Genomic DNA, 72,089 nt, shown 5'->3' on the forward strand with positions numbered 1-72,089 from the left:
CTTGAATGACTGTATCTCTTTTGGCCTATAAATGGTATATAAGTGAGTTTCCTCTTTCCTTGTGTTATTTATTTGGGTTTTTTAATCTACATGTGATTGCTAGATTAAAACAAGTCTAAATGTGTATATATTTTGGTGTTATGATGTAATGCCTCGCCAAGGGATTCAAAGAATTAACCTAAAGTTTCATTAAGTTTGGTAGAAATTTTTTTTTTTAAAACATGAAAGTAAACCATTTACATCATTCACACAGTAGTGAAAGAAATGACATCATTCAATTGAAAGTAAACATAAACATACATAACAAGCTACATTCTTTAAGGATCCCTTAACATTGAATCACATCAAAATTAACTAATATTGATTCTATCTAATACTACATCCACATGAAATAATAACGAAAAGTCCAATGTTCATAAATTACATTTTCGAATGCTCAATTATCCACTGTACATACCGTAGAGTATGAAAGGCTTAAAAAAAATATACATATGTGTAAATAGAGTACATCATCATCCTTAATCTAGTCCATGTCGCAAAGTAAAATAAAGTAAATGAAGCCAATAACATACATGATACATCATCATAAAAGATATAAACATCCATCATAAAAGATAACCATATATCATCAAACATAATTACATAATGCACGGTTCCTCCTAACTGTAAATAGCATCATTAGACCATCGTGGGCCCTAGCCATCCCTCCATGTGTAACATTCCAAATCATTGAAGAGATCATTGGTATTAACATAGTAGGAATGTCACTCCTAAATCATACTTCATCATATGCAGAAAATAATTCTAACATGCAAAGTAAAGCATAAGATAACATTATCTAACATATGCCAATCATTAATGTAAGGATACGTGTCCACCATCATAATCAAAGAATGCATTAGCCATAGTGTCTCAAATGGATCTCATATGGTAAGAGTGAAAAAGCACTATAACCCGACCATGTGGAACCGAAATGGTCCACTCCCACTGTGCTAAGGAGATAATCTCAAGTCCCAAATAGGTTATCAAAATCACATAGCATAAATACACTCTAAGTCAAGGAATCCTAAAAGTATACTAACTCAAAGGTTCCAATCACAAACTGACATCTAATCCCAGAGGCACAACAAAGATATGTAGGAAACCTACTATGCAATAAGGAAAGTGTCATCACATGGATCACACTAGAGTTACCCTGGTAGTCTCCCAATAGACCTTGGCACCCTAGTGATCCCTATGTGGTCACTAGTATCCTCTCATATAGATGAGGCATACTACGGAATGCAAGGTCGCAACCATGCATTCTCTCTACTCCCATCCTAGTCTGTACTAGCACTCGAGGCATGGGCAAGAACAAAACAATTATCTTATTAGGTTCATTTAAGTCAGTATTAGGTGTGAATTTTTTCACTTATTAAGACAACTTACAATGAGTTACCCTAGCAGCCTCTTAGGGCCTCAGCCCCCATTGCAAGCTACTTCCCAACACTACAAGTAGATAATCTACCCTAAGCTCATGGAATCATAAATCACAAAATCACCACAATCCTATACAAGCAACTGGAAAAATACCAAAAGATAATCCACAAAAGAGCATCAAATCTCCATGAGTAACTGAAACCCATCCATAAATAATCATGACCACAACAGTTCTGTATTTGCAACTGAATGTATCACTGATAATCACAATATCCATTGGTTCTCAACAAGCAACCAAAAAGTATCTCGAATAAAATAATACTAATCAAAGACTCCAAAATGGTCGAGTCAAAAAATGTCACAACATGACAACATCAAGAAATAAATCAACACTTCAGTCCCATCATGGTGACTAGAAAGTAATCCAACGATAATTGATCGATGACTCAAAAATGGTTAAGTCAAGTGCCTCAAATACATATAACTCAGCTTCACTCAAGAAGACTGATGAGTGATAACAATCAGTAAATACAAACATCTCATAGAGCATACCATCACATTACCATGGTTGGATTTATAAAGAATCAAGATCAAAAGACATCATCATGACATCACAATCATAACACCCGAGCCTCTGGTAGACGTCCTATAACTAGTCAACAACTTGTCAACCCAAAACCCCAAAACAAGAAGCATAGAGAAAACACAATGCAAGCACATATTTTGGTTTGCTAAAACTACATAGTTGAATTAAGTGTGGAGGTTTCAATTTATGTTTGAAAGTATACTTCAAGTGTATAGGTTCTTCATTTAAGTACAAGTCAACCCGTCTATCCCCTTGATTATAATATAGAACAATTGCCTAAGTAGTCAAAAGATAATTATTTACTTTTTAAATCATTTACTTTGTTTTACTTAAATCAATGTTATTAATGATTAGATAAAAATTCTTTATCTCTAAGAAGTACTCCCCTTATTCAAATTATTAGGATAATGCTTATCAAATTTCAATCAAATCAATTAAAACTTCATTGTATAACCTAATTATCAATTTAATTTAATGAAGTCTAGCATTAATTAAATTAATTAATAATTACATATCTATGTTTCACAAGTCAATGGATAATAGTCGATTAATAATTTAGCAACAATTTAAAAAAAAATTAAAAATCAACTACTTTCTAATCCATTCAAATTAATAATTAAATTGATAATTCATATTTAACATTTATGAGGTAACAATGTTAAAGTCAAACACTGGATATATATATATATATATATAACTTACAATATTATGAAAAGCTATTAATAACTAAATTGCATTTGAATCACATTATAAAATGATGCATATTTATAAAAGTATTAACTCTATGAATTTAAACATGGGCACAGGCTTTGAAGCCACTGCAACAATAATTACAGTCTTGCGGTCCTGCCTCTGTCACAGGGCCTACGATAGCAGGCATGGACTGTCAGCAATCTACAAAAGGGGACGAGGTGGGGTAAAACCCCCCCTCCCATCCTTTAAATTTTTTTTTATAATTTTATAAAACGTTTATCACGTGCGCGATGCGAATTGTTTTAATATGATTTTCCACTGCGTTTTTAAATAGGTATATACATATATGTATATATGTATATGTATATATGTATATATGTATATGTATATGTATATATGTAAATATGTCTATATATATATGTAAATATGTATATATATATATATATATATATATATATATATATACACGCAGTTTATTATCAAGTCATTATTGCATTTTTTTAATAAACATATATATATATATATATATATGCAAATTTTATATATATAAAAAAGAGAACATAAAATTAGTTTTAAACAAAAGAAGGCTTCCCAATTTGATAAATTGAGAATTTCTCTTAATTAGTAATTGTTCTCCAATTTTACCCATTAATTCTTTTAACTAGATTTGTCCATAAGCATCTCAAAAACCTAATCTCATATATTCCTCAAATCTACATATGTGGAATTTTCTCATATAAAATTTAACTACCCATGAAAAAATGCATACAACCAAGATATGAAAATCCTCAGAAAGCATTTACAAGACACAAAGAAGGCAGGAAGTGCAAGAAGCAAAATATCATAAGCCAAAATCACAAGTGTCTACCTGGACATTGATGCTAAATCCCTTCTTCTCAAAATTTGTAGAGCAAGCTCCTTCCTTCTCCAATGTTCTCGGGTCCTCCAAACATGCTCTCCAAGCTTCTAGGAGTGCCTCAATATAAAGAACTCTCAAGAAGCACCTAGAATGTCTCTAGAAACAACCATAAGTTGGAATAAGCATTGACAACTAAACATGAGTCTTTTCCAACCTTCTAGATGAGTCACAAGGTTGCAGACATCATGTGCTTAATTAGTGCACTAACTCCTATGTTGTTGACATATGTGCAATCAAGAGGTGTGTTTACTCCTAGGAAAGCTTATAACTTTTGTTTTAATTCTTTTATTATTTCTATTATTATTATTTATTTATTATTTTTATTGTTATTAATTTTAATTTCTAATTTCTTTTTCTCGATTAATTCTCGATTTAATTAATTAAAATTAAAATATCTAAAGATCATGATATTATATTAATTCTCGCAAAATAATCAAATTATTAATTAAATCTTTTAATTTTAGACTTAATTAATAGAAAATTGACCAAAGACCTCCAAAATGAAATATGAAAACCCATCATAGAACAATCCATACAAAATTAGTCTAACGGGTTAAAATCATGAATTATGTCATCTGACACATTCGGGAGGTAAAATATCTCGGATACTTGTCCTACCTCACAAGGACAAATGGTTTAAGGGTTTAGGATTTGGACTTGAGAATTTATCTCCTCTCTCTTAACATTGAGATAGTGTGATAGGGTATGCTCATCCTGGCAATTCAGGGAAGTTGATACCTGGTACCTACAATCCTGCATAAAAACTATGCATGTACATATATATATATATATGCTAAGCTAAACAGGCAATGGCAGGAAGTGGTGCATCATGTAGATCCCGACTAGCAAGTGACTATGACTCCCTTAACCACATCAGAAATGCCATACATAAGAACAAACATGCACACCATACACATGCAAGTATGGGGTAAGCATATATAATAAAACACATGTGATAATAAACCATCTAACTAATCATCATCAATAACTGGAAATAATGTAATAATCATCATGCATATATGAAATGTAGAGTCTAAATAATCACATCATATATCAACTGAATCTACAACACAATATCTGATAGTCTCACAACAATGCTACTAACCATCAACACAAAACTAGTTAGTCTAATAGAGTTTGACCATGAAAGCAACAATGTGTCCAGAAAAAGGTTAAATGAGGGTAGGCACTACATATGATGGTTCAATAGTCCATGTATGGGCAAAGATTGGTTTGAACACTCTATTTTGGTGCATCACCCCCTTAGGTTAGAGTAGCTAGATTTTCTTCTATGCATTCCTTCTTCTTTTTCATCTCCAAGAGTAGTTAGGTGCACCCTGATAGTAAAGGAAGCCGACCTTCTTCAAAGACTCAACCTCACAATTCAAGTCCCATAGCTTGGAGGTTGTTTCCATGTTTCACAAGGTTGTCCTTAGGTAAAAACTTTGGACATGGGTGCAAAATTTTGTGACAATAGTAACCACACAGTCAAGAGGCAGTGTCTTCTTACCATTTGGGTCCCCCTCACATATCTAGCTATTGGATGTTCATTGTAGGAGATGTACCTTTATCATTCTTATTTCTTATCTTAGAGACTTCTTTTCAATTTATGTATATATGTTATCATGTATTCTGATGTATTGTATCTATTGTGACGTACCCTATGACATGTGCAATGGATGTTATTTATTGGATGCACTTTCATTATATTAGTCATACTTATGCATTTTCTTATGTGATTATGTATCTGTTATTTATTTATGATCATGAGACATGGTATTTGAGACTTAAAATAATTAATATAAACTTCTTAACATAACTCAATGTTAAGGAACCCTTGAGGAATTAAAATTATATCTATAATTGCTTATGTGTATGTTCATATTTCCTCCACACTAATTTTATCGTGATGTTTAAACTTTATAAATAAAATAGTTTAGTAAACTTGGTAACATATTAGGTTTATTTCTCTTGGGTTCCCGAGCAGAGCATTACACTAGATCTTGCACCACTGCCCATGCCTCCTCTCATCATTACCCCACCTCCGCCACAAACCTTTCTAGGTCTCTTTTCTCTAACATCCCTTAACCTCTGTGGGCCCTGTATAACAATCTTTTGCTGTGGCAACACTATTGCTTGACCTTGGCCTCCATCCTCCCCCCACACCCTAGCTCCTTTTTTGGCTCTACCTTCAGCTCGATGCCTCCCCCTACCTCTCCCTCATTCACCCTAGTCATCATCATCCTCTCCTTTGGTCGACTCCTCCTCAATACCAGGTATCGAATCTATTGGATCTTTGTATCTTGGGAATGGATGCTCTCTAAACCATTGTGCATAATCCCCCTCCATCCCTACATCTGCCTCTCCATCCCTCAAAGCCCATATCTAAGGTGTTGTTACCATATGCATGAATGCCTCATGACATGCCTCATACTCTAATGTTGATCCCCCTACTAGCCTCTCTGACTACACTCGAGCATAGTGTACTACTCCTTGTGGCATGCCCTACCATCACCAAACTGTCTAACCACCCTTCAAAAACAAAATCTCAATATCATTGCGAGCACCTAGCCTAGTATATATCATGGAGAAAAGAAATAGAGCATCTCACCATCATCCTTGGCCCGTGGCTCTATAAATTGATATGGCCTCCATACGACCTCATCAAGGCCATCCAGCATCTACTACCAACACTTTGTCTTACCTAGATGGGGCTAAATGATCACACCTAAATATGTATGTGTTTATATATATATATATATATATATATATCCTATGGCTACTATCAAACACATATCAACTGAGTAATGGGAAGATGTCCCCATGTCCATATCTGCAATAATACCACCCCTGTCGATAATGAAGCCACCTCCGAATACACCACCTGATGCAAATCATGATAGAGGTGGGCTAACATGTAACTCCCCCATAAAAATCTCTGCGGTCTGTCAATCATATCCTAAATAATATGACCCCATCCCATAGGACATCTACATCCTCACCTATCTCGTAGCAAAAATATCCCTATCAATCCAACTAACATTGCAAGCAACGACTCATATTGTAGCATCTAAAACTAGGACACACTATCATCCCCGATGTTGTCATCCCCAAATAAATCTTTGAACATTGTCCCATTGGCAACCTATTCATAATAAACTAGTTCCCTGGTGTAGGGATCCTAAAAATCCTATAAAAATCCTCTGAGTTAATGGTCATCTCTCCAAGGGGCATATGGAAGGTGTTGTGGTCCAAGTGTCAGAGCTCAACTGTAGCTGTCAATAAACCTCTGTTCACCCAGAACTAAGGAATCTATAATAAATAGGTAAAGTCACATTTGTTGATCACCTATCATTCCACTACAAAAAATCTACCTATCAACTCCAAAGGCCACAAGTACAATCTCCAAACCATGAGCTTCCAGCCACCTACCTATTTCATCAAACAATCGAACAACAACATCATTTTTTATCACAATTGATCATCCTACATCAATCAAATATCAACATCTAGCTATTCATCTAATGGTTCTATCTTAGACCAATTATATGTCCTACTTTATATCTTGAGATGGACATGTTAGTTTTCCTACTCTGTATCTTGAGGGGGGCATTGTTTTCTACATAACCAACATCAACTGATTGATTTTACACTGATATTGTTTTATTCATTATGCGAACAAGTATCTGGGTTGATTTTGGACTCATCAATTTGACATTAGGATCCTATTCTACACTCTAAACAATGCTACATATAGTCAAACTCATCTATTTGGTCCTTCTTCTATTAGACAAACCCTAATCTAGCTTGATGCATTGTCTAAGGCATCGAAAGCATTGCAAGATTGCTCTGCACTATTTTACCAATCATACACACTACTCTGCTAAAATTTTACACTACACATAACAAATTTTCTATTACATTTATTAGATATGCTAATACATCTGACAGATGCACCATAACACACTTGAGCACTATTACATTCAATATACACACTTTCAAATTGTCTGAATGCATTGTGGCCTATAAAAGCACTACTTAATTCATCGCATGCACTATCCAAACAATCAAATACGCTACCATCACTAAAAGAACTAGAAAAATTAACAAATGCGCTATAACACATACATGCAACTTGACATTTTTCATCTTTTCGAGTCATTAAACCCCAATTCTTTGATGTGTTATTTCACGTTGCATATGCACTAAAACAAACATCGTATGCACTACAAGACTTTAAAATGCTACTAAAACCTACATATGTGCTATAATTTAGCCCTATGCTCTATTTCACTAGGTGACTAGGGTTTCAAATGTGCTATTCTATCTTGAGGATGCACTATCCTAAGTCGTAGATGCGCTAAAATAAATCTCAAATGCACTAAGATACCTAATATACTCATTTACGAAGAAAACCCACACAAAAATTCAAAAATCCATGAAAAAATTCAAAAATCTTAAACAACAAAGGATCTTGATGACTCATTGGGGCATCGTAGTCGACTAGAGGCTCATATCTATGACCCCTTTTGAATCTATGCTCTCACAATGAGACAACCATCCTCACTAGCTCAGAGCTCCAAAACAAAAAAACAAAAAGGGGAGTGTAAAAATAACAAGGGTAAAAGGTCTTTTGACCTATTTAACCCTTTCTTGGGGCATTTTATTTTTCAATATTATAAGCTCCTTTCAAGGCCTTTTGACCCATTCACCCAAACTGGGTATTATTCCAAAGAATCTTAAAAGCCCACCTTTGCCCCCATTTCCTCTCAATTGTTTCAAAAATAAAATTGGACTCTACCTACTTTTACCCACCACTTTTTCCAATTCACTTTTGAGGGTGCAATATACCCATATCAAACTAGGGCATCAAACACTAGTAGAATTTTAAAAAATAAATGACACTGTGACTAAAAATTTTAATCACAAGACTAAACATTTTAGTCACGTGACTAAAAGTGATCAAATTTTAGTAATATTTTATAACTTACAAGTGACTAAATAAATGATCAAATTAATGACTAAACAACTAGTAACTAATAATTAGTCAACCAAACAAATAACAAAATAAATGATTGATATATGTATATATTTTTCATATTAATATACTTTTTATCTTTTTAATAACTTTTACTACTCACTAATTAATTGTTTTCTCTATCAAAACATCACTATTAGTTAATTTCCTCGAATGTCTTCACAACTAATGTTAAACTAGAAATGAACTCAAAATCACCACAATCTACACTCAAACTCCTCAAAACCTATCTATGAACTCCTAAAGAAAATAAAACTCTCCATGCACTAAAAAGTAAATTCCAAGTCTATATCTTCATATCAAAAAGATTAATTATCAATTAAATATTTTATAACATCATTATATAATTGCTATTAATCACATTAATGTCATATAATAACTATCTTAAAATATGACATTATTTTTTTTATCATTGCATTTGATATATTTTAGTATTTAGTAAATAGTCATGAGACCCAATATTTAATAAATATTAAACCTTGAAATAAAATAGTTTAATAATAATTTAAGTAATAAATACTTATAATTTACTTTATATTTATTAATAATATAATTAGGAAATTTTTTTAATAAACATATTTAAATATAAATTATTTTAAAAACAATGTTCATATTACACATACGACTAAAGGCATGTAGCTTAGGGAGCATTGTTGAGTTGGATTTGGAGTCTACAGTTTTAGGGAAGTTTAGATGGGCAATAGAGAAAGACTTCAAGGAACTAAGTGTAGATGGGAAATATCTTTGCCTATCCAACATTTTTATTTTAAATCTTGTGATTCTAGTGCAATCCCAAAAAGAGGACATTGCATAGTTTTTTAAAGTACACAATAATTTGACATGTATATTTCAAAATGCTCTTTTACATCACTCAATCATTGCCAAAAGAGGCATTTGCCTACCTTATTGCTAAAAAAACCAAATCAATGGTGTTATTATTAGAATTGATAACATTGGAATCAAGACTCATGCGCACTCGACAATCATTAACATCCATTAACCACATAACATCCACCATAATTAAGATTTAAAAAAAAAAACCTTTCGTGAGAATCTAGCACATTTACAAAACTTCCAAGGTTGGGATTCAATTTACCAATACACACTAGAGTGAAATAAGTAGTACATTTCTTTTCATAGAAATAATCGGAAGAGAAGGACAAAGGGTTTGAAAGAAGAGTGGTGTGAAAACATGTCATTAAGATGGATAAGGGGGTCATGAGCAAGCTGGATATCATTGGGCATAATGATGACCCTCTTGGAATTATTAAAGTTAATTATAGTAATTTAATATATTATTTTAATTATTTAAATAAATTTATTATATATTATTTCATAATTTTAAATACATTTATTTAATTTTTTTCTTTGTATTATATTTATATTTTAGATAATTTTAAATTTTTATAATTTAATTTTTTTGATAATGTATCCACTAATACATTTGGCATCGATTTGCAATGGCTATGTGTCGCAATTAGCACAGAAATGTGTCGCCACTATGATAGTAATAGACGTCGTTGTTTTTTAGTCACAAATTACGACATCTATCCTATACCATCGCAATTATGATGCATATCCATCGCTATGCCACCACTTTATTATGACATCAACACCGTCATAATTCTGGTGGTTGATGTCGCAATTGTGATGGAAACCTCAAAAATTGTGATGGTTGTTGACCACTCTATTGTGACATCAACACCATCACAATTCTTGTGGTCGATGTCGCAATTTCAATGTCTACCACTAAAATGGCAATGGCGGTTGCCGTCGCAACTACAAAAACACCGTCGCAATTCTTGTGGCCGACATTGCAATTCGATGTCTACCACTAGAATAGTGACGACACTTGATGTCATAGCTACAACAACCCCATCAAAAATCTAGTGGTAGACATCGCAATTGTGATGGATACAAAGTAAAACAAAACAAAAATGTCCTCGGTTATAAATTCAGTTATCAATACCTGCCCATACTGACCACCCTTGTCAATCAGTTGTCAATACAGTTATTTTTCCATATAGGCAAGGATTGCTAGGCTAGATTGAATTGAGAAAGAAGGCACTAAAAATACATTACAAGAAGAGTTGGAGTGCAAGATTGATAACATAAGACAAAAAGTGGAGTTATTTGTACTAGGAGAAATTGACCTGAGATAAGTGTACGAGGAGACAATCTCAATTTGTTGACCTAGGAAGTTGAAGTGAAGATGCAAGTTCTTCAAACAAATGAAGATCATAACATGAGTCTTGGTCAAGTTCACCACCAACTAGCATTGGTCACAAAATGAGGCCAGTTCATCAATAAGCCTTTGGAGCCCCTCCCAAGAAGAGGCCAGAAGGACCACATCATCTATAAACAGGAGAATGGAGATTAGAACCCAATGCAAGTAGAAGCCATCCTTGGGGAGTGAAGCCTCATGGAGGGATACCTCGAGCTCATCAATATAGATGCCTAATAATGTACGAGAGAGAGAGTAGTTCTACTTCACCTTGATGGTGTTGTGAATTGGATCCAAAAATCCCTCCAGAGTCCTAAATCTACCAAACATTGTCTCGTAGAGTCTCATAATCACTATCACTAGTATATTTGGAGTACCAATGTCTCTGAGTCTCTGAAAGAGAGCCCCCTGAGGCTTTGAGTCAAAGCCCTTGCGAAAGTCTACGAAACAATAGTAGACTTTTGCAATATAGTATCGAGCTTCCTCAATAGCTCGCAAGGTTTAAATGTGATCCATAGCCTAATAATCTGCATGGAATCTTGTATGTCGTCTAGCACAGCACTATCGCTTGTCAAGTTGTTGAGTAAGAATAATGTTCAGAACTATGGCATAAAGCTTGGAAAAGGTATTCCAGATCATGATGGTCCTATAGTTGTCAAGGTTCGATGCCAGCCTAGATTTTTGAATCAGGTAAATCACGTCCCTCGACCAAGAAGCATGGAAACTAGTACACACCACCCTATTGAAGATCACTGGGAGGATGGGGCACATAATCAGAATACCAATCTTTAAAAAATTTTCTTGAAAACTATCCTTGTCAGTAGCTCTGCTACATGTTATAACTTTGATGGCCTCACAAACTATAGATGGAGTGAAAAGATGGCAATGGGTGAGGGAGGTAAGATGAGTGGGTCGTTGACCAGGGATATCATAGAGAGTAGAGGCATGGGAAAACAAGGAGTGGCAATCAAGGGTGGAAGGTAGGGGAGGATGGCGAAAGAAAAAAGTGTGCCAGAAGGATTTTGGGTTGTGGGCAAGCATGTCGCAGATGGATTTGCACTGTTAAGCCACAAATAATCACTTCCTATGATGAATAAGGCGATGATATCAAGAGCCCATCTGAGTGCACAAGGGGGAATGGGTAGCAAAAGATGCATGCAAGGAGCGATAGAAAGACTTACACCCAGCGTTGAACCAAAGATTAATAGGACATGATTTTCAACTAGCTTAGCCAAGGGGGGAGGAGGTGCGGTGGGGTATGGAGAGGAGGGCGGACTCCCAGATACCATCAGCAACTAGATCAAATAAGAATGAGGCCTGGGAGGGATTAGTAAAGAAATTTGGGGGGATTGGTAGAAATAAAATTATACCACTTGTAAAGTTTAAACAAACCAACATATTAAGAAGAATAATTCTAAGTAGGACATGCTCTATTAAGATGCATCTAGTTTAGAAGCTTATTGATAGTGTAGGAATATGTACTATGTTTACCTTCTCCCTACAGGTTGAGAACTCCTTATAGAGGTCTAAGTAGTCTTTCTAGTTCTTGGGACATGTTGGATTGTAGCTATGACACTCATATTAACATCCTTAAATGGAGATAATTTTTCCTCAAAACAATCACTTGTTCCGAACACATTGGTACATGATTCATCTATTGTTCTTGGTAAGGTTCTTCTTACTTGAGTTTCTTGCTTCACTTTCACCTCAGGTTTAATCCTCTTTATTCCTACATGTGCTTCATTTTCTCCATCAACAATTGGATGTCACTAAAGCTTTTGATATTCTCCATATTACTTGAGTTTCTTGTTTAAGCCTTTGATATCACTAATATATCCCAACTCAATCTCCACAAAGAAAACAATAACTTGCAAAGAAAAATTGAACAAAATATAAATGGGAAAATTGATTCTCTTTTGGACAAAGGTATACTGTTATAATAGGAGTACAAGGCCACAAAGGACATAGAGTATAGTTCATCAAAATAGTGGACTTTGAAACTCTAAAACAATGAAGAATAGCTCATCACTTTTACAACTCTAAAACAATAAAGAATAACTAATCATTATGGTAATAAGACATCAATGTTACAACTCATAACAGAGAGAGTACAATTATGACTGTCAGTGACAATATGCAAAAGATGCAGTGACCATGGAACCATCAACAAATAGTGGCATTAAACATCAAACTAAAATACATATGCAGTCATGTGCTATAGAAAAAATAATCTAGCCATCGACACTAACAACATAGTAGAGATAATGTCTGAAAGTAATGGTCATTGCAAGCAAGTAGGCATGTTGTTTTACAAAGGCAAAGGGGTATAAGTATGCTGTGATAAACCCAAACCAATGTTACTTGAGTCATAATGATCAATCTAAATATAAGTTTGAGAAATATGTTAAGGAAATACTATAGCAGTAAGCTTATAAAATACAATGAAGGCATTGATGCATCAATGATGATAGCAATAGGGCAGCATGCTATTGTAGTGTTAACATGCAGCTATAGGAGTTAATGCACTCATTGAGCAGTCCCAAATCAAAAGAAGTCATTAGCAATAAAAGAAACATTAATTTAATGAATATATTAGATAGTATAAATATAGAAGTTAATTAGTACATAATTAGATTCTCAATAGTATCACATACCTTGTTGTACTCTCCACTGGTGTAATATTATTTTTCTTGTTAGCTTTTTACTTTCCATCCAAAATCAGAGCCTGCCACTCAGCCTCAAGAACATAGGGCGGATGCTCATACTTGGGGTTATCCCGTAAATTTTTTCTGTACTAGTCCCTAATATACTTCAAACATAAACCAACTTTTTCAATGAGCTTGTTTCTCTTGAATGCATGAGGTCCAAAGAGTTGGGTCATGCTCTCTATAAGGTCATCCTTCAACAGTTTGTCTTGGTTATTCCACCTTTTAAGTAAAAAAAACATGTTAGACTCATAAATGAAGTGAAACTACCTTTAATATAGTTCAAGAAATGGATGAAAAGGAAAACTATTCTAGCAATGATATGAAATCAAAATATTGGTTTGGGGTTTTAGTTAGGATATGATGTTCCACCAGGTACGCAAGGTGGGCCCAAATATTCACAAACACTCATCACCAAGTTTTCTCCAAAAAACATCATTCCCTACAAAACAATCATGGGATCATTAGTCGATGAAGAGTGATCAACAACTAAATTACTATTATATCACTATAGAATAATAATAACTTTAAAGTACTTGGAACATTGGCTACTTTTAATGGAATGCCTTCATCGTCACTGACGATCAATATGACATCCTTCACCGTTCCTGTACTAGGAACATACGAACATCTAGGAAATGATGTTGTAGCTCCTATTGCAAAAAGTTTCATAAGTTTCATAAGTCTTTGTCATGAAGTATAAAAGAACAAATGATAATTGATGTTAAAAAGTTGTAAAAAAAAAACTATTTGTTGATGTCATAAGAGAGAAAAAGAGGGATTTGTATACCAGTAGATGGTGCAACAATCAATGCCTATAAGCTGCATGTTGTCGACTCCGCAGTCGAAAAGAGATTTGTGGTTGTCCTAGATGGAGGTGGCATCGTCATAGGATTCAATTGATTTGAAGCTAATGAATAAAATTGTTAGAGCATGCATAAATATAGAATGCATGGACTAGCATGGACAAGATTGTTAGAGCATTAAAAAAAAGGATTGTTTGAGCATGTATTGTCAATGATTATGATCATTCCTATATATATTCAGTGGAATACACAAGTGGGGAATGGAACATGCGATCTACTTGAACCACCTGCATCACCCTCATCATGGTAATAGGGCTCGAAATCATGCAAAAAACTCTATAAAGTCAACATATCCATATTTTAATTAATGCCATAAAATAGCATAACATGAAAACCATTATTGAACTCTTTTTATAATTAAAAATTTCATTAATACTTAATTTTAAGGTTTCAGAGGTGTGCAACAATTCAGATCCTCTATCTTTTATTTCCTGAGTAGTAGGCTTTATGGTTGCCAAACGTATAATTTCTCTGCTAATTTTCTTTAGCAACTTTTTAATCAAACTAATCAGGTCATCGGTCTCTGCTAAACCAATATAGAAAGGGTCCTCCTCAGGGGGGGGGTTGCTGATCAGGGACTGCAGGTTCCTTTCCCTCCCTCCGACCACTAGCCCTCTGTGACAACAATAGTATTAGTATTATCAAAATTACTCCAAAACAATGAAGAAAATAACATTAAAAAAATAACATTTTGCTTCTATCTAGTTTGCACAATTACAATGAGTTTTACTTGCTCATGTGTAGATGAGCCGAGAACATCGCCAGCATCCCCTCCGGGTGGTTGTTCCATATTGTGCCCCTGTGTCAAAGATCAAGTATAAAAATGTTAGCCAAAAATTTATTAACTAAATGGTATGTTGGAGTCATTGATTAGAAGTTGGTTTAATAGTATGTACCACCCCCATGATAGTAGCCTCATTTGTATCTATGTAGTTCAAATTGTAATCAATAAGAAGCTCTTCCCCTACATGTATTGATTTTATTGCACAAATGAATACATGATTTCCCTCACGCGCCTCAAATATGCAATTGGGTTGCTTTATAGTTGACCCCTGGAGGTCATGTACTATTTATAAAAATCATAATATTTCCTATTGCTTTTGGCCTTCCATCAATGTATATAGCCACACTTTTAATTTGATTATTGTCTTGCTGTTGTATATAATTTTTTGAGAGGGCATACCTGCACATACTTTTTTTTATATTGAACAATATGCATCCAACTTTTGTAATCGTAACATGGTCCAACATACTCCATCAATTTAGAAACTTTTTTGTAAGACACCTTTATGCCATCCATAGAAAATAGGCCCAAACCATGTAATGATGATGGTGTTATGCGATATATCCTCTTGTTAACACAAAAATTAGTGTTTATTGGAAGAAGTTCCTTGGGTACCCAATGTTTTTGTAGATGTTGGTACCTCAAGGGCACCTCGATGTTGCCTTCTATCTCATCATCATAAGAACATGACCCCCCTTGAGCAAGGAAAAATTTCATGCATTTATTGAATTTCCTTCTAGTCCTTTGACCTCTAGTTAATCTCCCTGTTCTAGATAAACTGCATGTCTCACTTTCCTCTTCTATTCCTATATTTCCCTCACTCGAGGAAGACACTTCTTACAAATACCTATTCACTGGTACCTACAAATGGGAGAGATCTTAGAAGACATCAATCTTACTATTGATAAGTGTATTAAATGTCTGTAAGGAGTATTGACTTATACCTGTCGATCCATGAGATTGTGTGGGATGCTCCTAAAAGGGGTTCAGTTTCCTGTAAATGTAATTCAATTATCGTGAGCATAATCACATCATAATAATAATCACATCCATCATAAGCATCACATAAAAATTAAAAACATTAAAAGGTACACAATATAACACTTAAATCAGGCTCACATTATAAGCCTACTAGGGAAGTAGGCCTAGTGAAGGGCTAAAACTAGGTTTTTTTATCAGCTGATGAGTTGAGGGCTTAGTCACCTTGGGGACATACTATTTGAAGTTGTTTGATGTGTGTGGAGGTGGAGGAAACACCTAGTTAAGGTGAAGTCAAGTTTGGCGCCTATTGAGGCATTGTGAGCATTTGATAGTTTGTTGATTAGATTGCTTGGATGGATTGAGGGACATTCATGGGATTACTCCAAAGATGTAGAACCTAAGGTGGCATAAGGATTTTGTGTGCACTCTGATAGGTTATGGAGTTGGCTTGGACCAAGGAGAGGGATCTTATGAAGATGCTTGGTTGATGTTGTGAGAACACTATGGAAGTCCCTCTTGTTATGAATGATTGCAAGTCCACCTAGGGTCTCTGCATCACCTACAGAGGCAGAATTATTAACCAACAAATTGGGTAAGCACTTATATTATGTTTTCCCTATGAATTTTATTCTAGGTATAACTCCCTTTTATAGATATTTAATGAATTCCCTTTTCTAAACTAAACAGTTACAAATGCTTTTGACCTGAAAGAAAATAAGGCTCAATACATTCACACATCAATATGTGTTTTAAATAGTTTTATTTAAATAATTTAGATTAGCAGTATTCTATTTGTAGTTGAAACTTGTAGCTTTTAAATAGATAATGAATAAACTATGTAACCATATATATATAAGAAAAATATATTTCTATCAAGAAATGAATATTAAATAGATTAAGGATTGATGGCATACCTCTAAATTCCATCGTTAGCATCCTCATCGTCATCATCATCATCACCATCATCATCCTCATCATCATCATCATCATCATCATCATCATCATCATCATCATCATCATCATCCTCATCATCATCGTCATCGTCGACGTCATCATTGTTGTCGTCCTCGTCATCATCAACATCAACATCATCTTCATCATCATCATCAGTAGCAGCATCATTGTCATCATCTTTTTCTTCTTCTTCATGAAAATTTGTGTCAGGAACATCATCCAATAACTGTCGATCGTGATCACCATCTACATCATCTTCTACTTCTTCGATATCTTCTTCTTCCATCGCATTATACTTTATTGGCCTTCCTCTCGGTTCATGTCTAACAATAAATGACCAAAATAGTTTATGTGGAACCTCTGAGTAAAATACCTACTCACATTGGCTTGGAAGAACATAGGGCTCATCCCCAACTGGCTCAAATGACCTTGTATTACCCATTGTAAATCCATTATCATGTTCAATAACAGTTCTATCAGGATCATTTGGATTAAGTCGTAGCCTGTACCATTTGACAACGAAGAGTACTAATTTGAAGGAACTAAAGTCACACTCAAGTATATCATCCAAAATACCATAGTATCAATTTTTAGACTCTCAAGGATGTAAGTAATTTCTAGATGAAATATTAGTCACTTGAAAGACTACAGTTATTCCTAAATCACAAGTTTTCTTCGTGTCATCCAACACTTTGACACAAAATTTTTGACCATTACAAAACATAGCCTTGTGGTGTTTAACCTACAATAATATGTGAAACATGTCAAAATTATTATACCATGATTTGATAAACATACGGGTGATTAATAAATTTGTACGTACCTAGAAATCTCTTGAACCATGTGCTAAATCTATTTCCCTTTGCGTAACATTGGAATCTCCATTACGATGAGCTTCTTTAACCAATGAAGATACACCTTCCCATGTTAATGTGTGACCAAAATGTGGACATCATTCAATCCATACCGTCATCCAATCAAGATTGTTTGCAATATACAAATGTAGTGCATCCCACTCTCGAGAACCTGTACAAAAAAAAAATAGACAACTTACAACCAATTTATTTTAAAGATTAAGAAATAATTTATTACAATAACATCTTATAATTTATTACCTCTCACTTTCCTCAATGTACCTTTCCCCATCAAGTACTCCCCTTCTAATTTTTTAAAAGGCTCGAGATCCCAAACGTGATCTACATGGATATTTGATGCAAATTTAGGAAGATATTTAGTAATGTACACCATAGTCTAGCATACGATATATCCCTCTACCATAGAACCCTCAGGATGTACTCTTTGTCAAACCAAAGCCTTCAAAGATTTCAAAGGCCTCTCAACCATCCACATTGACCTAGTGTGTACAGGTCCACACAATTCAATCTCCTCAACTAGGTGTATGAGGTAGTGTTCCTATGCATTGAAAAAAGTTGGAGGTAGACACTTTTGCATTTCACACAGTAAATGAGGAATCCTTCTCTTCCAATATTTTATATCTTCTTTATGGATTTCTTTAGATGACAACCACCTACATTAAGAGATTCAAGTCACAAAAAATATATAGATATGAGACTTTACAAAATAATATACAATATATTACATAGCAAGAAAAACAAATCGCAAATATAATAAATATATACAACAAATTGAACAGATATTACTGCTTACCTCATGTATTTTCCAAGATCGTATATCACTTGTTTGATGTTATTGTTGAAGTGCTCTGGGAGAGATAGAGGAAACACATACTGCAGTAATTATAAACCAATCATTTCATTATTTTCTAACATAACATAATGAATAGTACATGTAGTTTATGAATATATTGTAAATACAGAAGAACATAACTTACCTTGATGAAAGTATGCCAATCATGCATTTTGAGCCCCGACCCAAATTCACATTTTTTTGATATGAGATTGTTTATGTTCACAGAAAATCCTATGGGAAATCAAATTTTTCATATGAATTCTTTTATGGCATCACTTTGCTGCTCTATTAATAACCAAGGAAGGGCATTTATATTAATATGATCTCTATTGCTATTTGAGTGAATGAAATTCTTCAATGCATGATTGGATTCATGAATGTCATTACAAATTTTGATAACTTTTTCTTTGTCACGCCTTCCATCCAATATTTTCCACAATGTCTCTGTTATATTCTTTCCAATGTGCATAGTATCAAACAAATGCACAATTTGTAAGTGCTCGTAGTAGGGCAACCTACTAAATTGTTTGGGATAGCTTTTTAGTCCCATTGGAAAGTTGTCAGTACTACCTTGACGACCTTCACGATCATCAATTACACAATTAGTAAACAAAAATTACAATAGAAATATATAAATTACAAACATAAACCATTAGGTGGAATGGCATTACCTCGACGATTAATTCTATTACATTCCAATTTCCATAGGTGAGGTGTCATTCTTCGTGGCTTTGATGTAGTCTCTTCTTTCCCATTGAAAAGATTTTTTCCATAGTTCGATACTTATGATTCCTGTGGAGGAAGTGTCTACACTCATCAAACACCTACTTTCCTAAACTTTTTGAATGACAAGATTTCATCTTTGGACCACAAACTGGACATGCAAATTTTCCCTTTGTTTGAAGACCTACAAGATAATGATATAATTGGATTATTAAATATGTTGATTTTTATAATTAGAATTATCGTGTGCAACTTGAATTCACTATAACAGACCAAAAAAATGTGTTAGCCCTGGGGCATCATGTATTGTCCATGCAAGTATTGCATGGAATTGAAATTGTCTTTGTCGTATTGGTCTAGACATGTCATACATAGTGACACCATTCCATAACTCCACCAACTCATCGATAAGAGGTTCAATATATACATTCATATCTTTTACTTGATATTTACCTACTTGAATGAACAATAAGATTACATAATTATTGTGACTGTTTTACTGCAAGATTAGTAAGTACATGTAAATTAATAACTATCAAATGATAAGATACCTGGAACAATCATTGCCAACATAATGTGCTCACTCTTTATTGACATCCATGGAGGAATGTTATTGTTGATAACAAAAACATGCCACACTGAGTAAACAGATCTCATCTCTCCAAATGGATTGACATCGTTCGCTGCCAATGAAAGCCTGAGATTACGAGGTTCTTCTTTGAAGTGTTGCCACTTTTTCTCCATGTGCATAAATGTCAAACCATCCGCAAGGATTTGAATAATGTCATCTCAACTTCTATTGCATGCATGATAATCCATAAATTGAGCCAAGCTACTACACCTGAATAATTGTCGCATCCGTGGAATAACATGGATGTAACGAAGAACCTTTTGAGGCACCTTTTTTGTTAGTCGATCTGTTTGATATCTACTCGTATAACATGTAGGGCATTGTGTTGAAAATTCATGTTCTTTATAATATATAATATGATCATTGGGACAAGCATGCATTGCTTCATACTCCATTCCAATATCTTTCATAACAACAGATAATTCTCAATATGAGCGAGGTAGAATATTTGATGGTGGTAACAGAAACTTGCCTATCAATCTATAGCAAAAAATATAAGTTGTTAATATAAACAATATTAGTGGTACATTATTCACCCTTTGTTAACTATAAAGACATATATGACATACCTTAACATACGTGACATTGTTATGTTGGATAAACCATTCATAACCTTCAAGTTCAACAACAACAATACAACAGAGAGAAAAGTTGTTTAGGAATCTTTGTATAAGGTCTCGTATGCCTTCTCAAGTAGAGGTACATCAAGGTTATCATCATCATCATGATTAGATACGCTTGGACTAAATGTGTCATGGATCAATGTATTTATACCATCATCTTCAATTGTGTTTTCTGGCGCATGATCGTCATCTTCCATGGGATCATTATCCTCACCTTGGATATTCACACCTCCATGTTCCTCTACTTCAGAAACCATATTCTTTGGATTGTTGTGGTTCATATCATGTACTTCCCTAGGGAGATCAACCTATATAAAATTGATTAACATAAATAAACCATGATAATCAACTCATCATCAAGTGATTTCATTTGTATATAAATTGTTAAAATGATATAATGAACAACTTACCAGTGGATGATAGTCATGCCCCCCTTCAATGTGACCATTCTCCCTACAATGTCTCTTAACTATTTTGATTACCAATCTTCTACGGTTTAAGCCCTTGCAAATTTTGCAAGGACAATAACATTTTCCATCACCTTTTCTTTTCAAGTTAGACCAAAATCTAGTGATTGTCTCCTTATTTTGTTCTTCACTTATATTATCTGACATGATCATTCTTCGCAAGAAGCAAAAATCAAGCTATGAAAATTTCGGTCTACAACTTTCACAAACTAAGCAAAACTATCAAAAGTACACAAATCTTCTTAGACCTAGCTAAATACTTTAATATTTTAAAAATACTTTCTTTGACTTTATTCCTAAGATATTTAACCCAATCACCTTTTATAACATTCAGTCAATTGCTCTAGGCAAATTTATGGATAAGATTATTTGTAAAACTTTGACCAACTGCCTTAAGGTCTTATTTCAAGAGACCTTACAACATTAAGCCACTAAAAGCAATTTCAAAACATATAAGCTAAAAGTCTAGTTAAAATATACAATTTTCATACCCGAGCGCACGGCTATAACTCATGCAATGGCCTTCTTGTTAGCTATAGAATCTCTCCAGAAATCAAATTATACAAGCTACAAGGCCTAACAACAATTTCAAAACATATAAGAGACAAGGAAAGACATATTACATGACATGGAATAAAGAACAAAATTTACAAGCTTTAGTAAGACATATTAAACGACATCATAGTGCTAGAGAGATCACAATTATATGAGTCAAACATAGTCATGAAAAAGCACATAAATTAGTTATTATATGCAATTAAAAGATATATAGTTAGATAGGGACATCCATAGGGCATATTGAGCCTTGACAAAGTAGCTGCTTGACACATCTTAAGTTGCTTTATCTTATGTATTATCTTTATAGACTTATACCAGAACCAACTATACCTAGGACACAATCAACATGGCGAACTAATATCAACCATTTTGTAAGACTAATTAATTCCAATGTTGATTCAGACATTGTGTGTTGTATTAGACCTTCATTACCCATTCACGCTTGGACCATAAATCTCTCCATTCCCAAATAATCTTGGTACAAATTGCCTCATTCCCCTTGATTGTTAATGTTTTGCCTAGAAGTAATGATAAACAACAAGAAAGAACACAAAAAAGGTACAAAAGACACAAGACATTTATTCTAGGAGAACACTTCGGCTTGAAGGGAAAGACCCAATCACACTAGGAAAATATATCTTTTATTGATATAAAAATGTTCAAGTACAATGTTTTCAACTTGATACGTTATCTCAACACACAAAGCAATCACATATATATAATTGAGAGACTCTTCATATCACAACCAATGTTCTCTTCAATTTCCAAATACAAGTCTCTTGATGTTTCCAAATGCATGACAAATGTCACTTCATATAATATTATCTCAAATATCCAACTATAAACATAATCCGTAGGTATTATCTCAATTTCAATACATAGAGAAAAATTAGAGATAAAGATTTTTATCAAAGCTAAAATCTTTAACATTGCTGATGCCAAAGTTCATTGCAAGAAAAAACAAGTGCGTGAGGCAGTGTTTTTAAGGTCAGGTGCATTAATAAGTACAAAAAAAATACATAAAAAAAGCCAAGAGATTGCAATAAATTGGGAGGAAGAAGAAACCAATGAATGTGTACAACTTTATTTGTGAGCATTTACAATAGGTTGATAGGAATAACTTGAACCTCACCATTCATCTCTATTGGGATTATGCAAATGCCTATTAATTTCAACAATACCTCTTAATTTCCACTTGCAATAATATTCTTCCTTATGGAGAAATTTGGTTTCTTCTAAATCAATGTGGAATTTTGTATTGAAACAATGCTTAAAAGTGCATATTAGTTTATGTATTCATGTTTAATGTCAGCATTATGTTCTTTATTCCTAAGAGCAATAAAGTGGATAGTTTCTCCAATATTAAGGGAACCATATGAACAATCAATTCTATAGACAACTAAATTGAAAATTCACAAGTGGTTCTCTCTAGACTCTAATCCTGCATAGCAAATATCACATTCCTAATCATCTAGTGAATTAGGCATTATATTGATGCTTTTTCTTAGTCCAATTCTCTAAACCCTACATTGTGACTGTTAGGGATAAGTTATTGTTATTATATAATCTTGTGATGGTGTTTTTTAAATCACAGAAAAAATTGAAAGACTTATACTACATTGACTACTACTATTATATTTGCAGGAATCTAATTCTCCTTTGCAATCAGAGATTACCTCTAACGGGGTAGACCATCAAGGTTTTAAAATGATGGCTCACCTTCTCGATCAAACACAACCTACTATTGCACCTCCATTTGTTATTCCCGTGTGACCATATCGTATGAATACCCCAATCGAACATTTTCAAGAATATTCCCATGGGATTCTAGCAGTTAAATAGTTTGTACCTCAAACCCTTAATAGTATAGAATCTAATATTCAAGGTTCTCCAATTCGAGAAGAAGGTGAAATTCTTGAATCAGAACTGGATCCTGATAAAAGAAGGCAACTTTTGATACTGCAACATGGCCAAGATACTGGGAAACATAATTCAGCTGATCCTCCTATACCTATTAGACCATTGCAAATTTCAGTACCTCCAAATCAAGTGCCTAGTGGATGGCGTGGAGCAGAAGAAGAGATGAGTCCTAGGAAACTTACAAGGCCAACTCAAGGACTAATTGTTCAGTCTGATTCTCTTTCTTTAGAAAAAAAAATTCAATGGCCTTCTTTTAATCATGGTGTGGAGAATTCTCCTGCAATTGATAGGTGTCTAGGTGAGGCTAAAAGGCGACTTTCTTAGGTGGGCATTTTAATTGTTGCTACATTCATGTATTTACTAGTATGTATTTGCAATTTATTTGAAAGTGAATTTGTTTGTAAGGGACTTGCTTATTAAAATTTCCTTTCCAGCAGGGAATTCTTGGAGATGATAGAGTAAGAAGTAATCATATGGTTCCAGATTTATTTTCCCATTCAGGTATTTATTTGTGAGGAAAGATTTTAATATTTGCCCAAACATAGAAAAAAAATTCTTCTAATAACTATCATTTTGATTGCTATTATTTAGTAACTTTATTATTTACATTTATATTTTTATTCCTATGTATCCATGCATGTATATTGGATGTGAAGCATGTGGCTAATTTTGACATCCTCTAATAACTTGGCTCAACCTTTAAATTAATATTTTTGAGAGCTTGGTAACATAACTTCTCTTAAGAAGAAAAATATCTATGTTGATCAAGCAGTGCAGGAATATGCATGCCCTCTTTATTGCATATCTCTAGTTTGATTCTAGATTCGGTTAAGGTTGTACAATATGGTGAACAATAGATAAATGAAATATCCCCTTGTGGACTCTTGCAGACGGGGTCTCTCCCCCAAATTGGTGTTTCACGAGGCAGTGACCATAAAAAGCTACACAAAATCAATTGGTGCCAAGCTTGACATAAATTAGGTGTTAGAAATAGAAAAAATGTCAGATGAAATGTGAAGCGAAAATTCAGTGGAATTGCGAGCTTTGCAAAATTTATCTGTTATTTTCAGAGAGAGATTTGACAAGCTTAATTTAATGTATATGCAATTATAATGCAAATTCTAATTCTTACTTGTATATGGAAATGCTGGTGGAATTTTTAAACTAAAGGTCTTATTTTGATTGAGCTAATCAGAAGATGAAGAATCTTCCATGAACAAAGTGCCAACTAATAGCAATCCAGGAGGAGGTAACATACTCAATGCTTCGAATGCTGTGGGCGTTTTACAAGAAATTGCAATGAAATGTGGAACAAAGGTATTCAGCTGGGATTTTTCACACTATCATTTGCTTTGTATCTTGTCAGTTGCTAGATTTTTGATTAGCTATTTCTCAGGTGGAATTTAATTCTCTTTTGGATAAGAAAATGGAGCTCCAATTTACTGTGGAGGTTAGTTTGCTAGGTTGCTGGCCTTTATAGAAGGAAAATAGTGCATAATAATTGAATTGGTTCTAATTACATCCCCATGGAAGTTATATTCAGTTTAATTTAAAGATAATGTGTTCAATACTGCAAATTGATTAAATTAGTGTTGACATTATTTATATTTGTTACAACAATTCTTATTGAGTTCAGGTCTTTTTTAGTGGAGAAGAAGTAGGAGCAGGTATAGGTAGAACAAAGAAGGAAGCACAACACCGAGCATCTGAGGAGGCTTTTAGATACATGGCAAGTAAGTAGCAAAGTTTCATAGTATCTGAAGAAAGAAGCACACACTGAACATCTGGAGATGCAAATCAATGTAGTTTGGAAATTTTGGAAATCTTTTCTCTGTATATTTACAATATTCATAGCATGTGTTGAATGGTTCTTGTAAACTCAATCCAAGCTTTTGAAGAATAAGGGATAGCCACATTATTTTATTTTAGATTTGGTAATTTAGCAAGTAGCTGTCAAAATTGCAAGGTGATTGTCTCCTATGATGTTGCTAAATTTATATGCCTTATGTAATAATATTTCAAAAAAATAGTATTGTTATCTACAAGTAATCTATATCCTGATCAAGGATCAGTTTTCAAATCGAGTGCAACCTTTCCTAATAATAAGGAATAGCTACATATTTCATTTTAGATTTGGTAAATAAACAAGGATCTGTTGCAATTGTCAAGCTGCAGGCCTTAACATATTCTATTTTTTGGTTAAAAAATTCATACCTTATAACTTTTAAAATTTAAAATAGTATTCTTATTTGAAATGTAATCCATATCTTGATCATGTTTCAATTTTCACATCTAGTTGAAGCTTTTCCAGGAAAAGGAATAGCCTTATTATCTCATTCTAGATTTGTTAAATAAATAAGGATAGAATAGTATTCTTGTCTAGAGAAACAATTTATATTTTGATCATGGGTTAGTTTTCATATTTTTTTATGCAGGAGGTTACTCGAAACTCTCAACTTGGCTACACAGACCTAAATTTAAATTTAGTTGTATATTATTCTTTGGTGGTCAGTTTCCTGGTATTGGTGCTTGAAGCCCTTTCACAAAGTGATAAAGTTGTATTTATCAATTTTGACCAGTGCCTTTCCAGCAAAATGTTCTATTCTCTCTTTCTGGTCAATATTTGTGTGGTGAAGCTTTTGACATGGATTTAAATCAACTAAAAAAATATGTCAAATTCTCTTATAGACTTGAAGCAACCTTAGAATTAATCTATTTTTTGAGACAGTTCTTGACTAACTGGTCAGAGGACAATAGTACAAGGAAAAACCATAATAAATGAAGTTTTCCTCGTAAAAGTGAAAATTATTTTGTATGACTTGTGACAAGGGAAGTGTGGATAAAAGATAAGGAAAGTGAAATGCAAAAACTATTAAATTTAAAACAAGACGATGATCACCTCCAATTGAATGAAAAGTATCATTGGACATGATGAATGGATAATGATAATGATAATGGTAATATGTAAATCTTTGAAATTTATTTTGCTGATTTTATCAATGATAGACATGCCATGGGCTCACAATTATGATCCAAAACAAGAGCATTTACAGCTTATGGATACTAAAAACTTTAATATTGATCATTGCACTATCATGGATCCTATAGAGAGTTTAAAGGCTAATGTACCATTGGCAGTCCCACTATAAGAATTGAAACAACTAATGAATAGGATGTTGGGAAAATGGAAGAAAGAATGTAACTAATGAAGGATGGAAGTGCTAAGTACGATACAGAGAAGCACTTGGTGGTTGCTTCACTGATAGACCCAATAAAATGAATTGAAACTGTTAATGAGCACGATAGTAGGGATATGTAAGAAAAAATCAAACAAATGAATGCTGATAGTATTCAGGACAATACAAAGAAGCATGTGGTAGTTGTTTCTCATGTGAATGTTGTCATGGCGAAAGGTAAAAATCATGATGAAGTGATGCATGTCATTAAGACCCCAAATGAGGATGTTGTATTGGCTTCCAATGATGAGAACTCCAAGTTAGATGGTGAACAAGGAAATGGTCGTGAGGAGTCACTTGAAACTTCTAGTCTTTTGCTAGAGAAGGCTAATAATGAAAGTATTATGGTGAAGGATGATATATTGGCCACAAAGAAAATTATTCTAACTTTATCTAAAGGTGATAGAAAGCCAAAGGAACTTGTTCAGGATAAACAATCACATGAGCCATTTTTGCATAAAACCATAGAAACATTAGATCTACTGGAAGTTGATAGTATATATGATAAATTCATAGAAGGATGTTTTAGGTGTTACCCCAGATAATTTTGTACAAGTATGATAATATCTGGCTTAAGCTTGATCTCATTCATATCTTTGATTACATGCTCTGCACATCACTCTCTCTTCCCATATTCAATAGAATCGAGTGATTCAAAACCAAAAGGAAGTATATTTATGTCGTAAGGGTTTCATAGACTTTACCAACAAAACCAAAAGGGAGTTTATTTATGTCGTAAGGGTTTTTGTCTGCTTCTTTAGCGGCTCCATTGCTCTCCTTCACCAGCAAAACCAAAGCAGTCTGAAAATGGCCTCGCCTCAAAACCAAAGCCACCTCACCTCAAACTTGCCCTTGCCTCCATCAGTCGACATTGCATCTGGTAGCGTTGACGTTGCCTCAAACTTGCCCTTGGTTCATGTTGTATAACAAATGAGCAACATTTTCCTTTTTCTTTTCTCTTATATCTCGTTAGCATTGCAATTGCGATGTTGTCCGGTTATAATTGAAAAGAAAAAGCCAAAAACATATTGCATTTGCCTGCCGTCACAAATTTACCCCTAATGTATTAGTGATCATTATATATCTTATTATGTTTTCATAATATCTAAAATTTAATCTGATAACTTTAATTATATCTTCATGTTAATTTATAAATCAAATAATTTTAAAGATAAAATAAATTTATATAAGCTAATTTTTATAAAAGTAATTTTATACAACAATTTGATATTTTAAATTTTTTTTTTTTGTTGAAAAAATTAGACTCCAATTTCATTTTGTAAGTTTTCTTAATTTTACTTTCTTGATTTTCTTTAATGAGTTGCCCCAATCATTATCATATGATGTAGTGCCTGCCCCTAGTTTACTTTCGGTTATTATTGCCAAACTCTTTTAGGCCAATTTATGTTTATGCTTGATGATTAGTAACATTATTTTCTAAATTATTAGATATTGTTTTCATACTCAGTTGAATATATGATGAGACTACTTTGGTACCAATTAGTTCATGTATGCATGAATATCCTTTGATGATTATTATCTACAATGATTTTAGTTATTTGATGATGTTAGTTAGATAGATTATTTATACATGTTTTCTCTAGATACTTACCCCATACTGCATGTGTATGGTGTGTGTGTATGTTTTCTTTATGTATGACATCTCTGATGTGGTTAAGGAAGGGAGTCATAGTCACCTACTAGTCGGGATCTACATGATGCACCACTTCCTACAATTACCTATTTAGTTTAGAATATATGTGTTTGTACATGTGTAGATTTTATTCAGATTGCGAGCACTGAGTATCAACTTCCCTGAATTGCTAGGATGAGTGTACATTGTCGCAATATCTCAATGGTAAGAGAGGGGAGATAAATTCTTGAGTCCAAATCCTAACCTTAAAACCAATTGTCCTAGAAATTAGGACAAGTATCTGAGATGATTACCCTTCCAAATTCTTCATAGGACGTAAATTCGTGATTATAACCCTTGAGTTTGATCTTGTATGTGGTATTTTATGATGGGTTTTCATATTATTATTTTTTGATGGGTAAACGATAAAAGCCTAGATTAATTATTATTATTTATTGTAATTAATTATTTTATGTGTCAAGAAAATTCGAACACAAGACCTTCCACATGAGAGGCTCACAAGTTACCATTGTGTTGTAGGCTCTTGCCTGATGGGTTTTCATATTTCATTTTGTAGGTCTTTGGTGGGTTTTTTGTTAAATAAGTCAAATTAAAAGAATATTTAATGAGTTAATTTAATAGAAAATTATTAAGATAATTTCAATATTTAATTAGTTAAATAAAATAATTAAATTTAAAGAGAAATTTACAGTTCTAATTTTAGAGCGTAATAATATTAATTTAATTTAATAACAATATATTTAGGAGATCATTTTTAAATAAATGCTAAATATTATTATTACTTGAGTAATAAATATTTTATCAAAAAAAGATGCTTCGAAATTAATTAAAGAAAGAAAAAGAAATTAATTTATTAAAGATATTTTAAATTGCAAAAAGTGTGCATGAATATTCAAAAAAGTAAATAAAGAGTTAAAAGATTGTGATCAACGAGTTCCCTTGCATGATTGTAAAATCAGTGCCCTGTATTTAGGAGAGAACTCCTTATCAAAGATTGGGAGTTCATTTCGTAGGGACTTGGATTTTTGGAGAAGGTTTTGAGAGAAAAGAGAATTGTCTCACAATCTTTCGATGGTTGCGTATTAGTGTCAGATTTAGGTAGAGTCTTGTGTTTTATTCACACAATGAATTATGTTCTTTGAAATTTCTGTCTACATCATGTTTGTTAAATCTGTTTTCCAAATTTTGTTTGTGATGAATCTTTCAATCTTTCATTGTGAATTTACTTGTATTCATATCAAATTTCTATGTACATATGAGGATTGAAAGATTAGGAAACTTTTGTTCTATACATTGAATAGTTGATTATTTTAACCATGAATAGTTTTGAAATGAAATCAAAATTTAGAATAAAAATTTGATTGGTTTATCTAAGTTTCCCTATCAGACTAAATTCACAATGTTTATAAAAAATAAAAAATCAAATATATATATAAATATAATAATAATAATTTATATTAAATAAAAAAATTATTTTTTTTTTAAAAAGGGAGGGAGGCAGGTTTCATACCCCACCTCCCCTCCTAACGGCAATTTAAGTCACGATTGCTTGCAGTAAGTATTGTGGCAGTAGCAATAGTACCTTGTACTACTACTATGGCCAGCAACCTTTAGTGGCGACATGACAACAACCTTTAATGGCTGACCGAGGGGCCATAAATGCAATCTCCTTTAGTTTTGTTTTTTAAAATTGTCTTTTAAAAAAAAAATTAACTTTTATAAAATTTAGTTATTACTTATTAAATAATTATTATTATTAATTAATTAATTAATTAATAATAATAATTTATTTATATAGTTTTTTTTTTAATAATTATTAATTTAATTTAATTAATTTAGTTAGTTAAGTTTATAAATAATAATAAATATTATTTAATAACGATTAAGTTTTTATTGATATTATTATTTAATGATCAATAATTATTATTTTAATAATTTATTAGAGATAATTATTTTTAAAGTCATCATATGATATTTAATTGTGATCCTTGTAATTTCATAAGTTAAGGGTAATTGTGCAATATGTTTTAACACGAAAAATGGGTTAAGTTGTAAGGGTAATATGTAAATCTTATTTGCTCAAAAAATTACATTGAAACAAAAACTTAAACCTTACTATTAACTCAGATTGTGTGTCTACAAATCAAACAAAACTATGAAACTACACTGTTAACTATATGATGTCTTATGTTTTGGGGTTTGGGTTGACTAGAGTGATGATTAGTCCTAGGATGTTTTACTAGAGGCTCGAGAGTTTTGTTTTTGTGATGATGTTTTAATCTCGATCTTTTATACTCAACCATGGTAATGTGTTTAGTATGCTCTATGATGAGTTTGGATCTATTATTTGTTAGTGCTTTCCATTATTCTTGTGTGAAATTGAGATGAATGGTGTGACCTATTTGACTTAACTTTGAGTCTTCAATCAATTATTTTGGATGCTTTCCAGTTGCTTATAAAGGACTGAGGTGTTATTGTGATTTATCTTTTGATGCTTTCCAATCACTTGTATAGGGTTGAGGTGAAAACTATGATTCTTTGATTTGTACTTTTATGAGCTTAGGGTAGGTTATCTGTATGTAATATTAGGAAGTGACTTGCAATGGAGGTCAGAGCCCAAAGTGGCTACCTAGGTAACCCATTGTAGGTTATTTTAATAAGTGAAAACACTACACTAAATGAGAGTAAAATAAACCAAATAAGAGTCTTTGTCTTTCCTCGCCCATGCATTGAGTGCTGGTACAAACTAGGATGGGAGTAGAGAGGATGCTTGGTTGCAACCATGTATCGTTAGCATGCCCTATCAGTACAAAATGATACAAGTGCCACATAGAATCACTAGGAGACCAGGTCAAGTCAGATTGCCAAGGTAACTCTAGAGTTGACTCATGCGATGAAACTTTCCCACTTGCATAGTAGATTCCCTACGTGTCTTTGTTTGCCTCTAGGTTTAGATGTCATTTTATCTTGGAACCTTTAAGTTAGTTTACTTTTAGGGTTTTTCTTGACCTAGATATTACTTTGATTTTTGGGATTGTTCTCCTATTTGGGACTTGAGACTATCTCCTCAACATGGTGGGAGTGGACCTTTTTGGGTTACCACAAGGTTGGGTGGTAGTGCTTTTTACTTTTACCACTGAGATCCGTCCATTGATGCCATGGCTAGAGTTCCTTATTTTGTATTTTCCTTTATTCTATCTTTTTGTATTATGGTGGATGGTTATATCTATATGATGGATGATTTTACTTATTATATTGTATTTTGTTTCACGGATCCGAAAGGGATGATGTAATCTATTTTATATGATTTATATTCTTCAGCCTTTCATACCCTATGACATGTACAATGGATGATTATGCATTCCGATTATTGCCACCTGGCATTCTGAACAAATGTATATTATTTAAATGGATTTGATCTTGTAGTTATTATTTTATATAGATGCATTATTTATTGGACTTTGTATTATTTAAATTTAAATGTGATTAATTGCCTTGGGATCCTTAAGGAATGTAATATGTTTTTTGTTGCTTATGTATGATTGTATGTTATTGCTTCTGCAATTTTATAATTGTTGTATATGTTATTCTTTAAAAAAAATGTTGGCATTTACGTAGTAAAACTTTAGGTTAGTTCTTTTGGATCCCTTGGCAGGGCATTACATATGATCGTTTTAACTTATTTCAAAATGTTTAATTGTTGTATTACTTAAATTTATAAATGTATCATGATTACCTATTAGCTATTAAGAGTGCTAAATTTTGTTTAAGATTTTTTTTTTCTTTTTAAATGACAATTTAATTATCTAATTAGTGCTAATGATTTTTTATATACTTTTATCTTTAGAATAAATAACAATTAATCTCAATACATAATAATTAATAAATAATCTAAGGTTCAACCCATCATATAATAACCATCTTTATAGAATATAACATTATTTTATTATCTTTAAACATATTATGCTTTAGTATTTAGTAAATAGTGAGAACCACTATTTGACAAATATTAAACCTTGAAATAAAATGATTTAATAATAATACAATTAATTGATAAGCTTCTTAAGTGTGTCAAAGGTACCTGCCAGGACTCAATGTCAAATGTTGGGTTTCTTCATCAGTACAAGCAATAAAATAAATAGCTTGCACATCTCACACTTCACACTCAGATCTACCTTTGACCAATGTGGCATACAAAAAAATTAAAAAGAAGATGGTAGTATTTTTTTTTAAAATATATTTTTGAAACTTCAACAACTTTAAACTTTTGCAAACCTAAGAATATGGTAGTAAAACATTCATAAATGATACAAATCAACTCAAAAATAATAAACCACCAACATCTTATATCAAACATTCTCCCATAAGGACATCACATATTGACTTACCATCACCATCAAACATTAGACCAACTTCAAAACGTTCAATAATCTCCATCATACATCAAATACTCTTGATCTTGCATATCTAAGCTTCCCATATACTAGGCAACACAATTCTCAATTAGGTTGACTTCAAAGATAAGATTGAACACATACATTACTTCATTAGGTTAAATTCAACACACTTAAAAATGTTGTCAACAATAGAAACACTCAACACATGCTACTAATAGACACATGTTATTGATGCAATACTAAATCTCTAAAAAGATCATGCAAGTATGAATAAGAACCATTTGATAATAAGTAAATTAATAAAAGACGATCCCTAAATATAACTCTGAGATGAGAAATTAAATATTTTTGCACTTGTTCATAACAACTAGTTAGAATTGCAATAGTGGTATGAGGATTCAACTATGTAGTTTTGTGTTGTCATGATCTGTAGTTCACATGAACCCATCTCTCATGAAATGAACACTTAGCACTTATTATATGTATATGATGCTCACAAACTAAATAGTTGAATTTTGATAGCAATATCACAATTTAACTTACTATAAAAAATATCTCCAACTTTTGAACTCTTTACATTTTTTAATCAACTTAAAATTTGAAAACTTAGAATAATAAGTTCAAAAAATAATTGCAACTTATTAAATACATTTTACCAATTACATATCTAAACAAAAATACATTAACTATGAAAACTCAACTCTTACAACATAATGAAATCAAAGAAGACTGAATTGAAGAGCATATAGGTGGAGTGCGAAATTAAATTGTTGATGGGGAGAGTAATGATAAGATGACACTAGTGTGTTGTTATCAAATATCAAAATCTAGTACTTACTAACAACAATAATTTTCTTTAAATCAATCGTTCGTGGAATGAAGATGATTGACGGTCCACTTGTCTACCAACAAAGCATGATATTAGCTCCATATGCTGATTGGATAGAGTCGACCTTGTTAGCCTAATAGAGGAAGGTGATCTCTCCACACTCCAAATCACAGTCTTGCGCTATTCTATTAGGTAGGTGGGAAACACTAAAAAAAACCCTTTTGTGTACTTGTATTCTTCTTTGTTTTCATTGTTAATTTTTATTATTCCCTTGTCATATCTTACACGATTAGAGTTGCTATGCTTGTATCTTTGAGTATTTCAATTTTATGACACTAGTAAGTGTTAGTTTTAGGTAGTTTGGATAGTTGTTCATCCATACATGTGATTAATTGGCAAATAATTGTTAGGGTTACAAAAAATATTTGTTAATTAATTGACTCCTTATAAAAGCCACTAGTAACCTATCGGTTAGGTTGTTTTAATCGAGAAGTAACTAGAAACTTCTTGGTTAGAAAGCACCTAGAAACTTCTTGGTTGAGTTGTCTTGATCAAGAAGCAACTAGAAACCTCTTAGTTAAGTAGTATAAAAGGGGTTCAAGGGAGGCATTTGGAGAATATAACAAAATAGAGAACAACAAGAGTTGTAGAAGCATTTGCAGTGTTAGCAAATGAGTTTGTAGTGATAACAAGCAGTCTTGCATTGTTAGCAAGGGCGCAGTGATAGTGTTGGGGATAGCAGTGGGGAATATTAGTAGGAGAAATTAGGAGGTTGTCTAAATTTTGCCAGTGAGAGGTAAGGAATTTTGTATCTCTTGATTTGCTGAAGTTAATATATTTTTCATCTGTAGAACTGGTTTTCCCTTAGGGGCTTTTCTACTGATGATTTGTTCGAAAATATTGTGTTCTTTGTGTCCTGAATTTCTTTCCGTATTTTATTGATGAAGTTGCAGTTATGTTATTTTTTGTTATTAACTATGAATTTATTTTTAGCAATTTAATAATCATTTGCAATAAAATAATAATAATTAGTGACTGCAATAAAAATTTTCATAGTCAAAACTTTAATTAACATTATTTTTATGCCATGTCTTCTTAGGCTTTTAGTCATTGTGCTTGTGTTGTTATGCCATGTCTTCTTAGACTTTTAGTCATTGTTCTTGTGTTGTTGTTTGGCCGCATTGATTAACACGGTGGCCCGTGGGCGTTGTTTGGCTTGTAAATATTGAATTGAGGAAGGTGAATATATATGTAGAGGCACTTTACCGTAGCCCTCCACAGATCCCTAACTATGACCCTTTTCAGGTAGGGTTACCCTATTTTGGAATGCTTTGCTTGTTTGGTGTTTGGTGTTTGGTGTTGAAGTAGCTTGGCTATTTTTGAAGCGGTTGGATGATCTGGCCAAGTTAGGGTCTGGTATGAGTTTTGGACTCTGTATTATGAGAGATGCAAATGAGGGTTTTTTATCTTCTCAAGGGTTTGCTTGTCTCCTTGTCTCGCGTTTAGCTGTATTTATTATGCAAAAGGCAACGAGCCACTGATTCAGACTTCCTTTAGAAAACATTCATTATGCCATGATCTCAAAATTACTCATGATTTAAGTGTAGGGTTTATTGGATGAGTTGGCGTACGGATATTGTTTTAACCCAAACAGCTTCTATTTTAAATTGCTTGAAATTTTGGGGTTCTAGTCCTTTTCTCTCAGGATTCTTATTTATTAATGGCAATTTGTCCATATTGGATTTTATAGAATATTTTGTTGGAGATGAAATCTCCTTCTTGGACCCATAAAGATGGACCAAAGTACTTATTTCCCCATGAAGAAATTTTTTTCACATTACACTTGGACCCATAAAGATGGGCCAAAGCTGAGGAGAGAACCATAGAGCTAATTGTATGCATCGAGCAGAATCAACCCTCATAGGAGTAGAGGATAGCTATTCCAGATTATGTGGAACGCCTCATCCAGAAGTGCTTCAAATGCTAGGTGAGAACTAGTAGTTGTTCTTTTGGTTATATATTTAGATGCAAGATTATACAATTTAATAATTCAACATGATGGATGTTTCTTGATGATTTTGTGGGAGCTTGATTCAAACAACAAAAATTTGCATCGTGAAAACGTTTCAATTATCGCATACATTACAATTAGGTTTCGAACTCAAAGAAAAATTATTCGTGTTGGATCACGTAAGCCCATATCTGATAGTATCAGTGCACTTTGGGGATAACAGACATACATATATATCTTCTCACAAGGTATTCTATATTGAAAAATAGTTGTTTTAGAGAGAGTGAGAAACCTTTGCATTGCATTAAAATTTAATGTGAGGAAGAACAATTGCGATAGCATAGCTCAGTACAATACACAACATGCCTTATAATGATTTCCAACTCTTGTTTTTTTGATGTTAGAATAGGGTTAGGTAAGGTGTGTTTTAGGATTATTGAAAAAAAAAAATTCAAGGTTGCTGTAAAAGCATATTACTATATTCATTATGATATTGAGGTTATTCATAAGTTGAAACGTTCTCCAGAAAACCCCTAGATAGTTTGCATCAATTGGATTTATTCAACTTAAAAATATTATCATACCATTGAACAAATTTCATTGTAAATTTTCCTGTAGGGATTACAGTGGTTCTACAATCCAGTACTACCTATCTATTCTTGTGATCAAGTAAAACCATTATGGAGTTATACATTTGGAGAGGTAGCATCATCTTCATACAGACCTTTCTCTAATGGCAGCACATCTGATTTGCAGTCTCATGTTGGCAATTTTGGACAGATTGGTAGCTTTTGAGGGCTTCCAACCACTTCATATGGTCTCTATTAGATGTCATTGAGATTTGGGTTATCTTTTGATGGCCTGCAAAATCTGCCTAGATCACAACAAGTGCTTAGTGATGTGACTCCAACTTCCTAATCAAGATTAAATGCCCACTCATATGATGCTATTAGTCAATTCCCTGCAAGAACAACCAGCAAATTTTCTCCATATCAACAATTTTATGGTCATTCACTAGTTTTGGTAAGTAGTGCATGTTCTGAGTGTAATAAAAAATGGGTGCATCCAACTACCACCCAAACACCGCCTCAAATCTTGACCTGGCCTTGAATGCATGCAATTAATCCCCTCTGCCTCCAAGACTGAATTGTTTATTCCTATTTTGTGAGATAGGATGACACCTTCCAAACAACCCTAGTGATGAAAAGAGACTACAGACATAAAATAATCTCTGATATAACTGTCCAACACTTCACTATAATGCACAAGAAATAAACCTCACTTGGTAACTAAGAGAATATTGACATTTGAAATTAAAATACCAAGAAAATCAAAATGTACATAGTTGCATATATTTCAAGATGAAACGATTAGTGGTAAAATTAAAAATGGTAAAAAATATTCCATTTAGATGTGTCGAAAATAGATGAAATGTTGTAGTATTAATGATGTGATTGAAAAAACTTATAGCATTAAAAATGATGTCAGAGCATATAACAAAATAAAAACATAAAAAGAAAAATATTTCTAAAGGACAACCTGCAACTAGCCATGAAAAATTATAGCCTAAGAAAATATCACATTGTATTCTGATTATTTTTTTTTTTAAAGATTTTTTCAACATTTTAATTTTTTTTTCGTTTTTGCCAACTGGCAATTGTAATACAAAAATAGACAACAAAGAAGTAACACTTGGAAGTAGAACCAATGATTACTTCAAATGAAAACTAATACAACTTAGACTTTCTAAAGCCAGATAGGAAAAACTAATTTGGATTTTATTCCATTAAACTGAATGCTGCTACAAATTATACCCGGCTGTCTATATGTAGAATATGCGAATATTTCAGACATCTACAGCAATTTCATTTCTTCCCAATGCCCAGGTCATGATATGGAACTTGTTATTTTGGATTTGACTGCAGTTTCGCCACCAATATCACTAGACGACACTCGCATCTAATTATATATGAATTTCTCCTGATGTATGGCTGACTGAGATTGAATTTTCTGCTGGTAGTCACTGTACTAATTCCCTGCAGTGTTGTGGAGGCTATGTGTTGTTCCAAAAATGCAAGAAACAGTCGGATCTACTAAATTCCTCCTTGATTTTGCAGTGGTGGTGGAAACATGAGCTGCCTGGAGGATGTACGTCTGCCCCTAGTTAGTTCTCGTTTTAACTCTCAGACCCTGAGATCTTCTGTTGCAGTGAACTGATTTTTGCCTTCTTCCAAGTCTGATCTGATGAACCCTTTCAAAATTCTAAAGCCAATGAAGATGCCATGTTGTTCAATGCCAATTATGGCCCTTGGGTGGTCTTTCACACCTGCAAGTCTGTTGTCTCCTGAGAAATTTTGTAAAGCTGAAACTTCATGCTTAGAGCTCCAGCTCCAATTTTCTGTGTTAAAACCAATTTCTTTATGCTTAGAATGACTATCCCTCTTTCCTTTTTTATCTTTTTTCCCTCAACTGGTTTGAATATTACTTTAATGACATATTATTTTAGGAGGTGACTTCGTCCCTGTCCTACTTCATGCATTAATCAAGGCACTCGGGTTGCATAGGTGAATATTAGAAGGTTGAGCATAAATCTAATGCTGGGTTTGAATTGTGTCTGTCAAATTTTGGAGATAAATGTTGGAATTATTTCATAAATTTGGTAGTTATTGTTGTTACCAGAACCTTCTACACGTTGAACATCTCAAAAAAAATGATCCTTATAGTATTGTAATATTGTTTCTCTGAATGGACCCCATGCAGGAGTTAAAGGATTATATTGCAGGACACAATTATGCGGTTCAAAATAAAGCTGATTTGAATGGGGAATAAAGCATTGGGAACCTCCTATGAATTTTTTGAAATGAATTTTATGGGGCTTTTATTCATAATTTAGGTAGTATGGGCACCAATGGTGTTCCTAGAAGCTTTAATTGAGGCTTTACCCATAAAAGGTTTCTCTTATGGCTAAATAACTATTTTTAGAGTTGAGACAGAAGCACTTCTTGCAGATTTGGTTGGAGCAACTTCTTAAGGAATTGATAATCTTATTATTGATGAGGACTCTCTTCTTGTGATCATTGTACTTTTCATTTTAAAGGGTCTTACCCAAATTGGAAAGCCAGGCACTAGGCAGATGAGGCCTCATCAATTGGAACTGAATTTGTGACTGTATGATATCAATAATGCTAGCATAAAGTAAAATCAAATTCAGTTTTCTGCTGATTTTTGGAGTGCATCGAGAGCCCCTTGCAGGGCATCTTATCATTAATCCAATTCCTAGGCTGTTATCGATAGGATCCTAGGATATATGCCTTCATGTTTATTTCAACTTTGAAGATCCCTTCATTTTTTCCATGGCCCCATAATCATACCTTTTTAAAATAGTTCTTTGAATCTTTGGGCCATTTGGCGACAACAGTGAGAGTACTTATCTCTCTTACACCAAGTATCATTTCCTTTGTGTAGCCTATCAGTTGGGAGTGTGAAGTAGGGATACTCATTACTTTATGTGGACAATATTTACCATAATGAAGAGCTGGTATATTATGTTTATAAAACATTGGCAATGGCTTTAGATTGGTTACTTGCTCAGATTTAGTTGTGGGTGGTGCTTCTGTTGATTTTTCAAGTGAGCCATGAAAAACAATGCAGGCAGGCCATGTGACCCATATAGAAAATGAGCTGTAACATATGTAAATTAGCTTCAGTTTTCAATTGCAACTACTTTTGAATTTGTGTACAAGTTGGCAGATTTTATCCCTTTAGCTAAATAGAGGATGTGGCTTCTCAAGCTTTTGCTTCTGATCCACTCTAAGGTATGTCTCTGGGCTTGTCAAATAATATATTGGCTAATAAAACCTTGAAGTTTAAAACTAGTTTTGATGGGAAATCTACGTCTCTCTCAAGTTGGTGGGTGTTTGTGGGGATTCTAAGCAAATAAGGTCATTCTACGATCATGATGTAAACATATTGTGAAGGACTTTACCAAATTTACCATAAAAAAATCAAAACAATAGCACTTTAGTGTACCCATTGCACCCTACGGTGTGATTGCTAGTTTAAACTATGTTGACTCTATATCTTTATTTACTATAGTTGTTTGTGATGCTTCACCTCCTATTGCTTCCAGTGAATGATGTCTCAATTTTTTGGCAATATAGTGCAGTTGAGTTACTATTTCCAGTATGTATTTGTTTATAATTTGCATACATGAGATATAGTGGAGTTTGAGTTACGTGTTGCCCACAGTGGGTCCTCAACAAGTGGCTACTCATCACATGAACAGTGAAAGGGTGACCATTGGAGGAGGAAGTAGGAATGTAATAAAATGGTAAGTGGTAAGATTGAACATAATACAACTTCAATAGTAAAAAAATCTAAATAGTACAAAATCATTAAAATCTTACATATCTTACATACATATTTTCTAGTTAATATATAGATGACTAATAATAATAAAAACTCTTTTTATATAATTTTTCTAATTATAGTGTAATCATATAATTTCTTATCCTTGTGCAAGTAGTAATTTATGTTTAAGAGAATTATATATATATATAATATATTTAGTTTTAATAATAGTTATAATTTAATATTATTAATGAACTCTTTCTAATTGATGGTAATGGATAACGTAAAATGATTATGGTGATTTAAAAAACAAAAATAATAGATATTAATGAATATTATAATATTTTAAATTAAATTATAATTTTAAATTATGATATATTAAACATAATTTGACAAAATTGCATTTAAAAATTAATAATAATAACAGTTGTCTATTTTAACAAAATGTATTTTTCGAAAACTTTATATATTTATATGTTCAACTTAGTAATGGTATATAATTTTCAAGAATTATTGTACAATAATTAAATATTAACATTACATTTATTAATGATAATTATAGTGTTTTTGTATGTTATGTTTCATTTTTTTATATACTAATCTAATGCGGTAAAAAAACGAAGCTTAAAATTAATTGACATGTCAATATGGTATGTGACATACAATTGAACATGTAAATGGTCCTACTAAATAACTCAACATAAAGCTAAAGGGTATGTAAAAGAGTGTACATAAGGAACAAATGAACAACATATCGGCTACACCATTCACATGATTCAAAATGTTAATACAATGATCAAAGTGTAGATGTTTGAATTTATAGTACAGTTAAATTGGCACTTACAGTTGTTCTATACTTCCTTGCCAAATTCCACACTCTTATTACACCCTTCCCTTGGAAACATGCTAAAATTCCTAATTGGTGCTATATAAATTAACTCAAAGTTTGGTGAGAATTGGTGTATTTTTTTTGGTTTAATTGTTGTAATGGTATGTCGGTTTCCCCTTTCTCAAATTATTCCAAGGAGGCTTGAGGTTCCCTCCTAGTCACCAAGATGCCATTCTAACTTTTCAGTGTTACACTTAGCCTACATGAAAATTCACATGCGACATTTTCCTTGTGAGATGATCATAGATGTGTGTATATTATTTTTGAAAAAAAATTACTCTCCTACATGAATAGAATGTTGATCTTTATTACAAGTAGAGTATCTTGTAAATCTTTCTCTAGACAACAATTTAGGATTCTTTCCTTGAAATGCATTGATTAGCACTATGAATCATTCTTTCCTTGAGGATTTATTTGTTTGTTATGCAACAAAGTATTCAGAAGGTTCTAAATGTGAGATTTTAACCTCACGGATTGCCTCAACTTGTATGTGGCTCCAATGAGGTTGCATTATGTATTTTGTATGGTTTCAACTTAAATGAGTCATAATGCATGCTATATTACAAATATATCCTTTGGAGCTAATTCGATCATTTTTTTCTTGTGTATTTGCATGTGTGTATAATTTTGAAACTTTCTAAGGATTATAATATATTGTCATATAGGAGTTTTCTTGTAAATTTTAAGGGAGTGCAGTACCTATCGTATTTGTAGTCTATACTTTGTTTTATTTTGATTTGAGAGATACTTGTACTCATGTTATGTTTTATATTTGAGATGACTTGAGAGACATATATTATACTTTGATTTCAGTATCATAGATGTTATACTACTATGCTCATAGATGTTACACTACTATGTTGTGCAGTTGATCATATTTGCATGTTGAAGCCATTTTGAGATGACAATATTATTTATGATGATATCTGGTTATCCAATATTCGGTCATATCTTGATTATGTTGTGGTGGATTTGATACTATGGAAAATTGCTTCATTCTTGTTTCATTATTCTTTATGTGAAGGTGAGTGATGTAAATGGATTATTTTAGTATAATTGAATAAATGGTTAAATTAGGTATTTAATGCATTTATTGTTTCAGCTATGTTATTATATGCAATTGCATTTGATTGTGCGTTTTAGTGTGCATGATTTATATCCCTTGGAGTTAGTGATTCAACTGTTCATATTTGCCAATGTCGTCCCTATATGGTTGACATATTCTTATTTAATTGTTTAAATTAAACCCTTTGGTGATTGGATTAATTTTAGAATCATTTACATTATGTGACTAGACCCATAAGTGTGTGTGTGCATTTAGAGTTTCACATTGTTGCGAAGGTTGTTAAGGAAATTTCAACAATTTTGGGTTTTTGGGCTTTTAATTTAATTGAATTTAACTTTTGGCAGTTTTTCCATAGATGTATTCCTATTATTAGGAATAGACTATTTTTGTTTGGGTCAATTCAAGATTTAACTAGGTTGGCTAGTTATTTATCCTAATCGATTCTTCACTCAAAAAGTGAATAAGTATTGAAAGAGGAAATTAATTCCTCACTTCTCACTTTTGCAAATTACAAAATTAAGAGATTTTTTGAGAATCCTCTTTTGGAGGATCACATTTTTGTTCATTGTGAGAGCTGTGGGCATGAGATATTCATGAGCTCAGTCTTGTTGGATCCATCTTAGGGAGGCCTTGTCGTGCTGTGATTTTCGGTAGCTTCTATGGGTTATTTATTTTACTGTGTTGGTTCTTATTTTTGCCCCTTTTGCTGTTGGGTAGGGCTCTCCCATTTTTGTGTTTCAACTTTGTTTCTGGTAGCTATTTGTTAGGAGGCTAAGAACTAGTGTTCCCCTCCATTTTTGTTTGTTCAAGTATGAACATTTTCCCTGTTTTTGGGATGAGGGTTTGGGGTTTCAAGTTGATATGCTAGTCATTTTTGCATACGGTGTTGGAACCCAAATTTTATTGGATTTTCGTGGCTTTTGTGCTCTAAGACCAAATGGGTTTTATTTTTGAAGTTTTCCAATTTTGGAGTTTTTACCTTGTTTTACGTGTTGTCCAATTTTTTTGAGTTTTCTTGGCATGATGATGGTCATGGACATGGATCATTCATTGGGATGCTAGTTAGATCATTGTTGCACTTTTATGTTACATTGGGATGTGTGTTGCATCTGTCCTCCCGAAATGTTTTCGATTGAGTGATATTTTGCTTTTGTTCTCACCCAGCACTTGTCTTATGATTTTGTGATGGTGGTGTGCTACACAGAAGCACGTGTGGTGCATTTGTCGAATGATTTGCGAGACTTGATCTCCTAGTTGTGTTCCATTGGAGTTATGTTTATTGAGGTTGGGTTGACAATATGCATGCCTATGAGCACTCATCATGTGATGAGTATGGGTATGTAGGGTAGGCAGTGGAGGGGCTTCTCTTGCAGCCTTGGTGACCATTTCCCAAAGGGTTGGCGTGGAGGAGGTTTTGAAAAAGTGATAACTAATTAAATTATAGGGTAATAAAACTAAGATAATAAAAAGTGTTGTCCTTTCGGTTTGATTCTGAGGATATTGTGCATTGGCCTTCAAGGGAGTCCCTTAAGTGAGTGTCTGCATTAGTGTGATGGCCTCCAAGGGAGTCCCTTCAGAGTGTTTCCACATTTGATTTAGTTTGGGAGTACTAAGTGCATTACTCTCCACTATAGCCCTACATAGTTACCCATAGAGTGTTTGACCAGGACCTGTAGTACTTGCATTGTCTCATGTTCTTGGTTTCAGTCATCTTTATTGTCTGGCGTAAGTGTTAGCCATGGATGTTTACTTTATGTGTGTTTTTGGTTCGATCATCTCCATCATGATAGGATGGACCTATAGGTTTCACATGGTTGGGAGGTGTAACTACCTTCACCACTATTGGGGACCAGTGTACAAAGATGGTCTATTGTTCTAGTGTGACTGTTGCTTGATGTTTTCACTTGACACTTTGGGTTTCGAAGTATGCTTTCTTGCGATTTATGCTTTCATTGGAATGCTTAGATATCATGTTTAGATGATGTTGGTTATTTGACGCATTCCCTTGTTATCATGTTTAACATAGGATTTAGATGATGTGATTTGATTGGTTGGAATATCTAATTCTTTACTCCTTTGGCATGATTAGATTTCCTTATTCTTATGATGTTATACATTTTAGTTGTGACACTCATAAGACAACTCTGATGATTTGGTCGGTAGTTCGGGATGGTACACACGGGAGATGGTTAGGATCTTCGAGGTCTCATGATGCTATTATGGTTGGGAGGAATCGTGCATGAGTTTGGTTATTCTTGTACATTGTGATGTTGCTTTTGTTCATTGCGATGTTGCTTTTAGTACGTTCTTTACTGCTATGTTTTAGATGGCTAGATGTAGTTTTCATCTTGTAGTTATAGTGTTCAAGTGTCCATGCCGAGGTGGATTTGGTACTCCTTGATGTGGAGGAATTTCATTTCTTAGCTTTTTACCTTAATGTTTTCTGACTTGCTATTTTGGATCCTTGTGTGAAATTGTACTTTCTTGCTCGATAGTGCAAAAGTTCGCATGGTGTGCTGGGTTTTCTCACCCAACTCTTGGTACTTCCTCGCACGAAACTGTACACTAGTTATGGGTGTGTTGGCTATTGGGCCAAGTGTTTCCTCATGTCATTTGGTGCATTTGCTCGCATGAAAGGTAGATTCTCGTGTGTTGTGCTGTACATCCTCGCTTAAAATTCTGTCAGTTGTCCTCATGCGAACAACATGGGGCATCTCCACTAGTTTTCAGGGAACACTTTTTGGTGTTTTAAGTACCTTTTGGGTATGCTTAATTTTCCATGCCTCAACAGAATTAAAATTCTTTATTTTGTCATCATCTTTGGTCTTTGCTTCTCTGTTTGTGTGTGTTAGGTTGGTATTGGCATCTAAAGATTCGTTGGTTGCTAGGGTTGTGGTTAAGTCTTCTATTGCAATCTTTGTGATCCTCGTATGTTGAGTGTCATGCACATCCATACTTGTTTAAATTTTTTTTTATCTTGGTTTGTATTGAATCCTTGTTCCAAGGATCTTTAGGCAGGGCATTACATTTGGTATCAAAGCCCATGTTACAATATTGGGATCTCTGTGTTATGCTTCCACTTTGCGTGTTTTTAGTTTGTGTATTGCTATTTTATAATTATTTATCTTGATATCTTGTTGGTTCATACTTGCATCTCTTATGTTTGTGACAGATGTTTTTGACCTTGTTTCTTTTATACTGATGCCTCCTACATGTAGGTCTGGTGGTAATTGACGAGTTGTTCAAGAAGAACACCACGAGGAGGAATGACAGGATGGTGAGGGAGAACAAGGTGACAACAATCAGGGTGGCATTGGGGCATCGATGCCAGTGTTGCAATAGATTCTTTCTCGGTTGAGGACTCATGTAGAGGAAAACTAACGTGACAATGGCTGAGAAGAGGAATCTCATCATGGAGATTCCCATCAGTCAAAGCATAGGGAGGAGGAGCATGAACATGAACGTTCTTGTACACCTAGTGGTAGAGGGCACTGTTGGATAGGTTGTGGCTGGAATGACGATGACTTCACTCAAGTGGAGATGATGCAAGAACTTAAAAGGTTCAAACCACCATTATTTGATGGCCATGGGACAAGGCTCATGGCAGAGACTTGGTTACTGGATATGGGGCGTTGCTTCTCCTTACTACCTTACGGGAGCAATGTGAAGGCCCATTGTGCCATCACACAGTTGAGGGAACATGGTTCTATTTGGTGGGATATGGAGAGCAGGAAGCTCCATATTGATGTGCTAGATCTAACTTGTGAGATCTTCGAGGAGAGGTTCAGGGAGAAATTCCTATCTCCATAGTACTGTGAGGCCTGTACTGATGAGTTCCATGAACTCAAGTAGAGGAATATGATGGTGGACCAGTATGAGAAGCATTTCCTTGGGTTGAGATAGTATTCAAGTTACCGACATGATGAGGCACTCCTCATGCAACATTTTGTTAGGGGTCTTATGGAGTGTATCATTGGGGATGTTCGTGTCCACCAACCGAGGATGCTTGCACTTGCTGTGGAGAAGGCAATAATTCTCGAGAGTAATGTGGCTAGGGGGTTTAGTGGCAAAGCAGGGTCTGAGAGCAACAATGCACAAACCTCAGGGCAAGATGTTTAGATACCCTAGTCCTTTAGAAAGGGACAAACCTAGTCAACACCTTCTTAGGGCGGTAAAAATTGAGGGTATAGGACCAAGAGTGGTCAATCTTGAGGTAATTCAACGAAGAAAGGAAATGACTAGAATCATGGACTTAAATCTCAGCAGGATCGTCCTCCTTAGAGTAGTTAGCAAAAATCTAGCAAGGGTAGTATACCATACTCGTTTTCCTCCGCTTGGTGGAAAGGTATTGATGGTCCTCATAGTTGTAATTCCCCCAATGTTATATGGTTACTTTTCCATGTGTAGTCTCTCTATCATGTGCAACATTTGAAGCAGAGCTGTGTACAACATTTGAAGTAGGGCCATGTGCAGTCACTCTGTTGTGAGCTGAGCACTTGGTCTTTTGCAATTTATAATTTCAAAGGTGCTCTATTGCATGGAGCAAGTGGATATTGTGAGACATTTGGAAACTCTTTCTTGGCACACAGAGGATTTTGAGTTTACAAATGTGGAGGTGTCATGACTAAAGCTACTGCAGGTGCTGTGACAGAAGCTGCTACTGTAGAGTGAAGTGAACAGATAAGAAGCCCATGCCCTATGCAAGCAAGGTATGGAGTTGCAAAGGAGTTCCTGTTGTGTGCCCTTGCCATGATCAGATGCCATTATACTGTGGGGTGTTGGTATGCTAGACCAAGTGTTTGATATAATACCTCTGTAAGCAGATTATCCATAGTACCTTGATATCAAGACCAGATTGCATGAGAACTATGTAATAGAATGTGCGGTATCGTATCTACTTTGGTTTATATTCAAATATGGCTTAGTATTGTTTATTCATATAATATTTAGTATTGTTTTGAATCATTGACCCCCCACCCAATCCAACAACATTACAGTAGATAATTGACCACTTGACATTATTAGAGAAGGATAATACAACTCTAAAAGTCACAACTCTTTTTCTCTCAGTAGTTTCTCTTACTACAGTTGTAGAAGTTTGAATTAGTGAACCAAACTCTCCAGGATACTATTCACTCCCTATCTGAATCATTAAATGACTTGAACCAATAGGTTGTGGCTAATTCTTCACGCATCCAAGACCTCTTTGAAACTTTTACCACACAAACAATAGGCATTACAAAAGATATCAGCTCCATTTTTGAAGATTTTAGGGATATTGGAAACCTCAAGGACAAGTAGACCAAGCTTGTTTATAAACAAACATCTCTCTTGACTGAAGCAAAGAAAAAAATTAAATCTTGGGCCTCCACTTGCAAAAACTCAAGCACTACACCTTTGCTTGAGGTTGAAAAAATTGTCCAAGAGAAGTTGGCAGAAGATCGGGTTAGGCACTTCAGGGAACTCAACCTTTGGGTTAGAGGTCTTCCTTTATTAGCCATTGATCCTCTCCCTATAGGCTACTCATTTCTCAGTGAGCAACTAGGTATTTCTAATATTACATTAGACAGAGCATGGTTTGGACACGATGACACCTTTTTTCTTAGGTTTCTCTCACTAGCTAATCGACTAGAAGCTTTTAGAGCAAAGAAGAATCTCTTCCTTCTTCCCACAAAGATATTTCTTGATGAGGACCTCACAAAATCTCAGGTAGCTAAACTAAAGCACTCTAGGAGTCTCGTGGTACAAGCAAGGAGTAACAAAAAATGGGTAGTAATAAGTAATCTAAAAGCAATTATTCATGACTCACCTCCCAAGGGTTGGGATATGAGACATACCCAAGCCAAATAATGGTTTGAGTACCAACAATTGGGCAAGTCCAAGCCCTCCATTGGCTCTCTTCTTATCAACTATTGGAATGTCAATGGCTCCCTATGGTCTTTTCCATGCTTACTTCATGATGCAGTTAGGTATGTTGATTTGTTGGTTGTTACCAAGACTCATGAGAGTCCTGCTTGGCCCCTTCCAGGTTACACAGGGTATTAGTGGCTTTCAGTTTGTAGGGAGGAGCTCTACGCTTCAGGTGATGTGCATGGTTTTGGTGGGGTTGCTTGTTTGATTGGAGATGATTTTTTCAGTACTACCACGTTAGTTCTGACATTCATGCCATATTTATGTGGATCCGGGTTGGAGGCACCAGTCACCGTCAGAGAGATCTCTTCATTTCCGTATGTTACTTTTTGCTGACTTCCTCACCTTATGCCATTTATGGTGTTGAGGACAGGAACCCTTTTACAAACCTATTCAAGAGCATCTCCAAGTTTGGGGTTATGGGTGACATCATCATCTTAGGAGATTTTAATGCACAGACTAAAGATCTCCAAACTCCCCAGTATGACCATGGGTCCAACTTGATTTGTACTACTGAGAGGGATCCTACTAGTGTGGAGCTTCAACATTTGTCCGAGGATCACAATGGACCTCTAATTTTCTATGGTCACCACCTTCTCCAACTTTGTGGGTCCTCCTACTCGGTGATTCTGAATGGCCTCTCTTGCTTTCCAAGTTCTGAGTTTTTTACATATTGACCTCATAGTGGGGGTGCGAGCATGGTTGATTATATCCTCATTGTTGATTCTTTTTCTCTCCATCCAAAACTTTACTATCTCTCGTCTTTCCTTGGCTAATCATGCCCTCCTTTACCTTTCAGTTGGTGTTTCTTTCCACCCTCTACCACCCATCTCTCATTACCCTGCTCAAATCCGCCTCCATACCTGTTTCTATTTTGAGGATAATGATGAAGACCTCTTAATTTTTAGTTTGAGAAGATTCCTTTGCCCCGCTAGCTTCACGGATCATAGTCAAGTGTCCACCATGTTTCACTCACTAGTTACCACAATTTGGGAGTCGACTCTCCTCTCTATCCCCCACTGCTTCATTCTCAACACTCCTAGATCTATTCGATAGAATACTTGTCCCATGAACTAGTGGTTTGATGATGTTTGTAAAACTTTCCACTACTCCTTGCATTTGGCTTTTGATACTCATTCCCCCACTTTCACCAATTTAAAACTCTCTTACAAACATTTTCTTCGCTATAAGAAATGATTATTTATTGCTTCACAGGGAAGATCCCTCCAAGACACACTTATTTAGTATCCCAAGTTGTTTTGGTGCATCATGTTCCCCTAGTATAGCCAACCCCAATCCACCCCCAATCTTCACCTCCTTACCTCCCATGTCTCCACATTGTATGACATCTCAGGTCAGCTCGTTCCCCTTCCCAACCCACTCCCCATTGTCACTTATTCTCCACCTCCAACATTTACGAGGCCATCAAACTTATGAGATGCAGCAAGGCGGCTGATGAGGAGGGCTTTCAGGTTGAGCTCTTCAAGCTTGGTACCATGATCTTAGGCCCTTATCTCTCTACAATCTTTAATAGAGTGGTTTTTTTTGGTTTTTCAGACTCATGGTCGAGACACATTATTCACCCGATCCATAAGTCTGGGTTGGCCTTTGATGTTGGAAATTATAGGACCATCATGATTGGGCATACATTTGCCAAAATTTATGCTACAACATAGAATACTATCTTATCCACTGAGCTTGACAGGAGGAATTATAGGGCTAAGGGTCAAGCAAGATTTAGGGTAGATTACTAGACCATGGATCATATCTTTAAACTACAGGCCATTATCAAGGAGGCTCAACACCACTCAAGAAAGTCTATTGCTATTTTGTGGATTTTTGTAAGGCTTTTGATTCCATACCTAGAGCAGCCCTTTTTCAGAGACTGAGAGATATTGGTATCTCTAAGATCTTACTGATGGTTGTCATGATGTTATATGAGATAGTGACTGGTAGACTCAAGACAATAGAGGGCCTCTCCGACCCTATCTAGAGCACCATTGGGGTGAAGTAGGGTTGCCCCCTCTTGCCTATCTTGTTTGGGATCTACATTGACGAGCTTGAGACTTTTCTTAGTGACTCCTCACTTTTGAGTGATGGTTGTCGTCTACACCAGGTATTTATCTCCATCCTTCTCTTTGTTGATGATGTGGTTCTTCTTTCCTCTTCTCCTAAGGGTCTTCAGAGGCTTTTGGATAGACTTGCATCTTTTTGCAACATGCGATAGTTGGTCGCAAACCTGGAGAAGACTTGTGCTATGGTCTTCAACAGTCTGAAGACCTCAAATCTCCATTTTCACTTCCAAGGTCAGGAAGTTGAGATTACATCATCTTACACATACCTTGGGGTTAAGTTTTCTAGATCTCGTTTTAGCTTGAGACTAGCCATTCAACCTCAGATCAGTAAACGGTTGGCTTCCCTTGCCATGCTCAAGAGATAGTGCTTTAGACACTACTTTTAGGACACATCATCTAAGCTATCCCTCTTGGATTCCTTAGTAAGACCCACAATGCTCTACGGTTCAGTGGTTTGGGGTCCTTCCCTTGTAGACTCAGATTGGGCCATGATTGAGCATACCCAAACTCTTCTCCTCCTTCGGATTATCAGATGTCATAGATCTACCCCCCACAGTATTATTTTGGCTGAGTTTGTAGCTCACCCATTCAGGCTTGCAACTATTTTTGACCTGACCTGGTTTCTCCACCATCTTTGTGACTTTTCAGACTCGGTTGAAGGCCAACACAGATACCCTTATGTAGCCTACTACTCCTTAATTGCTATTGTAGACTTTGATCTAGCTGCTAGAACCGATTGTTGGTATGCTCGAGCTACTATCATGCTAAGTTCAGTTGGGATCAATATTGACTATCTCCCTCCCTACTAGTTCTCATTGGATGCTTTTGCTCATCTACTTTTTTCTCGGCAGGAGTTGAATGGGCATGCTAGACTTGACATTTACAGGTTGTATATCATATAGACTTGGGTGGATCCTTTAGGGGGACTATGTCCAAGGATGGCTTTCTATGCTAAGAACTTATATATTCAGGATGGGATTATTGTACACCCTGAGTACTTACATAGATACTAGACACGTCATGTGTATCTCCCTTGGTTCCTTCAAGCTGGGCTCGCATAGACTCTAGATCCAAGTCAATAACCATATTGCTAGAGAGGGTCGAGTGTGTAGACTTTGTACCTTAGCAGAGGAAAAATTTGAGATCCATTTCCCTTTTAGATGCCCCATATATTAAAAGATTAGAGGGGGATTTTATTATCTTTTTAGAGATTGCAGATCCCTCTCAGATTTTTTCAGGTACATAGATCAACGTTACATTGCACTATCTCTGTGAGTCCTTACAACTTTGTGACCATACTTTACAGCTATCATTTTCCAAGAGTCAGACCTAGGCACAACTTATAATGACCTTCTTGCCCTTAGCTTCGGCTCGAGGTGTGAAGTGACTGTACAATTTTCCTAACATGGGCCATTCTAGATTTGTGAGACCCCACAGGTGATCTCCTCACTAGTGACACTTCTCTCGTAGTAGTCAGCTTCATCACAAGGCCTCTAGTAGCCACACAAATAAGTTGTTGGACTTTTTCCCTTTGAGAATAGATACCTATTCCTTTCTGTGATGTCTCCTACTTTCTTCTTCTTTGGTCCTACTTGTTCTTTTTTGGACACTATTTGGTGGTCCATTTCTCCGCTTTCTTCTTGGTGTAAGTTTCCAGTCCCATAGATCCACATTGTGGTCTTCTATTGGACATTAATAAAATAATCTTATCTTATCTAGTTCTATTCAGGGTGGTCATGGAATTGATGCTAGTTTTGCAGGAGACTATTGTTCTTGTGGCTAGCCTAGCCATAGAGCCTTAAGATGTCCAAGAAAATTAGTTACAAGATCTGGTAGAGGTGCAACTACGTCAAAGACTACTGTGGGAGATGCAGGAAAGAGTCATCAAGTCTTTACGATGGTTGATAACCATCAAGTTGAGTAGCAAGGTATGATAGTCAAGGCTATAGGTACATTGCTTGATATTTCATCTTCAATATTATTTGACTTAGGTGCTTCAAATTTTTTTATTTCACCATCTCTTGTTTAGCGATGTAGGCTAGTGGCAACACATTAGCACAATAGGTGGCAAGTTGAGTTAGCTACATGATCCAAACTGGCTACAGACTCCTTATTTAGGGTTTGTGTTTTGAATTTGGGTACCTTCACCACCACAGTGGATCTTCGTATCCTACCTCTAGGATCGTATGACATTGTGTTGGGCATGGATTGGTTAGCAGCCCATCATGCGAATATTGATTACCACCATAAGTCGATATAGTGTGTTGATGATACAGGTGGACAGGTGAAACTTTTGGGGGTTCAATGATCAGTTTCACTTGGTATGATCTCAGCTAATCAGCCGAAGCAGAGTGTGTAGAAGGGTTGTTAGTTGTTTATTGTTTTTGTCAATGATCTTGAGGAAGTTGAGAGCTGTATGGTGACACTTGATGATCACTCACTCTTTCATGAGTATGCAGGTGTGTTTCCTGATGAGATACCTGAAATGCCACCACAACGTGATATTAATTTTCGAATTGATCTCCTTATCGCATGGCTACTCAGGAGTTGAGTGAACTCAGATTACAATTGGAGGAATTATTGGCTAAGGGCCATATTCATCCTAGTGTATTCCTGTGGGGTGCACCACTTATCTTTGTGAAGAAGGAGGATGGATCATTGCATTTATGCATTGACTACCGATAGTTGAATAAGGTGACGGTGAAGAACTGGTATCCTTTGTTGAGGATTGATGACTTGGTTGATTAGATGAAGGGAATACGAGGGTTCTCAAAGATTGATCTTAAGTTGGGATACCATCAACTTTATATCTAGGAGGCTGACATTCATCGAACAACTTTTTGTACGCAGTATGAACATTATGAGTTCACAGTTGTACTCTTTGGGTTAACCAATGCACCATTAGTGTTTATGAGTTTGATGAATGAAGTATGTTGAACTTACCTTGATGAGTGTGTCATTGTATTCTTAGATGACATATTGATCTATTCAAAGACTATTGAGGAACATGAGGTCCATTTACACCAAGTATTACAGTGCTTGAGAGACCATCAATTGTATGGCAACCTGAGTGAATGCAGATTCTCCCTATCATAGGTAAAGTATTTGGGGCATATCATCATAGGTGATGGTATTGCAGTGGATCTAGAGAAAATTTGAGCTATCATGGATTGGCCGGTACTCACTAATGTATCAGAAGTTCATAGTTTCATGGGCTTGGTAGGCTATTACCGTCGCTTCATGAAGGATTTCTCACAGGTAACTCATCCCATCACTTCTCTTCAGTGGAAAGGGAAAAAGTTTTTTTTTGTGAGATCAATGTGAGGCAACTTTTAATGCTCTTAAGGAGTGATTGACTAGTGCACCAGTCCTTGCAGTGCCTAATCCTATAGGTGATTTCATGGCTTGCATAGATGCTTCATTGGAAGGTGTGGGTGCACTGTTGATGCATGATAGTCGAGTGATTGCATATGAGTCTAGAAAACTCAAGGACCATGAGCTTAACTACCCCACTCATGTTTTGGAACTTGCGGCCATGGTGCATGTTCTTGTTCATTGGAGGCATTTCCTTTTGGGACACAAGTTTGAGTTGCACAACAATCATAGGAGCTTGTAGTATATCTTTGCTTAGCCAAACTTGAATGCACGACCATGTCGCTGGATGGAGTTCCTATGTGAATATGATTTTGATGTTCACTACATCAAAGGAAAAGAGAATTTCGTCGCATATGGCTTGAGTAGGAGGCAATACAAGGTATTAGTGATGCCATTGGGAGTGGATTTGCGAGACTGTATCTTAGAAACTTTTCCTAGTGACACTTGGTATCAGGAGGCAAGGGTAGAGATCAAGTTTCGACGTACCCTTGAGGGGAGGTTTTTAGGTTATTTTCTTGAGCTCAATGGACTTTCTGTGACATTTGGGGCATATCTATGAACCAGCGTCTAGTGATATTCATACCTTGGTTTTGTTGAAAGCACATTGTGCATCGTATTCCGTACGTCTTGGCATCAAGAAGATGCATGTCGATCTTTAAAAAATGTACTTTTAGGTAGGGATGATGTTTGATGTTGCTGATTTTGTTGCTTAATGTCTTGAGTGCTAGAGAGTGAAGGTAGAGCATCAGCATCCAGTGGGTCTTGCAGCAACTACATGCCATTCTAGAGTGGAAATGGGATATAATATCTATTGATTTTATCACGAAGTTGTCTATGTCATCATGATGACATGATTGTATCATGGTGACAGTGGACAAGTTGTCCAAGGTAGCACATTTTCACCATGAGAACATTCTACACAGCTTCTTTTGTAGCCCATGTTTTCTTGCAAGATATTGTACGTTTGCATGAGACCCCTCATCAGATTATTTTAGATAGAGATCCAATGTTTACTTCAGCATTGTGGATGTCTCTTCAACATGCTTTGGGTGTGCAACTCAATTTTAGTTTGGCTTATCACTTAGAGACTGATGTTTAGATTAAGAGAGTAAACCAGGTTCTAGAGGATATGCTTTACATGTATGCGATGTACAAATAGGTGAAGTGAGTAGATTATTTATACTTTGTTGAGTTTTAATATAATAATGGGTATCATAGTTCTGTTGGCATGTCACCTTTTTAGGCCTTGTATGGTAGATCATGCCATACCCCTTTGATTTGGGATTGATTGGAGGACCAAGTACTTCTAGGTCTAGAGATGCTTTAGGATATGGAGCAACAAGTTGTCATTTTAGAGAGCATTTGGATACTACTTAGGATAGACAAAAGAAGTATGCAAATGCCCATAGGTTGGATTGGCACTTTTTTGTTGGTTACAGGGTGTTTTTGAGAGTGCGTCCGAGGAAGAGACCTATTCATTATGGGAAAGGCTCTAAGCTGGTGCCCCATTTTGTCAGACCATTTGAGATCCTTGAGAGGATTGGTCCTGTTTATTATCGACTAGTGTTGCCACCTAGCCTATTGCACATCCATGATGTTTTTCTTGTTTTTGTTTTGAGACAATATATTCTCGATGTGACCCATGTTCTTGATTGGGATGCTTTACAGGTGGTGGAAGGGAAATTTCCTTTAGAGTCCATTCATATCCTTTAGCATCAAAGGCTGACCTTGAGAGGTCAGGACATAGAGCAGGTAAGGGTCTAGTGGGACTTGAGCAATGAGTCCTCTACTACTTGGAAAGATGCTACACATTTGAGAGGATTGTACCCTTATCCTTTTGCTATCTTCCAGGAGTAAGCCTATGCTAGTGGGGGAGGATGTAGTGCCACTCGTGTTTGCAGTTTGTACCTTGTTTCATTTTGATTTGAGAGATATTTGTACTCATGTTACATTTTACATTTGAGATGACCTGAGGGTTAGATATTATACGTTGATTTCAGTATCTAACATGTTATGCTACTATGCTGTGTAGTTGATCATATTTGCATGTTGATGCTATTTTTAGATGATAGTTTGTTTTATGATGATATCTAGTTATCTAGTATTTGGTCATATCTTTGATTATGTTATGTGGTGGATTTGATACTATGGTTAATTATTTCATTATACTTTATGCGAACATGAGTGATGTAAATGGATTATTTTAGTATAATTGAATAAATGGTTAAATTAGGTATTTAATCCATTTGTTGCTTCGGCTATGTTATTATATGCAATTACACTTGATAATGTGTTTTAGTGTGCTGGACTTATATCCTTGGCAATGGCACATGGAGTTAGTGATTCAACTATTCATATTTGCCAATGTCATCCCTGTATGGTCGATGTATCTTTATTTAATTGTTAAACTAAACCCCCTAGTGATTGAATTAATTCCAAATTAATTTGTATTATGTGATTAGACCTGTGAGTGTGTTTGTGCATTTAGAGTTTCACATTGTTGCGAAGGTTATTAAGAAAAATTCTGTGATTTTGAGTTTTTAGGATTTTAATTTAATTGAATTTAATTTATGGGAATTTTGCCATAGATGTATTCCTATTACTAAGAATAGTCTATTTTCATTTGGGTCAATTTAAGATTTAACTAGGTTGGCTAGTTATTTAGCTTAATTGATTATTTACTCGAAAAGTGAATAGATATTGAAAGAGGAAATTAATTCCTCACTTCTCACTTTTGCAAATTACAAAATTGGGAGCTTTTTTCAGAATCTTCTTCTGGAGGATCATGTTTCTCTTTGTTGTGATAGCTATGGGCATGAGATCTTCGTGAGGTCAGTCTTGTTGGATCCATTTCGGGGAGACCTTGTTGTGTTGTGATTTATTTTACTGTGCTAGTTCCTATTTCTGCCCATTTTCCTATTAGGTAGGGCTCTCCTATTTTTGTGTTTTTTCTCTGTTTTTGGTAGCTGTTTGTTAGGAGGCTGAGAACTAGTGTACCCCACCGTTTCTATTTGCTAGTTCTACCCGGTTGGTCGGGTATGAACATTTTTCCTATTTTCAAGATGAGGGTTTGGGGTTTCAAGCCACTATGCTGGCCATTTTTGCATATGGTGTCCGAACCTAAATTTTATTGAATTTTTGTGGCTTTTGTGCCCTAACACCAAATGAGTTTTATTTTTGAAAATTTTACCTCATTTTGCATGCTACCCAATTTTCTCAAGTTTTCTTGGCATGATGATGGCCTTGGACCTGGATCATTTTTTGGGATGTCAGTTAGATCATTATTTCACTTTTATGTTTTATTGGGATGCGTGCTGCATTCATCCTCCTAAAATATTTTTTGGTTGAGTGATATTTTGCTTGTGTTCTCATTCAACCCTTTTCTTATGATCTTCATGATGGTGGTGTGTCACACACGAGTATGCATGCATGTGCATTTATTAGGTGACTTGTGAGGCTTGATCTCCTAGTTGTGTTTTGTTGGAGTTATTTTCATTGGGGCTGGGTTGAGAATATGCATGCCTACGGGCACTCATCATGTGATGAGTATGGGTATGTAGGGTAGGCAGTGGAGGGGCTTCTCTTATAGCTTTGGTGACCATTTCCTAGAGGGTTGGTGTGAAGGAGTTTCTAAACAAGTGATAACTAATTAAATTACAGGGTAATAAAACTAAGATAATAAAAAGTGTTGTCCTTCAGTTTGATTCTGATCAGGATATTGTGTGTTGGCCTTGAAGGGAGTCCCTTGAGTGAGTGTCCACATTAATGTGATGGCCTCGAAGGGAGTCCCTTGAGAGTGTTTCCACATTCTATTTAGCTTGGGAGTACCAAACACATTACTCTCCACTATAGCCGTACACAGTTACCCATAGAGCATCTGACCAGGACCTGTAGTACTTGCATTGTCTCATGCTCTTGGTTTCAGTCATTTTTACTATCTGGTGTGAGTGTTAGCCATGAATGTTTACTTTATGTGTGTTTGTGGTTGGATCATTATCTTCATCATCACGACGAGAGTGGACCTACAAGTTTCACATGGTTGAGAAGCATAGCTACCTTCTCCACTATTGGGGACTGGTGTACAGAGACTATTTATTGTTCCAGTGCGATCGTTGCTTGATGTTTTCACTTGACACTTCAGTTTCTGGAGTATGCTTTCTTGTTATTTATGCTTTCATTGGAATGCTTGGATATCATGTTTAGATGATGTTTGTTATTTGACGCATTCCCTTATTATCATGTTTAGCATAGGATTAAGATGATGTGATTTGATTGGTTGGAATATCTAATGCTTTACTCCTTTAGTATGATTAGATTTCCTTATTCTTATGATGTAGTATGTTTTAGTTACAATGCCCTCATAAGATAGCTCCAACAATCTGGTCAGTAGTTTGGGATGTTACACGCATGGGATGGCTAGGACCTTAGAGGTCTCATGATGTTATTATGGTTGGGAGGAACTGCGTATGAGTTTGGTTATTCTTGTACATTGTGATGTTGCTTTCAGTACATTCTTTACTACTATGTTTTAGATGCCTAGATGTAGTTTCTGTCTTGTAGTTATAGTGTCTGAGTGTCTATGCTTTGATTTGTGAATCTAGTACTCTTTGGTGCGGAGGAATTTGATTTCTTAGAAATTTACCTTAATTTTTTTTGACTTGCTATTTTGGATCAACGCGCAAAATTGTACTTTCTCATAGGAGAGTGCAAAAGTTTGTGTGGTGTGTTGGGCTTTTTTGCACAACTCTTGGTACTTCCTCGTGCGAAACCCCACACTAGTTATGGGTGTTTTGATTGTTGGGCTAAGCGTTTCCTTGCACCGTTTGGTGCATTTCTTCACATGAAAGGCAAATTCTCGCATGGTGTGCTGTACATCCTTGCACAAAATTCAGTCAGCTATTATCCTCGTGTGAAAAATAGGCGGCATCTCCACTGGTATTTTGGGAATGCTTTTTGGTTTTTTAAGTAACCTTTGGGTTTCTTAATTTTCCATGCCTTGACAAATTTGAGATTCTTTGTGTTGTTATTATCTTTGGTCTTCGTTTCTCTATTTGTGTGTGTGAGTTTGGTAGTGGTATCTGGAGATTTGTTGGTTGTCGGGATTGTAGTTCAGTCTTCCATCGCAATCTTTGTGACCCCCGTATGTTGAGTGTTGCGTACATCCATACTTGTTTAAATTTTTTTTATCTTGGCTTGTATTGAATCCTTGTTCCAAGGATCTCTGGGTGGGGCATTACAAGAAGGCAAATATAATAGGTATTGTCCCTTTGTGTACACAAGCTAATGCCTTCTTGAATTATCATATCAGGGTCCTAATGAACTTCTTATGTACAATATTTTTGCTAGATAGGTAGCATAATTGGTTGGGCATAATTGTCTGGTATGAAGTATTCAATATTATATTTCTTTTAACTTTTGAAGTTGTTTTATGTATTTCTATTTTAAGAAGTGTAGGCTAATTCAATAATAAGCTAAACCATGAGATTTACTAGGTTTCTTCTAACAAGGTTGATTTGTTGGAATTAATATTTTTGGTGGTTTGTTTATCTCCTAGGTGTGCTAGTATAAAAATACATTGTAAATAAATTAATAATGATAAATGTTATAAATAGTTATATAGTCATAAATATTTTTCTCTCCTAGTTGTAAGTACATTCATGTTATATATTGGATGAAGCTACACATAAACCAAATCCTCTAAGAAAAATACAAATTAAAAATTTGGAACAACACTAAATTGTCATCCAAAATTTTTCAGACTTAGTTTTCTCCATTATTTACACAAATAAAGGTATTTCTTTTTTTGTTCCACAAATTTATTATAATAAGGGGAACAAGTCACATATAATGAATTTGACAATGAAAACATTCTCTTGATCTTTATATTATGCATTTAATAATATCACTAGTCTTTAAAGGGTACTAACTCAATGGAAGAGCACTTGCTTTACAAGTAGGATGATGGTCGATTCCATCATGCCCTAATATTATTAAATTAATTAATAAATAAACTTCCAAATATAGTATCAACTAAACTACCACACAAACTACTAAACAAACTACCAAACAAATAACCAATTAATAATGATCAACTACTAAATAAATGATTAAATAAACTACAAGCTATCAACAATCAACAACCAAATAAACCACCAGATAACAACAATAAACAACCAAATAAACTACTATTGAGCAATAATAAATGATCGAATCATTGATTAAAATAGTTTAATCATAAATTTGAGTGAAAGACAAATGTCTAGTGATAAAGTACCACTAGTCACATGATCAAAATTAGTCATGTATCTACAATATTTAGTAGTGTATTTAATCATATATAATTGTTTTTGTACAAGCGAAAAATTTCAAATATCAAAAATGTTCTACCCTAGCCAAAATTTCAACAAAAAATCAAACTAGGGCATCCAAACAAACTATATTAAACAAAGGATTTTAAAACATCGCAATACCAGATCAAACATCAAATCATCAATAATCAAAGATCAAATAATCGACAATTAGACATCATATCAACCTTGAATCAATCAAATATCCTTGATAAGATATTCAAACAACAAAATTGGCAAAAAATCAAGATAGATTTTGAACTAATATGCTTTGCATATTAGCTCAAAGAGGGGCATTTGTAGACACTCTAAAATTGACAAAGACCTAAAACAATGCAAATTTTGATCAAACAACACAAATTAAGGGCAACATTAGATAATGAAAGAAAACAACAGATTTTCAAATCAATGGTAACATCAAGTCATTAATCAATCAATCACCTATCAAATCAAAAAAAGACCTAAATCACTTTAAAAAAAGGAAAAACAAATTCATAAAATGAAATTAAAAAAAAGAAAAGGGAAAAGACAAAAGTTTAAAATAAATGGAACATTTAATAAATCAATAAAAGTGATTTATCCTCACAAAAGTGAAAATCTTCTTTTTTACAATTAAAAGAATTGAAAAATCCTCATTTATCCTCACAAACAAAGTTTTTTGGACTCTTCTTCTTAATGCATTATGAGATATTTACAGTTTCACCATTACCCTCTAGCCAAAAGTAAAATCCTAATCCTTACCCCAACCCCATTCTAAAATCTTATAAATAGGACGGTAATTCAAGAGAAAAAGGACTTAAGATTTATGCATTTGTACTATAGGCACATTTATAGTTATCATCTCTTTTAGCATTGTTATTATATAGAGTTCATGCCATTTTGATATTATTTTAGTATTTATTTAGTGTCATTTAATTTCATTAGGAATACACATACACATGATTCTAGCATTCTAGTGTTACTATCTTCACATAATTTGCCTTTTCATATAGATCTAGCATAGACTTTGATAGATATGCATTCATAGCATACTCTCGTTCTAGAACTATCACTAAGATGCTGGTCTGAGAGCAATTTTAAAAATTGTAGTTAGGGAAACATGAGATGTTTATGGAGTCTTTGTTTAATAGTGATTTCTTGGGTCTAGATTAGATCATTGTTATTTCGATTACACTCTGCACTGAGGTCTCCTGAATATGTGATTCCACTGTGTACACATATATTTATCTTAATAAGAAAAATAAGGATATTAATGTTACTCCTATACACATTTGAACAACTTCTTCAGTAATAAATCAAGTCACTCCCATCATGTTTTAAAAAAAGACAATCACCAATCATTTCATCAACCTTACCATTAATCCTTTCATTGATCCTATCACTAATCCTTCACTAACTCTATAAGAAAAACCAATCCATTAATTATTCAAAAGGTAATTGTAAATGAGATGTTAATTCGTTCAAAACCAATCCATTAATTATTCAAAAGGTAATTGTAAATGAGATGTTAATTCATTCATAATTGTGTAAATCAAGTGTCAATTAGTGCATAATTGTGTGTTTTATGATCTTACAAGTAGAGTGAGTCAAAGACAATATAAGGAGCTATGTTGCTAACCATCAAATCTTAAATGGGATACCTAGCTGTTGAGAGCTTGTAATGCACTTGAGAAAGAAAACCAAACACAATGGAATATTTTTTGGGGTTTGAAATTGGGGATGACCAGGGTATTTATTATAGAAAATTTAAATTCCTTTTTCTATGTGTACCTACCCTCCACAACACAAGCCTGATATAATTTTAATCTATGCCAAAATTAAAAAATGCTCTACAAATTTGTCAAGTTGGTACAACACATTAGATTCCATGACTTCATATACAAGAGAATAGACAAAGCAATTCAAATTAAAAATTGGTCAAATTCATAGTAAAAAATTATATGTAAAAAATGATTCATATTACATTATATTGCATCTTCACAAATGAGAGGCATTTACAACAATTTTGATAATGCAAAGTTAGTTGTAGAACCACATGAATTTCACTGGATAAAACCCCAGCCCTGCCCTTTGCAAACCATGGATTTGATCTTTTTGAAAATTTGAGAACTTCTCCAAAATACGAAATAATCCATATTGTTTTGCTTCCAAATATTTCAAAGCACAACCATAACATGCCTAAACTCCATTGTTGAAGAACATGAGATGAAAGGGGAGGCAAAATAACCTACAAAATAGTGATTTTTCCAAATCCAAAATATCTCACTTCACTTTCTTTTATTGGCCTTCTACACGTATTTGAAAGCACACCAAAAATTTGCTTTCAATGCAATGAGTATAGCATAGCAAGGATGAGGAGGAAGATGAAAACCTAAAAGACCTTATTTTGTGGCCTTAAAGGTGAATTCATAGATTTAAAAAGAGAAAATACAATTGTAGCTTTCACGTGCCCTTGCCTTGGGATGTTTTTCCTTATTGATGGAGATTCAATTGCCATAGCCATATGAATCCAGAGATATTACGATGAAGAGAAGTTGTAAACACATAGAGTTGCTCTGCAACCACACCCATTTTTTTATTTGAGTTTCCACATGGTAATTTAAAGAAATGATTTGAGGGTTAATGGAATAAGTTTTCTGTGCAGCACAACAAATTTTAGGTTTCAAAAAATAGAAGTTGGGTGCAGCAACAACAACATATTAAACATGTTTTTGGCTGATGACATCTACTTTATTTGGGAGACTATGATGGTACACAATGTACCTACTATGTTTGAATTTTGCATTATAGTAATTGACATGAATTAATTAACAATAAATAACTTTTTCATTCAATCATTGTAAGCAACTTTTTTGCATCTTGAAACACAACTTTGGATGAGCAATAACGACCAACTCCCCCTCAAAAATTGAGAACACTATTGAATAGCATTTCCAAATCTTAAGCTATGCCATCCAAATCTTTATATCCATTGCTTCTTGCATACATGACATTTGTTAGATAATGCTTTGCAAGGTGTTAAATTGTTTTAGACAAATGCACTTATCAAAGACTTCAACTATAAACTATAATCCATTTGATTTTGGATTTTCAAGAATTAACATGATTGCTAGGTTTTGGCTTTCGATGGTTGGATTAGGAAGCATCTACACAACCAACAAAATGGTTGTGTTTAAAATTTTATTATTATTTATTATTTAATTTAAAATTAGAATGCTATTATTTTATGTTTTTTAAATAATTAATTAATTCTTTTATTTAGTCATTCAGCCGGCTATATAGCCATTTCAGTTGGATTAAACTAGCCATGTCTTTTAGGTGAATTTGAGAATAAGATTGATCCAAAGGTTAGTTGGTGAGGGTGCGAGAAAGTCCATTTCATGATGTTCACAGGGTCACAATAGTTTATGAGATAGGATGATTTCAAGCTACAAAGTAGTGACAAGACATGAAATGAAGAGGTTTCCATTTCACATGGTTTAATAGCTAAAAGAGGAATATCAATTGTGAAGTTGTGAACAATTGCAACAAGCATAGGTCAACAAAACAATTAGATAAGCTAGGTAGCGCGGCGAAATGCTTAAAGGTTATAGGACCGTGTGACAAATTTGATAGTTGATTTCTATTGAATGATGACATGGTTGATCGGGCATGGTCGTGAACACAAAATCAAGTAGATTTTAATGATGAACAAGCCTTTTGATCACTTGCAACCACTCTTTGGCATTCCCCATGCTTGGTAAATTTAGTTTTCATCCTTTTTCCACCTTGTTTATCCATCTACTCGATCATGGTAGTTATGGCTATCGTTTCTATCTCTTCAGGGCTTGATGTGCATGCAAGATTAGATTTTCAGCAGGGAGACATGCATTTGATCAGATTTCTCTTCTGATTCTCAGTTATTGCTCTCTTCTACAATCTCAACTCCACTTGGTTGGGGTTTGAACTCAATATAATATCAGGGTTATGCTTGAACTTTATAAAAGACAATTGTAAATATGTTTTAGTGGTTCCTCCCTATTTTGTCATGTTTACTTGCAGTAGCCTTATGCTCTGCAACTACATTCCTTGCTTTCCATTATTGAAATAACTCTCTTCTTTACCTCTTCTTTCCCTTCATTATTTGTGCATGTATCATTCCTTGTTCTGAATATTTCTTTCTATTTTTTTAAGGTTGTATATTGTGTTCAAACTGTTGATGATTTTTGTATTGTAAAGATGTCTTTCCATTCAACACTTGATCAATTCTAAACCTACATGTGAATTCTTTGAAAGTAGAATAAAGTCAAGACTTGTGTATTTGGGCTTTTTATTGATGTGTTGTGGATCCCTGAGAAAAGTTGTAACCATTTCTATCTTGGTGCATCACCCCCTTTCCCTTCAACAATTTAATTGTATGCATTCTTTCTCCCTTTTCCTCTCAAATAGCAGTTTAGGTGCATCTTGATAGTAAGGAAGTCGACCTTTTTCGAAGACTCAATCTCACAGTTCGAGTCCCACTGCTTGGATTTTTCTTCCATGTTACACAAGGTCACTTGAGGGTCATACCTAAAGCAGGGGTGCATACTTTTATGTCAATAGTAACATTAAGTCTTAAAGATTCATGACCAAGAAAAGGGGGGTGAGTAGATTTATAATAGATTTGAATGTATGCTTGATTGGTACTTTGCTGCATACACACACACACACACACACTTCCAAGGCATTGTCTCCCTGATTTTCAACCAAAATTATGGCTTGGAAGTACTTGTGAAGCATGTAATAATATTAATTAGGGGTAGGAAGTTTCCAAGGAACCAAATTTAGAAATCTTGCGAATGATACAAATACTTATAAAATCCATAATAAAATCCCTAGAATGGTGCATGTCATTACTTCTAATGTTTTTATACATCTTTGATGAGCATGGGTGTATGTAGAATAGTGAACTGGGGACTATGATGAATTAGAAATAGTACACAATAATAAAGAAAGTACTCTAGCTTAAAATTTTGTTGAGTCGTCTAAAATTATATGGAAAATATCATTCATATTACATTAGATTACAATTCTCACAATTGAGAGATTTCTACCACAATTTTGAAAAGGGAAGGGAAAGGAAGGGAAGGGAGATTGAGAATTGGAAATGAGCTGCTAGGTGTATGAAGGGAGATTGAGAACTGGAAATGAGTTTCCAGGTGTATTAAGAGTGTAAACCTATGGAGAAAACTAGAGATAAATCACTTCATTTTCCTTTCCTTACCTTCCACACATATTTGAAAGCACACCACCAATTTTCTTTCACTTCTCTAAATGTAGAATTTACTTTGCTTTCACTTTTTTGTGAACAAAGAAACACCTTTCTTATGCACTTTTGGACCTCCAACAATGACTGCATTGATCTCCTTTTACAAAGCTAAGCTTTAGGTAATTGGAGGGCTTCAAAATTTCCATCCAGTTTTAGCCGAGTGTAGTCTGTAAAGAGGCCCAACAATAATTTTATGACAACCCCAGCTGGGGTCATCTTTCTGATCTACAATGCCAACAAAACGTTGTTTAATACTGACTTGGCTGAAAATACCTTCTTAATGGTTAAAACATTCCTTGATATCTCTCTTTTACTTGCCATCTCTTGTTTCACATTTCACTCCATTATGCAAATAATATTTCTTTTGCTTGCCATCTCCATTTTCTTTTGATTTCATCTCAGTTTTGGTATCAATAAAATCAAATCGTTATTTATTGTCTAATATCTCATTTTATTTAAATGCATCACTTTGTCATAATTAAAGAAATAATTCTTTTAACATCCTTAAGTAAGTGGAAACAAAATTCTATTCTAAGTTGAGGATCTTAGAAAACTTGACTTTGTACCAGATAGTGTGCATGCCTTTCCTCTCTTCCCCTTTCTATATTCCCATCTCTCCTTGCCTTCTCCTTTCTGTTACACTCCTCCTCTCTCTCTATCTATCCAAAGATCCGTGGTACAATTTGATACAATTCCTAGAGAGAATAAAGTGGTTGGGACATGGGGAGTGGGTGAGAGAGGAGAAGAGAGCATGGTGAGATGTAGTGAAGGGAGGGAGTGAGCGAGGAAGGGATGATGGGAGAGAGGGATATGATTTAAGATTATAAGGTCTTAGGCTTAGGCTTTAGAGAGGGGGGAGGGTAAAGGAGAGGGAGGAGAGAGGGAGAGAGTGAGAAGGGGGGAGAAAGGTGGGGAAGAGACAGATAAGCAAAAGAGGGAGAGAGTGAGAGAGGGGGATGAAAACATTAGGAAGGAGAGAAAGGGTTTAGGGTTTGGAGATCATGTTTTAGTGTTTAGTGTTTGTAGAAAGAGAGAGAAAGGGATCACATTTTAATCTTTGTGCGCTTACCCAATATAACATAAAATTTGGAAGAAATTTATCTATATTAAGGTTTACAAAGATGATCCTGGTTCTATGTTGAACCATATTTGGCAAAGCATTTCAACATAAAATGTTTAACAAAACTCCATCCATGAGGCTTTGATAAAGGCCCCCTTCCATTTTGTGAAATGACTCAAATTCTATTTAATTGACACATGTAATATGAATTTAAATTTGAAGTAAGATATGAATATGTCATGTCTTTGAAGATATATGAATCTTGCTATTATATTCAATGAGATTGTATATCTTTAATAATTGTCTTGGTGGCTTTGTATGTATTTATGTCAAACATTTTGTTAGTTAGAAATACATTGGTAAGAGAATCTATGGGAAATAGAGAGGGTATATATTATTTTTCTATGGTATTCAATTTAGTGTGTAAGGCAATTCAATTTATCAACCCACTCGTGTTATTTTTATAATATTTTGCATTAAGTCACAATGATCACATCTTCTATATTAGAAAACAACATATTATCATAATAAAAAATAAGTATACTTAGTTTTGTTAGCAAGGTGGATGATTAAACTATCACTTTGTTACATGAACTTCTTTGCCATTCTATTCTAAGCACAATGTCTTAGAAACAAATATATACACATTACTAAAAGTTAAAAATATGTATATCAAAGAAGGTGTTAGGATTAATAGGACATAAATAATAATTACATGCAAATATAACCAATATCAGAAAATAGAAAATCACATAGTAGATAACACAAGACACGAAGATTTAACATGGTTCACCCAATCCTTGAGCTAGGTCCATCAAACAACGAGTCCAAAATTCTTATTATCCACTTCAAACAACCTAATTATAATCTATAATCCCTTACAGTTACCATTGCAAGAAGCTACAATCTCATCATACATCACAAAATCCCTAACCCTAAGTAATTTTGCATAAGATTTTTTCCACTTACAAATTAGGGCTAGAACAAGTCGACCAATAGAAAAAAATATAACTTCTTATTCCTTTTACAATAGTAAATTCATTTTTGGCTTCAGGGGCACTGTCCCTCTACCCTGCCTTGTATCATGACAAGGAGTGAGCTTGGGGCTATTGATCCCAGGACCCTGCAAGGGGCACTACCCCTTGACCCTATCTCAAGCATTTCCCCAGGACCCCACAAGGGGCATTGCCCCTTGACCCTAGAGCATGGGGGTGCTATCCCAAACCCCCATAGTAAAATCTAGGGGGAAATCTAATTAGAGTCCACATCACAACAAAAGGTTCTCTAAAATGAAAGAAAAATCAACTAGTTGGTCTTGATGTGTTGTGATAGGAGATCTAATACCAAGACAAGGTAATAGAACATGAATTAGAAGGTTGTACCATGAATGTTTATGGTTATATATATTAGGCATAATAATTCCATGACAGTCTTTGAGCTAGGTCACCCATGTAGTTGAGTATAACTAATGTAGTGAATTGTGTTATTGCTATTAGGATTTAACTGTGTGATTTTGGGTCAAACTCATTGACCCATGTTTCATGAGTAGTGATTCAACATGAATCCATCTCTCCTAAGAATAAATGGAACACTTAGCACTCATTGGATCTAGGTGATGATCACAGGGGTGAAGCACCAAGACTTCTTGGGAGGTCACCCATCCCTAGGATGGGTGACCTCCTGAGAAGTCCTAGTGCTTCACCCTTGTACCTAGTGATGGATCCTTATTTTTTTGAAAAAATTTGGACCCCCATTCATGATGTATAAAATTGAAGATAAAAATTTGAGATAACTTTGATATAAGCTATAGATATAAGTAGAAATTAGAGGTCTTAAGAGGGCTTCAGATTTAAAGAACTTGGAACAACAATCAAACTGGGAAAACTATGCAGATCTAACCCACTATTAGTGTTATGCTGCAATACATTGAAATCAATCCAATTATGGAAGTTGTAGCATACCAGATAAAATTGTTGGCATTAGATGATCTCTTTACATCCATAATTGACAGTTATATAGTAAGACATATTTCTACTACCTACAAGATGCATCTCCTAATCCAAAAATAAATGAAAATCTAACACACAATAGGTGGTGAATGGTACACATGAAGATTACCAAAGAAAATTCAGTTATGTACAGAGGAGGATTATTCTTGATGCAGAAGTTCTTTATCTAAATAAGAACAAAAAGAGATGAAAGTTTGAGAGTGCTTTAGCAGCGATTATGAAGAAACTCAATAGGAGTGGTAGAAAGAACATTATTGATAGAAAAAGAGAGAGTACACTTATCTTGAGAACTTGAAGAGCAAAATTGAGAGGGCATCTTCTACAAAAATCTCTAAGACTAGTTGGAAAGAGGAATAATTGTGTATATCCAAATTTTTTTAAGATGTGGCTGGCAGTTTCTGCACCAAATATAATAGAGACACATCTTGACAATATTACAACATCACTTCTACTCCCAACACTTTGTACAGGATCAATTAAAATTTCTTTGACATGGTTTTAGAATGGATAAAGTGACATATGACAATCCTTTGCATCTGGTGACAATTGAGACCAAGCAAATTCCAAAATGAAAGTCAATCAGAACAACATTTATAAGGAATGCTATTGATCTTAATATAGTTTTAGGCTAAGGGATTAAGACGACACTCTAGTGCAAGTTCAAGTGTTTGGTTGTATTGAAACACAAATTGCAAGAAAATAGGGATAGCTGGACTTCTCAACATTCTTAACAACAATACCCGAATGAGACATAATAGAAGACGAGACATCAAATGAATAAGTCAAACATTACATCCACCATTTCTCCTATTAGCACCGCATGATAAAAGGTCACTCTGATTCAAGAAAGAGATGATTAGCGAAAATAATATAGACAAAATACATCATCCATTCTAGAGGAGTCATCAGATGTATGAAGTAGACGGGTAAGCCATAGTTAACATGGTTGAATGCTGTATAAAGAGAGCTTAGGTCCTGTTTGGTTGGGGAAGATGAATTTGTCTCATAACCAGGTTTTTGAAAACCTGGTTATGCATTTTAGGAAGATAGTTGGACCATTTGGTTGACACAAAAGATGAATATATAAATCCATATTCTACGTTTGGTTGCCAATTTAGAAATTGGAATTGGAACAAAATATGACAGGGAATATCTTTTTGTTGCATTTGGTTGTTCATATTCAAATTAGAATTGGAATTTGAAGTAAATTTTTTTAATCTTATTTTATTAGTGAAACACAAGTATTATAATGAGTAAAGTATTAATAATTAATTTAATATTTATGATTACTAATTTATTTATAATTAGACTACATTATTATTATTTTTAATTCTTGAATATTCATAGTTTTATTTTATTAGTAAAGAATAAATAAAATGATTATTATTTTTTATTTTAATTCTATTTATTAGCAAAGAAAAGTAAAAAATGATCATACTTGCAATCATTTGTACAAAGTTATAAACTATCCCATAGTTGGGAATTACGATCATATATATTTATATATTTTTCAAAAATTATATAAGACGAATTTATCATCAATTTTTTTTTCAATTCTTTTGCCTTGTCGAACTTCATCCGAATTTCATAGTTGTCGAACTTGAATGCAAACCTTGTGACTTAGCTGTTAAATATGAGAACATTAGGAAATCCATGCTCTATACCATTATGCCCCACATTCGGCGAGAAACCCTTTCATGCTGCTCATTCTTCCCATTACTGTTTGTATTGTTAGATGGTCAATCTTGCATATATAAACTATGCATAGATCAAACAAATACCAACATCCAAATAACAATGTCATCAAAATATGTTCAAATTATGAATGTGATCCAAATATGTTTATATTAGGTATGTGATCAATAATTTAATGTTACATATGTAGCATAAGATAGAATATAGAAAAACAATATCCATGAATTGATGATAAAGAACAATATCTATGATCTGAATGGTGGTGTTAAAACACACTGTTAAATACAAAAACACTGGGAAATCCACTCTCTATACCCTTATGCCCCACATTCGGCAAGCAACTCTCTCATGTTCCTCAATCTTCCCATTACTGTATGTATTGTTAGATGGTCAATCCTGCATATATGAACTAAACATGCTTGAAAAATTAAAACCTGATTATTTTTTAATGGAATACACCAAGAAGTAGCATAAAAAATATTGACCATTTACAAACATGCACAGTAAACAATCATTAGATAGCTCATTTTTTATCAGCATGTGTGGTCTCGCAATATCAGCAAATTGGGAGCAATAAAAAAATACAAAAGAAAGACACTTTGTTAATACCGTTGACAATCTTGTTAGGAAGCACATACATAGGAAACCAAATTATGGAAAAAAGACAAGAAATAAAAAAAAATCTAAGAAAATTAGGAATATGCATATAACATGGGACATAATCATGAATTGTATAATCATCTACCATAAATTCTCAATACTTTTGATAGTCTTGTTAGTGAGAACATACATAGGAAATCAAATAGGGACAAAAGACAAGAAATAAAAACATATGCAAGCAAATTAGGACTATAGATATAACATAGGATAGAATCATGAACTGCATAATCATCTACCAAATCACATTTCTATCAACATATGCTCTCAAGTTCTACAATTGAGCATTCATCATTTGCCACTCCTCGTGTATTCCACATCAAGGTAAACTTTAAGCAACTCCCCTCAAAAAAGAGATATACAAATATTGGCGAATCTTACATTATTTTGAAAAATAAAAATAATTTTGATTATTAATTGGAAAATATTTAACTATTTAAATATTTTTTATAACTAAATTTAATAAAAATGTGGCAATTTTAAATATTTTGAAGAACTAAATTATTAGCCAAAATTTCCTAAAATTAGCTAATTAGCGAATATTAGCCACTAAAAAATACCCTGTTCCACATATGTATGGTTCAATTATAGCTCTAATTAAGAATGCAATGAACAACTATACCACACATTTACAAGATCATAAACTCGTATAGATCAGGTATGTATACATCAAGTATGTTTAGCAAAATAGTAAAAATGTGCTCAATAATGAGTTCTAGTATAGTGTTGTGAGAGATCAATGCAATACCATTAAACAAAGCCAACTAACCATTTGGAATTACTTCACATGCCAATCGTGTGAATGCCAATGAAATGAACAACTAAACTATGTATTGACCAATGCCAATGATGTCAATGAAATGGACAACTAAACTATGCATAGATCAAGTATGTATACATACGTACATACATGTGTGTACATACATATGCATATACAAACATATATACATACACACATACGTATATACATGTGTGTACATACATACACACATACATACATACATACATACATACACACATACACACACACACACACACACATACATACACACATACATCTCTGTGTACATATATACATCAATGCAATACCACTAAATAGAACCAAGTCAGAAACTGGAATTACTTCAGATGAAATTCACACCAATGCCATTGAAATGAATGACTAAACCATGTATTAACCAATAAAAATCATGCCAATGTAATGAACAACTAAACTATGCATAGATCAAGTAATTAGTTCCAGTTTAGTACTGTGAGAGATCAATGCAATACCATTAAATAGAGCCAAGTCATAAACTATGTATGGATCAACTATGTATAGATCAATGACAATCATGGCTTTTATCTATACATAGTCAATATGTGCTCAATAATGAGTTCTAGTATGTACTCATGTGATTACCTCTGATTACCTATATATATCATAGTGCCAATCATAAAA

The 72,089-nt window shown here is 34.2% G+C and overlaps 1 long non-coding RNA gene across 1 annotated transcript; it reads left to right on the forward strand.

The window, feature by feature from the left end:
* The first annotated feature begins 35,040 nt into the window (after window positions 1–35,040).
* LOC149572009 (uncharacterized) lies at window positions 35,041–39,485 on the forward strand. The gene is made up of 2 exons (XR_016359894.1): window positions 35,041–35,904; window positions 38,689–39,485. It is a non-coding gene; the product is annotated as an uncharacterized LOC149572009 (long non-coding RNA).
* Window positions 39,486–72,089: the final 32,604 nt, after the last annotated feature.

Source organism: Cupressus sempervirens, chromosome 2 (assembly GCF_028749045.1).
Source record: "Cupressus sempervirens isolate cs-2001-9-10 chromosome 2, ASM2874904v1, whole genome shotgun sequence".
NCBI classification, from domain to species: Eukaryota; Viridiplantae; Streptophyta; class Pinopsida; order Cupressales; family Cupressaceae; genus Cupressus; species Cupressus sempervirens.